The 61616-nt window shown below is 37.7% G+C and overlaps 1 long non-coding RNA gene across 1 annotated transcript; it reads left to right on the forward strand.

Annotated features, from left to right (window-relative positions):
• The first annotated feature begins 16016 nt into the window (after positions 1–16016).
• On the forward strand, positions 16017–19963 carry LOC149408834 (uncharacterized). Its single transcript, XR_016305367.1, has 3 exons — positions 16017–16460; positions 17281–17458; positions 19128–19963. It is a non-coding gene; the product is annotated as an uncharacterized LOC149408834 (long non-coding RNA).
• The last annotated feature ends 41653 nt before the right edge of the window (positions 19964–61616 follow it).

Here is a 61616-nt window from a genome sequence, read left to right on the forward strand (position 1 = left end):
GGTATTTCAGTACATAATACTAATAATAATTATTAGTGAAATTAATGTGGTTTTCGGCGTTTAGTTTTGTTGTAACCGTTAAGTAACGGATGCCTAGTTCCTTTTGAACATAGTTTATTCATTATTTTTCGAATACAAATACATATTTACAATGAAAAGAATTATTTTATAACTAGCTTTTAGCCCATTGGGCTACTAATTGTTAAAAAATTATGTCTGATATAATGTTTGAATGTGGATGAAGCAACGGGAGTGTGCATTTATTTTTATATTTATGATTTGACCTTTGAATTTGCAAGAAGTGTGTGCCCACTTTACATTGATTATTTGATATTTGATTGTGGATAAAGCGAGGAGCGTGTGCCTACTTTTATATTTATGATTTAACGTTTAAATGTGGATGAAGGATGATGTGTGTGCTTACTTTTATATTTATGATTTAACGTTTAAATGTGGATGAAGGAAGAAGTGTGTGCCTACTTTTATATTTATGATTTAACGTTTAAATGTGGATGAAGGAAGAAGTGTGTGCCTACTTTTATATTTATGATTTAACGTTTAAATGTGGATGAAGGAAGAAGTGTGTGCCTACTTTTATATTTATGATTTAACGTTTAAATGTGGATGAAGGAAGAAGTGTGTGCCTACTTTTATATTTATGATTTAACGTTTAAATGTGGATGAAGGAAGAAGTGTGTGCCTACTTTTATATTTATGATTTAACGTTTAAATGTGGATGAAGGAAGAAGTGTGTGCCTACTTTTATATTTATGATTTAACGTTTAAATGTGGATGAAGGAAGAAGTGTGTGCCTACTTTTATATTTATGATTTAACGTTTAAATGTGGATGAAGGAAGAAGTGTGTGCCTACTTTTATATTTATGATTTGACGTTTAAATGTGGATGAAGGAAGAAGTGTGTGCCTACTTTTATATTTATGATTTGACGTTAAAATGTGGATGAAGGAAGAAGTGTGTGCCTACTTTTATATTTATGATTTGACGTTTAAATGTGGATGAAGGAAGAAGTGTGTGCCTACTTTTATATTTATGATTTAACGTTTAAATGTGGATGAAGGAAGAAGTGTGTGCCTACTTTTATATTTATGATTTGACGTTTAAATGTGGATGAAGGAAGAAGTGTGTGCCTACTTTTATATTTATGATTTAACGTTTAAATGTGGATGAAGGAAGAAGTGTGTGCCTACTTTTATATTTATGATTTGACGTTTAAATATGGATGAAGGAAGAAGTGTGTGCCTACTTTTTTTATTTACGATTTGATGTTTGAATGTGGATGAAGCAAAGAGTGTGTAATATTTATTATTTTATACGGATGAATTAAGGATGTGTGGCTCAAAACATTTAAATTTTTGACCGTTGCACCCAACGGAGATGAATAAGTTTATAAAACTTATTGAAAATTGTGTGTGCATGATGGTTATAAAATTATAATAACTTTACATACCGATTTTCAGAACAACATAATGAACCTTTCTGAAACAATACTAAACTCCAATAAAAGGGGTAGATAACGATATTATTTCACCGTTTCAACATTAATGGTAAGAGGATAAGTCAACAAAGCCAACGAGCCTTCTGATACACATGGACAGGATAATACAGCCAGGTATCCCCACAAATTCAAATTCCCGGAGTAATTTAGGAAAGGTGCCGCTTTGTCTTGTAGCGAGGTCCCGTTGCAGGTTATAAACCTCCCAGGGATAAAGGGTGAAGAACTTTTAAATTGCAAGCACAGAAACGCAGGTAAACATATTTGACAATATCACGTACGACAGCTGTGTTGGCAATTTCATAATAATAATAATAATAATACTATTCAACAGTCGACGGATAAATAAACTAATTATTTAGAGCCAGACCAAGTGCTGATTTATTAAAATCCGGTTATAATCGGGATTGCAGGCCATTTCCTATTTAACTTAATTTCTAGTAAATTTCTAATATATCTCAACACGGGTTCATGCACCTGCATTTGTCCGGATAATATACAATAACGAAATGCGAAAATATTAGATTTTTCACGAACACGTGTTCCGACATCGCGATAACACATTCGTTTTTCACTGAAAGTATATTAGGAAACTATCAATTCATTCTTTAAAGGCCTGCAATTCCGTTTTCAACCAGATTCCGAATAATTTGAAGACATTCAGATAAATCATATCCGACAAGCGATACCAAAAGTATTGAATTAAATTATAATTCTTTATTCGAAATGTGTATTTGTTTTGTTAAAATGTTCGACAGATGTGAATAGATGTCGTAATTTTTCAAATTTTCTAACATACGAAAGGTATATTTCCTCTTTTGAAATGCAATGATACTTTGTTTTGTTTCACAAATCCTACAATAATAATATCCCTTGATTTCAGGGGTATGCGCTAGTCATTAATTTAATTGCCTACCGTGATCAAGTAAATGTAATTTATATTACCCAATCCATTAACCCACTCCTAAACCAAAATTTGAAATGAAGGTATTTCTTTGAATAATTTACGTTTATAAACAGCATCGTTGAGACTCAGTAATCAAGAGTACAAACTTCAAACAAACCAGTAATGAGTTTATCATCTGTAGATAATTATATAATAACTTTATAATTCGCTCGCAAGAAATAACAATTGACTTAATAGGGTGCGACAGCTGAAGTCAACAGGTCCCAAAGGTTGTATTATTTATAAAAACCTATGTACTCAAGGAAAATAATACAATATTTGCGACATAGAACACAGCTAATTAGGTACCATACTTATGTTACCCTGCAAAAATAATTTACAATTTTGTTACGAAAATAAATAACATCATCAATCATACATAGGTATAATTAACATTTTTGTAATCAAATTCTCCACAAACAAGTTGTTGGTATTTTGTTGTTTTTCGATTGAATTCCTAGATCCGTGAAAAATCACGCCATATAAAGTTAAACACAATTTTTAAAGTAAACGATTAAATATATATTTTTTTAAATGCAATAGCCAATAATTGAACTCGGTCAACTGCTTGGAAGGCAACAATGATGTCCATAAATTCATGATTAGTATGTACGGACAGCATAATATACAAACTATATATTATTGAAATTTAAAATGCTGCGTACTTCCCATCCGAAAATATATGTGTTTATTAACAAATGGAAAATTATTAATTTAAATATTTGTTTCACTAAAAAAATGTGTTTCGGGTGGTTTATCTCAACATAAATTTGAATCACAATAATTACTTACGAAATGGGAAATTTCAGCCAAATTCTCAAATCCTAATGGTGTCCATGTGTACGACGACAACAAACAAATTGAGGAAAAAATAAACAAAAATGACAGCCCGAAATCAAGGGTTTTACGACTTCAATGGAAACGCGATACAAATTAACACGAACACACTGAAATTAATTAAAACAGATTAAAAACACGTTTGCGACGAATGTTATAGTAATTGTTGTTCATTAATTAACTAATGCAAGCACACTATTGTCTTCCGCTTTCAAAACACCACGGAATATAATAATAAAATATTATTCTCAGCGAAATTCACGAAATAAACGGCCTCTCTCCCGAAATAAACGTCCCGAAAGCATCACTGACGCATGACTGAAGTACTGATAACGTTTACTAAGTCGAAAGGTAGGTACCACGATGCTAGGTGCCAACAGAATATTTAATCCTTTATGTACACCATTGTGAAATAAAATCCACATAATCTTATCGGTAAATGGGGAAAACAGAGCTTCAAAGTTACCGCCTGGGAAAGCCACTATTTTAGCTAGGCTAGAAACCAAATGGGGTGCATTTGGAAATATTAACCAATTTGACTGTCTTATATTAAATTTGGTTTACATAAATTTAATATTAAGTTGATTTTTAAAATCAGATACTTTAATTGATAGTTTATAAAACATAGTAAGTTACGTATTAAAAGTGGTAGATACTATCAGTATCACCCAGGTGAAAGACCATCATTCCGAATGGTAAAGTTGCTTGAAATGGCTTATATTTGATTAGTGACCAATACCATATCATTCGTTTTTCTATTCCATTCAAGCCTTCCAACATACTTTGGCTCCAAACAATTCAGACTCATGTGCGTTGTTCACATAAGATACAATAGTTAAGGGGTTGTGCTGAAAAAAATGTCATCCCTAAATACTTAAATTACAAAGATTAAATTTGTTCCTGATGTCCTAGGAGGATCCAAAACACAGAGCACATCTAATTACAGAGGCAATTGAAATCCATAAAAACCAATTAATACGACGGATGAGTTAAGCATACTAGTTCTTGTTATCCGGTACGTGGCGACTATACCAAAACTAAACGCCGAAAGGCACATTAATTTTACTAAATATTGTAGTGAAATACCGGCCCATACATGCATAAACATACACAGGATCTACACGTCTGCTCTGATGATGTACACACTGTAATGCTTTTCGAAATGTTAGATAAACAAGGAGGAAGCATAGTAGCCCAAAAATTAATCACGATAATACCTACTCAAAAATAATAATCTCAAATGAAATCTGCAGTATCTCCATTAAAATTTTAACAAGATTACAAAAAATCGACTCTTAAAAGTTTCTGAAAAACATTTGAAAATATTCAAATGAAGTTCCCCGGCTACACCCTATTCACATAAGGGTCCACCGACATTGGGCTTTTGACGGTTCAATCACTACAAATGCTGTTCTGGTTTTTCCTTCATAAAAGGAAGAATCTATATATTGGTGTTCCCGAATTAGTAATAACAATAACCCATTATTTGCCATCACATCAGAAATTACCATAATTTATTTTTTACCCACAATCTACAGTCGAAAAATCGCCACCGAATTAATATTCATCTCGAATCGAGGGGTTAAACATAAAGAAATGTATTTTTATTATGATACAAGTAGTATTATTTGACAAAGGCCTTTTATCTTGTGTATGTAACTGTGAAATTATTTATGAATTTTTGTTAATAAACGATATAAATATCAATAAGATCGGTAGATATTTAAAAAATATTATTTTTCCGGTTAATATTATTTGACAAAGGCCTTTTTAACTTGTGTATGTAACTGGGAAATTATTTGTGAATTTTGTTAGATATTTAAAAAATATTATTTTTCCGGTAAAATGTATAAATTGCATATGTTCATCTTCATACCGAGAAGATCATCATAATATTAATTGGTATCCATAATTATTGTTCATTGAAATATTTTTTATAAACATTATTATTCAAAATTCCAAACTTATTATTATACTATTTTAAAAAAATGCAGGTTAATGTGATGTTTAAGTAATTAACTGGTAGGTAGGTATTTTCCTGCCAACTATGAAATTCTTTTTTCAATTAAATTGTTAATTCAAACCCCATCTTTTCGATAAAACACCTGATCATTATTGTTTGGCACTCAATTATTTTGTGAGTGGACGAAGATAATATTTCCCTTCGCACAATGTTTGGGTGAGTTAGGAATGTCAATCTTTTTTTTAATGGTTTAATTGTTTTTTAAGACTTTTTAAAAATAATTTGGCAAGATGACATAGAGTTTTACAAATTTAAATACTTTTGTTTCAAGCGTGATATTAGTAAATATTTAAGTTTTTTAATTACTTTTTTTTTAATACTTCGCTAATTATTTTCCCATTTGATCTCTGGTGATTTGACGTGTTGTTTTTGTATTGTTTTGTATTTACTATGCTTATATAATGCATATGCATAATAAGGATTGACTAGATTATCATTTTTGGAAAAGCGTGTGGAAGGGTTTAGTTTTTCCTGTGGGAAGATTTAACCCGGACATAAAGTCGGAGAAACAAATCTAAACAAAGCATGGGACACAACATGACAAAGAAAAATAAAAAGGAAACGGTCTCAGCTGGAAATCGAACCCAAGATCTCTATTTTACAGGGACAACGCCTCTATAAATAGGTCGGTAGTTTCCTAGTATCGATGCATCCAGTTGGTTGGATTTTAAGATTGGTATGATATCAGCTCGACTCATGTCCATAGGCATATGTGTGTGTCGTAAGAGGCTTGAGTACAGGGCGGCTAGAATAGTATGGAGATGATTTCCTGCGTACCTTATGTGCTCGATACCAATACCGTCGTATCCTGGACTTTTACCTAGGGCGGTTTGCTTAATCGCGCATTCGATCATTTCAGGAGTAATGTTCATGATCAGGTCATCATTTGCCGCAGGCAGACATGTCATCATATTTAGTTTCATGCTATCTCCTTGATCCGCGCTTAAAGAAAAAAAGTCTTTAAATTCGTTAGCAATGTTTTCATCCCCCGTGATGTTGTTGACACTTAGTGGAGCTTTGCTCTTGGCTTTCAGCACAGTTGAAGTTTTTTGCCAAAACTTTTTGAAGTCTTTGTTGTGCATAGCCGTAGCTATGCTATCCATTCTTGCTTGATTTTCCGAGTGCTGACATTTTCGGAGAGCAATTTTAAAAGATTTCTTACTAGTTTTTCTTTCGTCTGCAATACAACCTTCCGTAGGCTTTCCGGCTTGGACCCAGCAAAGGAATGCATGCCTTGAGTGGCGATACAGAGTTGATACTTGATCATTCCACCCTGGAACAATGTCATACTTTTTTTGGGTCCTTTATTTTTGAATGCTTTTATAGCGGAGTTTCTCAGTGTTTTCACGATAGTGTCGTAGAGAGAATCTAGTTCCATTTTGTGAACTCTGTTATCACAGTTAAATCTCTGACATCTTATGGCATCTGGAGGTTTTATTTTAGGCAATAATTTTTCCGCACAGGCGTTGTAAGTTTTTACATCATTTTCGGACTTTGCCGCCCATTTTCCAAAATCTCTTGGTGGATTTTGTCTGTTAGATATAATAGGGATTAGATCCACATCTATTTCGACATTTAGTGGGAGATGATCTGACCATGTCGCATTGGCTGTGATGTTCACATTCCTCACTGCACTGCTCAACCCCTGTGTCATAATACAGTGATCAAGCCATCTGGTGGTTCCATGGGCATCAAAATCAAAATCAAAATCAAAAATCAAAAAATTATTTATTGTAAAATTAAAATTAAAATTACAAAAGGTATAGCTTATGGGTAGACCCATTTCTTCCAGCTAACCACATTTATTTAATTACAATGTTTATACAGATAAAATAACAATATACCAATGAAAAAATAAAAAAAATACAAATATATATATACCAATAAAAATAGGCGTTTCATTTACGTGAGGTATTCACTCAACGTGTAGTGACATTTATTAACAAGGAAAGTGTTTAGTAAGGATTTGAATTTGTGTGTATCTTGTATTTGTTTAATGTTATGTGGTAGGTTGTTATATACTTTAATGGCCATGTAGTATGGTCCTTTTTGGAATATTGTTTTGTTTGCTTTTGGTATTAGTAAGTTTTCTGTGAGCCTTGTAGCGTATTTATGTGTTGAGTTTTTTAGTGGGAACTTGTCTGTAGATGATCGCACTAACATGCATAACTCCAATATATGTATGTCTGTGACTGTCAGAATTTTCAGATTTTTAAACATAGGTCTACATGAATCTAAACGATCAGAGTTTGTAATTTTTCTTATGCATCTCTTTTGTATGATGAAAACATCTTTAGCGTTTACCGAGTTTCCCCAAAAAATAATACCGTATTTTATTATTGAGTATACATAATACATTTTTATTTTTTTTTTATTTATTTTTTTTTTATTATTTAATATTTGTATGTTTTTTACAATAAATATACAATTTATACATATTATAAAGTGTTATAAAGGTAAATAATAAAAGCTTTTCCTCACCATAAAGAGACGAGGCTCTTGTGTTTGGTGAGTGAATCCTAGCCTAATTATATGGAATCATGTAAGTAAGTACATAATATATTTGCAAAATCAAAAGGGATAAGTAAGAAATAGGCAAGATTTATCAATAATACAGTTTCAAGATTTGAAGGAAATAATAATAAGAGTAAGATATGGACTTTTATAGTACTTTTAGGTAATTTTTTAATTTAATTTTAAATTCCTGAATATCTTCAATATTTTTTAGATATAATGGAAGGATGTTAAAATATGTTATACCTAGATAGAGATAGGTATTTTGTGTGTGCTTTGTATTAAGTTTTGGGATTTTGATAGTTTTTTGATATCTTGCTGATGAATTGAATTGTAAGTTATTTAACTGTATTTCTTTATAAATTTGTAGAATTGAATATTTTTTTTATATATATTGTCTATTGTGGGAACATTGAATATTGAAAAGAGAATCTCAGTAGAAAATTTGGATGGTTTTTTCAATATTACTTTAATTATCAATCTTTGAACTATTTTAAGTGGATTTAATATATTCTTATAAGTTCCTCCCCAGCCAATAATACCATATTGTAATATAGATTGTACAATTGCATAGTACACTCTTTTTAGGTTTTCTTGTCTAAGAATATTTCTAAGTCTTATAAATATATAAATACATTTTCTAATTCTTTTGACAAGTTCACAAATTTGTTTTTTCCATTTAAAATGTTGATCTATGTATATACCAAGATATTTAATTTCAGAAGTTAGACTAAGTATAGAACATTCTTGATTGCAATTAGTTCTGTTACATTTAAGTTGATGTATTATAATTTTTAATTCTGGAATTGATTTAAATTTGTTGATAGAGAATGGGATACATTTTGTTTTTCAGTATTTAATGAGAGGAGGTTTTTATCGAACCAACTTTTCAGTATATTAATATCAGTATTTGCTAAGTTATTAACATTATTCCAATCAGTACCTTCAATTATTATAATAGTGTCATCAGCATAAGATATTATTTTTCCATTTAATCTTTGATTGAATATGTCATTTACATAAATGATAAACAGTAACGGTCCCAGGACTGTACCTTGAGGTATGCCGAAGTGACTTGTTTTTTGTTGACTAAGTACATCGTTGATTTTTACGACTTGAGGGCGTTTGAAAAGGTAGCTTTTTATCCATTCTATAGCTGTACCACTTAATCCAATGTTTCTTAATTTACTTATAAGTTTGTCGTGTGATATGCTATCAAAAGCTTTTTTAAGAACTATGAAAATTCCAAAGCATTTTAATGATTTATCTAATGAATTATGAACAAGACTAGTTAATTTTGCAATTGCATCCTGAGTGCTTCTACCTTCCATAAAACCGAACTGATTTTCATTAATTAATTTATTACATTTTACAAATTGATTTATCCTTTTTTTAACTATCCTTTCAAAATTTTTTGCTATGTTCGAGATTACTGATATGGGTCGGTAATTGCTAACTTCTTCTGGGTTACCAGATTTAAATATTGGAGTAATGGTAGTTTGTTTGTAGATTGATGGGAATACTCCGCTTTGAAAACTTGTATTTATTATATGCATTAATGGTTTGGAAATTAGTTTTTTAATGTTTTTTAAAATATCAACTGTAATTGCATCAAAGCCCGGAGCAGAACCTCCTATCATTTCAGTTATAATAGAAACTATTTCGTCCTCTGTGGTGATTTCAAATGTTGCCATTTTTTTTTCAGCATCAATATTACTGTCTGGAGATGTTATATATGGGTCAATATGTATAAGATTGGCTAGATTTTTCCCTACATTTGCAAAATATGTGTTAAATATATTTGCAGCTTTTGATGGGTTTTCTTTACAACATATTTTCGAGTTATCATGATTAATAGCACCGATTTCATTATTCCTGTATTTTTTTTTGTCAATTATTTCATTTATCACCGTCCATACTCTTTTACTATCATTTTCAGCCTGATCCAACTTATGTTTATAATAAATTTCTTTTGTATGTTTTATAATATAAGAAAGTACATCGTACATCGCTTACGTAAGTGAAAGTATCAGAGCCTAGATGCACCATATCAGTGTATGTATAGTTATTCTCTGTACAAAATTGTGCAAGTTCACGTCCAAAAAGAGATCTCGGATCTGCATTAAAATCTCCTATAATAATTGAGTTGGAACTGTTTTGTTCCTCAATAATGGCGTTTATTTTTCCCAAACAGTTTGAGAATTCCGGTAAGTTTTCAGCTGAATTGGTTGGCATATAAACTGTTACTATAAGGAGAGTTCCATTGGATGACTTTATTTCAATAGCCGCGATTCGAGGTTCTCTACAATCAATAAGAGTAGTTTTAATTGTATTGCGCCATAAGATACCAACGCCTCCGTAGGGGCGGCCAATTAAGTCCCAATTTTGATTAGGGAACTCACTTCTCTTCGATAGTTTCTAGCTAAAGGAACCCAAAGTGACAATTATATTTAGCTCTTCGTTGGTGGAGTGATCTCCACAGAGTGTCGGTAGCAATATAAACTTTGGAAAAAAGCAACAATAAATTCGGTGTAATTTCAACTTCCACAAAGTGTTTTATTCAAAGAAAATCTATCCTTTTGTTCTTAAAACTAATTTAAACACCTACTGTAGTGAAAATAAATTTAAAAACGAAAAAAATCCTATCTATTTGTAGATTAGGTCAATCCTCCGTTATCTCTACTGGCAAAGACGTCAGTGATAGTTTTTTTAAGGCTTTTTTTTCAACTCTCAGCACTTACAAAGCATCGAGTCTATCTTGACTAAAGTAGAAAAATACCGTTTGCTCTCTACCGATGTAACAGGGATTGTACACATATTTTTTTTTAACAATTTAAACCACATGAAAATACCTTGAAAAAAGCATCCATTTAAATAGTTGTCAAATACATATTGAACCATCGGCATTTGTGAACAGTTCATTCCTATCCAAAAAATTGCCAATTTATATGTATAGGCACAAAAATCGAGATCATGAAAAGTTGTTCTATACTCAGGAAAATGATCACAAAAGAGTAACGTATCTGGTGAAAGGTGATCTGTGAACTGAAATCCTGATTTTCTAAATCCTTGAGATAATATAAAATCACACACTTAAAAAACACTCACAACACTAAGCACGGAAAACAAAAACAAAAACTGTTCTGTTTATCGCACCCGCACAAACACTCTGCTTTATTATTTATAAAACTCCTTTTAAAAACTACGGTTTTAGGTTTATGTTTTTGACTTGCACTCCTGTAATACATAAAATGGGCCTAGTTCAGAGCATTGTTTTTTTTATAAATAGAACGACTACTCATTTTTGTTTCTTCCTGTCGCATCCTAAACATGTAACATATTGACTTGTCAGAATGTGTCTCTGCATTGTTATGCTGGTGATTGTAGAATTCTGTCTTTGGTCGACACTGAGCGGAACTCATTGAGCAAACACACTGAGCAAAAATCAAAAAAAAAGTATTCCCACAGTCACGTTTCTACAGCGCCGCCATCAACACGTTCCCGTGCGCGCCTCTCCATACTGTGCCTATCTACAGTTTACCGATTGCCACGTGCCCCCAGAGTGGTTATAATCGAAGTTTTTAAATAATCGAAGTACAACAAGTCATCTTGCCTTCACGTTTTTCTTTGCCAAATCAAGTTTTTTCGTGCAAGTGCCCCCCGCGCAGCCAAATTGTGCCACATACATTTTATCACGCGCCCACGCCGTGTTCAGTGCTCCGCCATCAACCAACCTCACGTGCCCACCGTGCCCGTGCCCCATTGTGTCGTGCAACACGTTCATTCTGCCTTCGCGTTTTTCTTATTAAAGTTTTTTCGCGCAAGTGCCCACCGCCCCAGTTATTGTGCAATTTCTCGCCCTCACACAGTTCAGTGCAATCTCATTCAAACCAACATTTCAAATTTCACTTCATTCACGTAATCTATGCCGTACAAAGTGCCACCGCCTCGTGTCTGTTTCCAGCCTTCCACACTCACATTCCCGTTCAAAAATCACCCCAGTTCCAGTTCCAAACAAACTTTTTCTCACATCATCCAGTTCCAAAAATTTAACCAGTTCCAAATCACTCCAGTTCCAAAATCACTTCAGTTCCCAAACCTTTCCGGTTCCTACCTACAGTCAAGTGCTAATCAACATACAGTGTCTTTGAACTTTTGCCGTGAATCCGGGTTTCAACAGAGTATTAGCCGCCTGAACGACGAGTAGGGCTCGTTGCTCGCTCAAACCCGGGTTTTCGCCGAAATCAGAACTGCCATCACTCCAGATTCACCATCACACCTACCGCTACCAACTCAGCCAGTCTACCACGCCAGCCGCCCACCTGTAAGTGCTTTATTTGTCTTATTGTTTTATCTGGCATACAGTTCTCTCCAAGTTTTTAAAGTCATTATTTTCATTCTTTCATTCAATTGCAACAATCTTTCGCCTCTCTCTCCCCCCAACCACCTACCATGTCTATTTCCCGTTCCCAAACATCCATCCCCATCGATATGGAAATCGCAAAAATCCAACTTGAATTAGAAACTTTCTTTGATTCTCACCCCGTCCGAGATTCCGCCACCGACGAGGATATATCCTACATATACCGTCTACAATCCCGCCGTCTCGAACTAGCCCGCTCCCCTGCCCACTTCCCTTGCACTTCGCCGCCCAACGACGGTAATGTCACCCCCACAAACCGCGTCATCACCCATTCCCAAACATCCAGACCCATCGAGTTGGTACTCGAAAACATCGATCTTCAAATAAAAAAATTCGTTGAATCACACCCAGACAAAAAATCCATCACTCCTGAGGAAAAAACCTATTTCATCGATCTAAACCACCGTAGATTGGAACTAATCGACTCCCGGTCTCAATCATCCCCACCCAACTCCCCCCCCAATGACGGCAACGTCACCCCCACCAACCGCTCCACCACCCCCCCGCCCTCAACCCAAAATACCCCCTCCTCCTCAGTCACAGCCAACCCCCCGCCCTCCACCCAAAGCACCCCCTCTTCCTCAGGCACTGCCACCCCCCCGCCCTCTACCCAAAGTACCCCCCCCTCCTCAGACATTTCCACCCCCCCTCACCCTACCCAATGCACCCCCTCCCTCGCAGGCAATACCTCCCCCCCGACCAGCGCCCGCAAGCGTCTTGCCTCCTCATTCTCGTCACACTCCAGCGACTACTCCAACAATTCGGGGCCAGAATACTCTGGCTCCAAATCTTCAGCATCAGCTCCCTCTGGTGCTGAAGACATGGCTTGGGTAGCCACAAAGCTCTCCCGCAAAAGAAATCGAGCCTGGCAGTCGCCCAGCTCCTCCCCCAAAAAAGTCCCCTCATCCCCCATCAAAAAAAAACAACTCCTGTTCACTTCAGTTAAATCTCCCCAACGCTCCCCCCCCCCTCCCCCCACCTCCCAACTGTCCCCCAGTCAACTTGCCACCCCCCCTCGCCCCATCTATCACCCCCTCTAACCCCATTCATCCCCCCCCAATCCCCCTCTTCACCTGTAACCCCCCCCAAGGCTTCTCTACCCCCCCCAATTCCCCCCGGGTGGTCGTTTCGACCGAAAAGATCCCTCCAGTGGTGCTCCATTCCAAATCGGGATGGGCCTCACTCGAGCGTACCCTCACAGACAAAGGGATAGACTTCTTCGCAAAAAATCAAGCGAAGTTTATCACCATTCACCCCAAATCCGCCCGCGACCTCAATCGCATCATCCCAATCCTCCTCGAGCGCAACATCGACCACGACTCTTTCAAATTGCCTGAAGACAAACCCCTAAGGGTTGTCCTCAGAGGTATCCCTGAAGATATATCAACCCAAGATATTCACAACATCCTTTGCCTCACCTACCCCGTCCTCTCAGTCCACCGCATGCGGTCCGGCCCCTCCCGTCGTGAAATACCCCTCATGCTGGTCAACCTGACCAAAAATGAGGTGGCAAAAAAAATATTCACCGACCTCACTTCCATCCTTCACCTCCAAATTACCGTTGAACCCCAACGCAGACCCCCCTCAGTCAGCCAATGCCACTGTTGCCAAGCCTTTGGCCACTCCTCTTCCTGCTGCAACGCCACTTTTCGCTGCGTCAAATGCGGCGAACCTCACCCAACCACCTCATGCACCAAATCCCCCGATACCCCAGCTACATGTGCCCTTTGCACCGGCCCCCACCCTGCCAACTACCGAGGCTGCCCCGAACGCCCCACCCCCCGCCCATCATATAGATTTCCCCCCTCCCACCCCTTTAACCTACGCCCCCTCATGCATACTCCCATCTCTATGCCCAACAATTGGCCCCTCCCTTCCTACTCCACCACTGCGCCCTCCCCCTCTTTCCCCCAACACCATCTAACCCCTATCTCTACCCCCCCCCCACCTCTTCACCTTCTGTCACGATTCTTCAAATCCCCCCTACCACCTCACTCTCTCAACAGTTTCAACGAGGCCCCCCTACCCCCCTCCCTGTTACCACACTCTCACTCCCGAACCTAAAGGTCCCCCCTAACCCCCCCCCCCTACCACTTCACTCTCTCAACAGTTCAAACGAGCCCCCCCTACCCCCCCCCTGTCACCACACTCTCGCTCGCGAATATACGAGTCCCCTCTACCCTCCCCCCTACCCTCCCCCCTACCACCTCACTCTCCCAACAGTCCCGTCGAGCCCCCCCTACCCCCCCCTTGTCGCCACACTCTCGCTCACGAACCTACAAGTCCCCCCTACCCCCCCCCTGTCACTTCAACCCACCCCCCGGACCCTCGCGTCCACCCCACGCCCCCCTATTCTCTCACGTCTCTGCCACCCCTCCCCCTTCACCCCACCTCATAACTCTAACCCCCCAAATCATTCTGGCCCTGTCCAACGCGGCCTCCCAACTGAGATCAGCGCTTGAATCAAACAGCCGTCTCGTCGCCCACGTCAATTCACTCCTCAGCTCCATCCAAATCCAAAACTCCACAATCAACATTCATCCCCCCCCCCAACAACCACTAAAATCTTTCGTCAAATCTCCCCCCCATCTGCAGCCATTCTAGCAAAAAAATTTTCACAAACAACTAAATAATTCTACTCCTACAACCAATTTTAACTCATGTTGAAAGAGAAAGGGGCCTTTTTGGCCCGGAGCTCTGTATGCCATTTATTCAAAAGTCAAAAGTCATTGAATGAAAAAGAGTAGATGTTAAATTAGAGCCACAATGTCGACAACAATATGACACAAAAAATCCCGGTTAAAATGCTACTGGCAAACTGTTCCTTTTGATGTGGTGGTAAAATTATGGACACCATTCTCCCTGGGCAATGTACTTACCCACGGTTTTGACTCAATAACAATATATGTGAACATTCTCGTAAATTTCTTTGAGCGATATGTGAAACGAACCACTGCTCTGAATATAGGTACAAAACGCTATGCTTTTGTTCAGCATGCAGCACACATTGTATAGACACCTATTTGTACCTATGCGTTATGTTATATCCGAATCGAGTTTTGTGGATTTATTTGTGATAAGGCATGTGGGAAGAAATTCAGGGAGTGCTTCGCTCTTCCGCTCTTTAGGGCTAGCTGCCATTGAGTATATCCATAGTGAAGAAGCAAAACTTTCAAGTTATTTGCTGGAATACTTTGTCCTTATTTAGACTAAAAACTCTTGGAATCAGTAACAAGTGTGTAGGACGGCCTGTAGGCTAAAGTCCTCTATATTATTCTTTCAAAATCTCTGTCTATTGCTAGAAACCTAACTACCAGTCCACCTCGGTACCGAGCATAGAGGGGAAAACTATATTACTGACATCTGTCGGATAAGTCTAAGATCTAATATAACCTCTAAAGTCTAAGTTCTATCTACACTAGAGCCATCTATGTCTTGTAGCTCCAACTATCACACTGTTAGCAAAAACATTTTAATATACTCCCTGTATTGCTTTAACGTGTATCCTGTTAAGTATACATGTAAAAACCCCTTTGGGTACAGATACATAATTAGTATCAGCCCATAATTTTAAATTTTAACCACAAATTATTTTCTAACTTTGTTAAGCGCTCTATTAAAAATGGAACCATTAGCAAAGTTCACCACCAGTTACTTTACAGGCTCCTGCCTAGCACCTAGTGGTCAGAGGTAAAACTAGGGCTAACAGATAAAACAGATGTTTTGCCTTATCAATTGGCTTTCTTTGACAGTGTTTGTTTACAATTAGCTTGTCAATGTGTTTTACTTGGTTAGATTATAAAAAGCCTCGCCGGCTGGATTCCTTCTTCTTCTCTCCTATAAAATAGTAACAAGCAGTCATTATGGTCTACAGACCATTAGTAAAAGTGTTTTGTCCGGGTCGGGAATAATTTAACTCTTTGTAACATTAAATAAAGTGAAATGCAGTTTTGTGCAGTAAACACAAAAAACCATGCATCTGTTATTGAAGACTTCATCAAGCCCAAACAAATCTTAACACACTCGTTATATTGTCGCTATGTATACGTCTCATCCTTGGGTTGTATGACCGATTTTAATACATTTGAAGATAAATTATGGAACATAGCTACCAGGTTTTTCAGTGGGTTTACCGGGATGTTTTGTATCTTCACGTTGTTAGATTGTGACTCATATTTTCTTGAGCTTCAACTTTACTTTCTAGGTAATCCACTATTTTTTTAAGATGTACGTCTTAGGAGATTTGTAATTTCTTGATGTCTTCTTTAATTTGCGAGATTTCACTATTCATTTGGTGGTTGATTTCTTCAATTTGTGTGCTAAGAAAGTCAACAGACTTCACAATATCTTTGAATTTATCCATGATGTTTTTTTCCATCTGCTTTAACTTTTCGTCAATTGTTTTAGTGAATTGATTTAGAAAATTATTATTACGATTTGTGGAGAATCTTCTGCATTTTGTTTCATAGATCTTGTGTTACTTTTCATTATTAGATATTAATATATTCTCTGCCTGAGTGAGACTGTAGCACTATATAATCACCGCAACGTAATGTTTATGAAAAGAGATTTTTTAATTTTTAGTAATAAAATGAGATTCCACTGCACGAAAAACTTTCAATCAAATGTTAGAATCACTAAAACCGCTTATGCTGTTTTGATTATTTATATTGATTTCAGAAGCGAGGCAGAAATCTATATGAATAAAAATGTAAATGTTCATTTGTTAAAAATCTTAAAACTTGGTAAGTTCGTCACCGATTGCTGTAAAATTTTGACACAACGTCGCATTCGAATACGCGTGTGTTTTTATACGCCTATATTATAAAGATGTCACCTGTGATAGGTAAAAACATGCTTTTAAAAATAATAAAAAACAGCGCCATCTGTTGGACGTAAAAGCAACATACGCTATTATTTCTCTGTCTGCACCGATAGACTGAGCCACAGCAACGCGTGGCGAGTTACATCTAGTTATAATAATTATAATTATCAATCATAATTTTGTCATTGCTTTATTTCAGATTTCAATAGTGATGCCTGCGCTAAAGCAATTACGTTCTACCGTGGATAGAATGAAAAGTATGTCTCCTGAACTCATTGTGAAGGCCAATGCTTCGGGGCAATTTATTTTACAAATTAAGACTGATATGGCTACTGTGTCCTCAAGATTCCAAAATATGACTGTGGATAATTTTAATGGTATGTAATATTTTAAAAAGAAAATGATATAATCGCAAGTATCACCAAGAAAAACAATTTTTTCTACAGTTATGAATTGTCAAATTGTCAAGCTCATGATTGAAATATCATTGCGAATTCTAACTGTACAAATTTCATCACGCCGGATTTCTTCGCTCGAGAACTTTTGCCGCTTCAGAAAGCAGACGTTTATTTTATTTATTGGACAATTTGTATAGTGCCGCTTTTGTGAGATATCACCTCAGGGGCGCTTTACAGTTGATGCAGGTAGGTATTACAAAAAAATATAAATATTACAAAAATAAACTGAATTTAAGTTAAGTAAAATGAAGTACAGAAACAGGTGACACGAAGATAGAAGATGGAGACTCTGCAGCAAGAATCCCAGGTGGTGAGGAAACTGGTCCAGCTGCTGCAGCGAAAGAGTCCACCGCGTCCACCAACAGTGCCAGCACGAGGTTCGTCATCCGTCCAGGTATGTGTCTGCTGCTAACAAAGCGCTGACACAATATCCTCTCACAGATACCAGACCTTGGCAGCACCGCTGTGACGTTCGACGAAGATAGAAAATGGAGACTCTGCAGCAAGAATCTTTGGTGGTGATGAAACTGGACCAGCTGCTGCAGCGAGAGAGTCCACCGCATCCACCAACAGTGCCAGCACGAGGTTCGTCATCCGTCCAGGTGTGTGTCTGCTGCTAATAAAGCGCTGACACCTCACATGGATAAGAGACCCTGGCAGCACTGCTGTGACGTTCGGCGAGTTCATCATTCATCTCCATGTAATCCTGTTCCTGGTGATTGTTGAAGTGGTGCATTCTGCCCGCAATAAAAAACGACGGGATAGTAAATTACCATGGGCTTAGCAAAACACTTGCCTTCAGAGTTTCCGAGAATTCCGTTTAAAACATCTGGGGTGCATTTACCGACCGACGTTCGTTTCGAATATCGAATATTTTTGCGCAAAATTTCCGAATATTCACTTTTAAAGCACTGCATTCAAATCACATATTATAAAGTTCTAATAACTGGTTGTTAAGTTTATTTTTATTTAAGTTAAAATGTTATTTTATTGATTTTAAAAATAAGGGAAAGGATAATTTAAGGGATTTTGCCTCATTTCCCTTGAAAATACAAAAAAAAACACAAAGCGGTTGTAGGACGCGTTGGAACGCGTCCTGCTGCCACGAAGGGCGCTATACACATTATGATGATGGTGTAATTCCCCATTATATTTGCTGTATTGTTTTCTTTATTAGGAGGCCATGAAGTAAATAATTTCTCTTAGGAACTATGTCGATTTTGGAGATGCTGTGTCGAGGGTCATTTTAAGGAGAGGAATGAGTGAACATGGGTCTTGAATGGCAGACGGAGTCTGGCAAATTGTTCCACAGCCGAATTGTTGAACTCAAGAACAAGTCGTAGAAATTACCCATTCTCTTGCGACAAATGTCAACCGTGTAGAAAACATTTGTTGTTTTTCCTGACTATGCACTGTTGCCGAAGAGATCAATGATGCCAGTTCCTCTAATCATTTTATATTGAAATACCGGAAGAACAAGGCCAACATTCCCACCTGACGCCTCTGCTCTTAATATTGCAATCCCAATCTGTCGAGATAGGGGAACTATCAAATAGACCGCAATGTAATTATTTAATGTTGTTTTCAGATGCCGATAAAGAAGAAGAAGACGATGACCAGAGAGATGAATCATTCATAGTTTGCAGAATAGACATAAAGAAATTTGCCATGTTTCTAAGTGCGGACCAAATCACACATTCAAAGGTCCTCTGTTCAATGTCCCACAAGAAAATAGTGAACTTATTCATAGAAAATGAAGGCATTATGACATTCCAGTGTTTTATACCTGCCTTGTGTTTTTAATAAATATATTATTTGATTTGTAAGATAAAACAATAAATTATTTGTATATGTATATGTAATGTATGAAGGTATAATTGAAAGGCACATCAGCTTGCAAAGGAGTTTATTCTAGAACTGGCGGTACAATATGTTATTGCCCACACAGTGGGTAGGACGCCTCATTGCCACACGTCACTACACTTTAAATATGGTTTCTTTGTACATACTTCATACATACCACATACATGTATCATGAGCCCTACGACCATAGATAATAGACACAGGGGAGATGGACTATGAACCATTATTAGAATGAAACCGTGCACACAATGCAGATCGCCAAATTTATTTAGTCATACAGCTGCAAATCACATCTACGCACAGCTGCGCCCCGCCTCTATTTCTACCCACCACCAAATGCATATCTTTCATTGGCTACGCCACTTTGATAATCCATTCCGTTTTATCGTATCTCGGTGACAGTTGGCACGCTTCAATGTCATATTTCCCCTTGTTTCTATCTATGAGTACAACCCTTGGAGAGTCTTGCCTGTCTCCAGGAAAACCTCCACTCCTGCTATTTCCTTCCAGTATATCGTCGACGGCAATCCATCACCGCGTAAATCATATTTGGCCACTTTTCAGGAGAGACATAAAACAACTTTTATTAATATATTTACATCGAAATCGCGGCAAATCATTTTATTTTTCATGTTCAATTGTCTTTACAATTATGTATTTAAACACATATACGTTTTTAACCGAAAATAAAATAATAAATGACTTAAGCGGTGATGTTCAGTAAAATACGGCAAAAGTTTAGACTTACGCGGAAATTTATTCTTGTTGGGAGTTAGGTAAATAATATCATTATGTACTGCCGTTCCTCATCCAGAACATATATATTATGTGAGAGACGACATGTCGATTCTTGTCATAGTGGTCTGATCCTACTTCCTTTTTCCTGTTTTGGTAATCCTGGGATGACATCATCTACTCGCTCTGTGATTGGTTGTTTGTTTTGTCACCGGCAGTTGGCGTCTCGCGTCGTTTCATTTGTCAATTGACATCGAAATTCTTTCGAATGTGGTCGAATTATCTCGCGCTAAGTTTTTTCAAATACATAAGTGCTGAGATAACTCAAAAACGAGTGAAATAACTTCCTTGAGAGTGTTTCCTTTTCGTGAAAAGAAAAAATAGTGCTTTGTGTAGATTACGCGTTGTGCATTTGGCGGGAAGAACGCAGTATAACGGTCAGATTTGTTGCGTCATAATGTCTACCGTAGTTCCGACGAAATCTACGCACAAACGCCGTAGCGAGGATATCGATTCCTCCTCTACACACAGACGTCGCAGCGAGAATTCGGATTCGTCTTCGAGTTCGGGTTGTTCGCGGCCTAAAAACAAAAGGCGCAAAAAGAGATCGCAAAAGAAGATGCTCAAGAAATTGACGCGCCAGTTAAGCGATCTGCAGCGTTTCGTGTTCAGGCGAGATGCCGCGGCCGCCGGCAATTCTGACGCGAGTGAGTTTGAGGGTTCCGAAATTGACGGCGAGTCTTTGTCAACCCCTATAGACGCGCCAGGCACCAGTGCTTGTGGTACATCCGCTGCTCCGATTTTTCGTGTGCCGGATCCCACAGTTGCGTTAAAGGAACCGTTAATGGGAGCACCGACAGATGCTATGTTAAAGATGGTGGAGCGCCTGCAAAATTTTGATACTCCCGGTTGGTGTAACGTACGCTACGCAAAGGCATTAAAAGAATATGCAGCAGACCCGGGATTCAAAGAGTTGGAAGTAAATTGCGAGCTCAATTCCCTCACGCCGGCATGTGCTCAACTCACAGGAATGGAAAGGGCCTTTGCAGCAATCACTCACGTGGCGCTCCAACAAAGGCAGGTCATCCAGGACTCTATACAGAGCGTCCTAACCTGGAGCTGTCAGCCTGACACCGAACTTTCGCCGAAGACCCTAGCGGAGAAATTTCAGGATGTCCTTGGGGGAAGTATTGCAAAAAACGATGCAATCCTTCAGATAGCTTGTGGGAAGTGGGCGGAAATCGTTGAGCGGCGACGCCATCGTATCCTGGAGTTGTGCAAAACTCCATCGGAGAAATCAGCCCTGGATAAAATTCCTCCAACGGTATCGCACCTTTTTAATGAAGACAAGCTTGTCTCCCAGTTGCAGAGACTTGGTGGGGCAAGCAAAGTCTTCAGGGCTCAGATCTCGCAGACCCCAAGGGTTGCGAGGCAACCCTTGGGGTCTGCGAGATCTGACTTGGAATCTGTGTCAAGGCCAAATAACAGAACACAGACTCAATGTGCTTCTGCAGGAAATCTGGGTTCCACCCAATTTCCAAATCAGTACCGGCGGGCAGACCCCGGTCACCACTCTGGCCCTTCCTCCTCTTCCAGCAGAGGACGGAAATTTCGGAGGCCGACGGGGCGTGGGCAGACCTCGCACCGTCGTCCCCGAAACAATTGACAATCAGCCCAGGCGATTTCAGGGAGGGCAATTGCGAAGTTCTTTAGAACAATGGCGTATCGCAAATGCCCCCGACTTCGCCCTAAAAATCCTCAATGGCTATCGGATCCCATTTTGGTTGAGACCTCCATTGTCCAGACCCACTCAGGTGAGGTTGCACAATTTCACCACAAGACAAACACCCGAAATGGACATACAAATAAAGGAGTTGCTGAAGATGGGAGTGCTGGAACCAGCACCCATGAATCGGGGTTTTCTCTCCCAGATGTTTCTGGTGCAGAAGAGCGACGGGACCAATCGTCCCATCATCAATCTGAAAGTGTTGAACGATTTTGTGCGAGGGAAAAAAGTTTTCCCTGATCTCCCACTTCAAAGTACCCGACTTTTTGCAACCCGGAGACTATATGACAAAAGTAGATCTGGCGCATGCGTACTTTCATATACCAGTGGCAAAGACCCATCGACGTTTTCTGCGTGTCGTGTACAGAGGTCAATGTCTGCAGATGACATGTTTGCCCCAGGGCTTGAGCAGTTCCCCTCAAATTTTCGCAGCAATAACCAATTGGATCGCAGAGATCCTTCGAAAAAAGGGCATTCGAGTTATTGTGTACTTGGACGATTTTCTCCTGGCTCATCAGAGTCAAGAAACTCTCCGACTGCAGACACTAGTAGTGTTGGATTTCTTACAGTCGCTCGGCTGGACCATCAACATAAAGAAATGTGTTCACCTACCGACACAGGCGATAGAATATCTGGGAGTGTTATGGAACACTGGCCTCAATCAGAAGATGCTAACCAGGAACAAGTGCCGGGCAATATGGAAGTCGTTGCAAAAGGTTACGACAAGGAAGGAATGGTCCCTGAGGGAGGCGCAGAGCATCCTAGGACAACTGAACTTTGCAGCGTTTGTGGTTCCCAGGGGTCGCTTGCACTGCAGGCAGATGCAGCTCCAGTCACTTGCCATGACAAAGCTCCCACTCCGGAAGAAGGTACCTGTAAACCTTGCAGTACTGGAGGATCTAGATTGGTGGAGGCACAACGTGAGTATGCATTCCCTTATCCATTTCCCCAAAGCATGCCACTTCATTGCGACAGACGCAGCAGACAGCGGGTGGGGGGCGCAGGTAGACGACATCCCACTCTCAGGCTGTTGGACACAACAACAAACCAAATGGCACAGCAACCTAAAAGAAATGTTTGCTATTCTCCATGCATTGAAGTACCAGAGAGCCAGTTTGAGCAATTCTACTTGTCTCATTCAATCGGACAACAGAACGGTACTAGCATATCTACGCAACGAAGGAGGTACGAAATCAGTGAACCTCCTTCAGTTAACGTATCAGATTCTGGAAGTAGCGGACAGGCACAACATAAGGATGGAAGTGTATTACCTCCCGGGACGATACAATGGACTCGCCGATCATCTTTCCCGAGGGACCTTGTTACCAGAATGGCACCTTCTACCTACAGCGACCGACCAGATATTCTGCCTTTGGGGCAGACCCATGGTGGACCTATTTGCATCCAAGAGAGCTCATGTTGTAAACAGTTATGTATGCATAGACCCCACCGACACAGCAGCCCTATATCACAATGCTTTCAGCAGGATTTGGTGCTTCCCACTGGCATGGGTATTTCCACCGCCTTGCTTGATACCGAGAGTCCTGGAACATCTAAACAAGTGTGTCGGTATTTACCTATTGGTAGTACCGAGGTGGCCCAAGGTGTTCTGGCTGCCAGATCTCCAGTCGAGAGCACTAGCTCCACCTTTACAAATAACCAACCTACTCGACAACCTGGTGGATATCTCGACAGGTCTTCATCCTCCTCAGATTCAAAAACTGGAGATGGAAGTATGGAAGATTGGGGCTGGAGAGGAGCGCTCAATGAATGGTCAGAACACGAGAGAGGCCTCCTCAATGCTGGATGGCGATCTTCAACGGTCACCGCATATAAATTAGCATGGAAGAGGTGGGGCCAATGGTGTGTCAAGAATAAGGTGGATATAGCTGATCCTTCAGGTTCCCAGTTGGCAAGATTTTTAGCCAATTTAAAACTTAAAGAAGGCTTGGCTCCTAGTACCATTGCTCTTCATAAGTCAGCCATTTCAACATTAACCAACCCAGAGTGTGAATCGCTAAGCAGCCATACCTTAGTTAAACAAGTGATGAAAGGTATAGTTAATACTTCTAGAAAGAAGAAAGCATTGCCTATCTGGGACCCTAGACAAGTTACTGTATGGTTGAAAGAAAACCTTACAGAAACAGTTACTCTGTTTGAGGCTTCTCGAAGATGCGCTGTCATTCTTTTACTCGCATCTGGACGAAGAGTGCACGATCTTACTCTGTTACGATACACACCAGACAGTTTCGTGGACAATGGGGACCATATTATACTTTGGCCAGCTTTTGGATCTAAAACTGATACTACTACTCGTCAGCAGTCGGGATGGAAGCTTAAAGCTTCCTCAGACCGAGCTACAGATCCAGTATATTGGCTCCGTAAAGTATGCACCTTATCTAGAGTAAGAAGACAAGAATCAAATTCCATACCAAATTTATTTATTTCAACGACGGGCCCGCCAAAACCTGCCTCAAGAACAATAATTGGAGGATGGGTGAAAACAGTACTAAAAAGTGCTGGCATTGATAAATCAGCAGGGAGTACAAGGTCTGCTGTAGCATCACTGAGCTGGTTAGAAAATTGCCCCATTGAAAAGATCCTGGAAAGAGGAAATTGGAAGAGCGAGAACACTTTTGCAAAACATTACAGAAGGGAGGTAATGGAAGGAGGTAACTCTTTGACATTGCCATCTCTCACAAATCTGTTTGAACCTATAACCTCTCACAATTGACATCAGTTCTGTCACCAAGGCGATAACAAACACTTCTCACATAATATATATGTTCTGGATGAGGAACGGCAGTACATAATGATGGAGTTTTACCTACCATTAAAACTCTTATTATGTTGCCTTCCTCATCCAGAACATATATTTAATCACTGCTTGGTGAGATTATAATTGACAAATGAAACGACGCGAGACGCCAACTGCCGGTGACAAAACAAACAACCAATCACAGAGCGAGTAGATGATGTCATCCCAGGATTACCAAAACAGGAAAAAGGAAGTAGGATCAGACCACTATGACAAGAATCGACATGTCGTCTCTCACATAATATATATGTTCTGGATGAGGAAGGCAACATAATAAGAGTTTTAATGGTAGGTAAAACTCCATCATTATAGTTTTAAAACACGGAAACGTGGAAACAAATGTTATTTTTTTATTTTTAATAATAATAATATTTTACAACAAAGTAATATTATGTTACATGACATTATTTAGACAAATAAAATAGTAGATAGGTACCTTATCATAAACATACACAAAATTATTAGTTACTCAATGACACCGACAATCATCAACGTAAAAATTAAGCTCATCAATATTTTTATGAGGATTGCAACAATAACATTTGGCTGTCATCAGTTGTTTTGTTTTGCTCTATCTAAAATTAAATTTTCACCATTCTTTTTTGTTTTCTGGCAAAAAAAAAGTGTTGTGTGTTGTGCCTTGAGGTTTCTTCTCCCTCCTGATCTTCCAGGAGTCACTTTTCGCTGCTGATTTCCAGATATTTATAAACTTTTTTACTTCTGTCATTTTTCATACTATTATTGTAGTTGTTTACTGTTGTGAATAATGGAGGAAGATTTCCCTCCTGGACCCCCTACAAAGCCCCCAGATCCCTCTCCAGACCCCCCAGACGGGGAAAATGTAGAAATTTCTGACAGTGATTCTGTCATTTTGACTTCTACCAAAAAAAGGAAATTTACTCCTTCTTCCCCAATAAAACTTGACTCGCCTTCGACTTCACTGTCCCCACCAGCACTTTCTCAACTTCCTCCAACAAACTTTTATTCTCCTCATTCCCGTGGCCCATTCATAGCATACGCCCAAAAAACTGAGCAAGGAAAAACCATCCACCCTCTTGAATTTGGCAAATTCCTATCAAATAGCAAGAATCTTTCAATCAAACCTGGAGGTGTAAAAGCCGAGGGTCGCTTCCGAATCTCCGTCGAATTCCTCTCAGGGCCAGCTGCCAACAGTTTCATCAAAAATATCTTCATTTCATCTAATTCAAAGTTCAAGGCATATATCCCTACTTTCAATGTCACTCGCATGGGCCTGGTCAGAGGTATCTCGACCGATCTGTCCATCGAAGAAATTCTGTCTTCACTTTCAACCCCCCAACACATTGGCAATCCCATAAAAGCCAGGAGGCTAAATTACAAGGACTCCTCTGAGGGTATAATTACCTGGAAGCCCTCTCAATCTGTTGTTATCACCTTTGAAGGTCAATCTCTTCCCTCCCATATATATTTATTCTTCAACTCATTACCAGTTGAAATGTATACATATCCCACCACTCAATGTTTCAATTGCTGCCGTTTTGGTCATACCAAAGCTGCATGCAGATCTCAACCCAGATGTTTTAAATGTGGAGAAAACCACGCAGCTGACCAATGTCCTTCTTCGTTTTGGTCATACCAAAGCTGCATGCAGATCTCAACCCAGATGTTTTAAATGTGGAGAAAACCACGCAGCTGACCAATGTCCTTCTTCCTCCTCACCTAAATGTTTTAACTGCTCAGGCTCACATACAGCTGTCAACACATCTTGCCCAGAACAATCTCGCCAAAAAAATATTAAAATTTCTATGGCCTCTCAGAACTTGTCTTTTCTACAGGCTTCTAAACTATTCCCGCCTGTTAAAAAATCATTTGCTGAGGCTTTATCCAGCAACTCCTCATCCAACCCTCTTCCCTCCACTACAACAACTTCTTCTCGTTCAACTAAATTCACATACAAAAACGCTACCTCTAAACTGGCTCCTGAATACGATCAGCAACAACACAACTCACTGCTCTTAAATCCCAATGTTTCACCTCTTTCAAATGCCACAAATGGGTGTGCAAATAATTATAATGCGTCCTCAATGAACTCTCTTAAACTTTCTGAAAAACTCTCCCAAGACAATTCTACATTTATCCAAACTCTTATTATGCTTCTAATTGACCTTATTTCTTCTCAAACTAATCTACCGTCCAACGCTGCTACTATTATTTCCACATTAAAATCATTTATTCAAAATGACTCTTCAGGATGTCAGAATACTTCAGTGGAATAGCCGAAGTGCTATTTCTAACAAATCTGATCTCCTTAACCTATTAAATTCCAACTTTATTTCTTTGGCTGCTATCTCGGAGACTTGGTTTACTCCATCCACCCACTTTAATGTGGGAGGGTATTCCTGTCTCCGCGACGATCGCCCGGAAGGTTCGGGCGGCGGTGCTGCCCTTTTTATTAAAAAATCCATATCATTTTCCCCAATAAATAATATCAAACCCCCCAATGCTGACTTCTAAATGGTTGCAGCTAAAATAAAGGACACATCCTTTATTTCAGTCTATCTTCCCCCAACAGCCCACTTCAATAAACAAACTTGGTTGCAAATTGTAAGTCAACTAAGCCCTCCTTTCTTTATATTAGGCGATTTTAATGCCCATTCCCCCGTCTGGGGTTCTGCTTTCTCCGACCGAGATGGTCGAAGTGTGATGGATTTCCTAGATCAGTCCAACCTTTTCCTTTTGAATGACGGATCTCCTACTAGGATCTCACGCCCCAGCACAAACCCCAGTACAGTGGATCTCTCGATATGTTCTACTAGTCTGGCTTCTCTCTCCTCGTGGGTGGTGTCCCCCGACCCTTGCTCCAGTGATCATTTCCCGATCATCATTACTTATCAAACTTCTTTCCAATCGGACAAGTCTCATATTTCGACAAAGATTAAAACGAAACACACCAAATGGGATGAATTTAACTCTCATATGGACAAGTTCCTACTAAATTCACCTGCCACCGATATATTTTCCGTCAAAGATGATTATAATAACTTCAAATCAATGCTCATAACTGCAATAAATAAATCAAATCCTCCCCCTAAAACTAAATCTCTCAAAAAACTCCCTCCAACTCCCTGGTGGGATGAGGAATGTTCCAAAGTAGTAAGAATTCGGAAAGCTAAATCTCTTTCCTATCGTTACAATATGACTATGGAGAACTATCTTATATACAAAAACGCTGAATCCAATGCCAAAAGGGTATTGAGGTCAAAAAAAAGATCCGGTGGTACAACTTCTGCAGTTCAGTATCTCCGAACACTCCAATTTCGGAAGTTTGGTCTATGATCCGAAGATTTCGATCCTCTTTCAGTTCACCATCTCCTCGAGCGTCTCATTCTAAATGGATAGATGAATTCTTGGACAAAATTGCCCCCCCTTCTGTTCCTAACTTAGATGAAATAACGCCCATCTATAATACTCCCATGTCTAATCATTGGCTAAACTCTCCATTCACCTTAATTGAGCTAAAAAATTGTTTATCAACAGTCAAGGACTCATCTCCAGGCAGAGATGGTATACCTTACAGCAAAATCAAAAATAGTAATGATAATGTTGTAAACCACTTCTTAAGCATCTTAAATAAAACCTTCCAGACTTGTATAATGCCTGATGACTGGAGTTCTCAAATAATCATCCCTATTTTAAAAACAAACAAATCTCCAAATTTTTGATCCAACTACAGGCCAATCGCTCTTTCATCCACCCTCAGTAAACTTTATGAAAAATTAATTAAAAACCGATTAGAATTTTTTGTCGAGAGTAAACAGCTTCTCTCTCCATCTCAATTTGGATTTAGGAAAAAAAAATCCACTCAGGATAACCTTGCCATCATCAGCACTGATATTAATTTATAAATTTCTAAACAGGAAGTTTGTCTTGCCGTCTTTATAGATATAGAAGGCGCCTTTGACAATGTTTCCATCCCAATCCTGAAAAAAAAACTTCTAGGCCTTGGCCTTCCCCCCATGTTTGTCCAATCTATTATTAATCTATTTCTAGATAGAAAAATTTTCATTGAACTTCCAGATATTTCTCCTCAAAGTAGGTCTATTTGGAAGGGTTTACCACAAGGCGATGTATTGTCCCCCTTACTGTATAATATATACACATGTGATATGCATGTCACTATTCCCCCACAAATAAAAATTATCGAGTTCGCAGATGACATAGCTTTCTTCTTATCATCCAAAATCATCCCTCTTGCCGTCAAATATCTTAACGAAGCCATGAATGCCCTTTGCACATGGCTCACGTTAAATGGTCTTGAACTTTCAATCCAAAAGACTCAGTGTGTCACCTTCTCAAACCGCCATAAAAACCCCCCGTTCAAATTTTATTTAAAAATTCTCCAATCTCCAACGTTTCTGAAGTAAAATTTTTGGGAGTAACATTTGATAGGAAACTTAAATGGTCTTCCCATATTAATAATTTAGTTACTAAATGCGAAAAAAATTTAAATATCATCAGATCATTATCTGGCGTTTGGTGGGGAGCTCACCCTACTTGCATTAAGTTGCTTTACAATGCACTTATTCGAAGCCATCTCGACTATGCCTGCCCACTTTTTAGTACTGCCTCAAAAAATGTACTTAATAAATTAGACAAAATTCAATCTAAATCTTTGCGAATAATAACTGGAGCGATGCAATCGTCACCCATCAATTCCCTTCAAGTAGAATGTTCTGATCCTCCTCTTTATTTAAGGCGTCAACTATTTGCTGACAAATTTGTTCTTAAATGTTTAAATTCTAAATGTCATCAGGTTATCCCCAGCGTCTCGTTGTTCATTGACTCAACACATTCATCTACAATCAGAGCTTCAACTAAACCTATTCCTGACATCTGTAAAAATTTTAAGTCTCTCTCAGAGCTCCACATCATCCAAAATGATCTACTTCCCTTATACAAACTAAAATATAGTCACGTCACCCTATCCCCGACAATATTAGAAGGGATCGGAATCTTTAAAAGTCATTCCAATCTCCCGGCCCGAACTGTCAATAATATGTTCAATGACATTATTTTATCTAAATGGCCCAACTTTTCTCTTTTATTTACTGATGGATCCAAATCTCCCGACTCTCCTAACTGTGGTATAGGTATTAACGTTTACCACAATAATTCTAATGATAGAATATTTCATTCAATTTCAAATCAATTTTCAATATTTTCAGCTGAGTGCATTGCAATAATAGAATCTCTCAAATATATAATCAAAAATAATTTTGAACATTCCCTCGTTCTCTCTGACTCTCTCAGTTCCCTCCAAAAACTTAAATCCAGTCCTCTTTTTCATCCTGATGATCACTTTGTATGCCTTATTCGAGTGATGATAGCCTCCATTCAAAGCTCTGGTAAAACTGTAACTCTGATTTGAATTCCTGGACATGTTGGTATCATGGGTAATGATATTGCGGATGCCTTGGCAAAACAAGGAGCGTCCAACCCTGTTGTTACCCTCGTAAACCACATTCCCTTATCTGACATTTTTTCCATCATCAAAGAAAGATCCCGCAATGTGTGGGCAGAGTATTGGCACATTTCTAGCCAATCCAAGGGAGCCTGCTATGCCTCAATACAAAAAAAAAAAAAAAAAAACTCAATACAAAGGACTATTCCATCAAAACCGTGGTTTCAGCAATTCCCTCATTTTTCCAAAAAAGAAAATTCTTCACTCATTCGAATGAGGATCGGACATTGTTCCGTTCCTTCCCACCTTTTTAAAATTCACGTGCTTGACTCCCCAGATTGTACATTCTGTGGTCTAGAAGTGGGAACTTTAGATCACATATTTTTTGGTTGTCCCTCTCTAAACAAATATCCTCTCTTCTATCAAGCCTTAACTAAAATTGCCTCCCCTCCATTCAACATTTCATCTCTTTTAAGTCTGAACTCGACTCCAATTTTCATTATAATTTTGAAATTTGCCTATTTAAATAAAATTAATATTTAAATTCACCTTTCATTTCTAAATAATTTTAAATGATGGCCAAGAACACCCTTGAAGGGTGAAAGCCAGAAATAATGGAAAAAAAAATATATTTTTATGTAAAAAAAATAAACTTACATTGTAGGTACCTCGTGTAATGTTAAAAATATAAAAAATAAAGTTATTGATATAGTAATGAATCATAATCAAGTCAACATCAAGTACGTAAAGTACCTGTCGTGTTCTGTCAAGCTGTTATTTATACTAAGAAAAACACAAGTTTAACTAATCCGCCGAAAGTAAAAGACTATCTATCGTGAAAAACAACGAAAGTTCAACTTGTGGAAGTGTTATCTCTTAAATCATTTGCTTTTAAGCACATTTTTAAAGTTATAAACTAATCATCCAAAATAATTGTTTCACTAACAGAAGTACCTACCAAGTGATATTTACAACAACAAGTGCGTTCATTGGCTGCCTTTGATTATGAGCTCACTTTTCTGGGCTCCAATTGGTTGCCTTTGATTATGAGCTCACTTTTCTAGGCTCCAATTGGTTGTCATAGTGTTTTGAAACTTTAAATAACTTCTGCATTCTAACAAATCGAAAATAATTATTTTATTTAAAAAAAATACTTCGTTTAACCTTTGCCGTTGATGCATATGTTTTAAAATTATGGGGAAAAAAAGAACTCTGATAAAAGCCCTATAATTGCTTCCCCTTACACCTCCCAGTCTGAAGAATCGGACTCCGACGCTGATGAGATTGAAGCCGAAAATAACCCTGACCTGAGTCATGTATCAGGACATAAAATATTATCCGGGACTCAAATTGCCCTAAAAGCCTTACAGGACGCATTGGCTGAAAAGCCATCCAAAGTGTCTAAAGAGCAGCAGCTCAAAGTATCGAGAAACGTGACAAATGTTCTCGGTTCCGTTGCCCAACTTTTGCTGGAAAAGGAAGAGCTTAGAGGAGACCTTAATTCGGCCCTAGCTAATATCAAGGTCTTGCAGGCCGAGAAAACAATGGCCGAAAATTATACAAAACAGCTGCTGGACAAAATTCAACAGCTTGAGTCAGATCTGGGTCCAGTAATGCGCCGTGTGGCTGATGCAACAGAGGCTAGCCTTTCATTTGCTGAAGTTACAAAGAAAAAACTCCCAGTGCCTCCACCACTCACTCGTACCAGTATCAAAATAGGGAAACCAAGACCATCTGTATGTTTTTTTCCCAAACAACCGGGGGTCGATGATAGCGATGGGACTAAAAAAAATTATTAAGGACATCGTTAAGCCATCGCAATTAGGAGTGAGGATAACGGGAGTAAAAAACATAAAAAAACAAAGGAGTCATTATCCACACTGCCAGCAGCCAGGAACAAGAAAGGCTTTTAAATGATCCTGTTATATCCAGCTCTGACTTGCTGAGTGCCCGTCTTCCAGTTAGGAGGCAGCCAAGGTTAATATTTTTTAACGTGCCCCGTGAACTATCGGATGAGAAATTTTTAGAGAATGCCCTCTCTGGAATCTCTGAAGGTGACAACTTTAAAGAGTGTGCATCCAAGTGCAAACTTAGTCATATGGCTGGAGCTCGAACCGGACCGTCTTGCCACAGAGTGTACTCGGTGCCCGCTAACATTCGTCATGCATTGGTGCAACAAGGTCGTGTATTCGTGGACTGGACCGTTTGCGGTGTGCGTGACTTTGTAGGACTTACAGTGTGTCTGAACTGTCAAATGGTTGGACATTCTCACAAGTACCTACTGCAAAGATACAAAGAGATGCTCTCATTGCGGTGTAGAAGGACACGCGCGCGAGGCCTGCCCCGCTGCTGCTGCAGCACCCAGTTGCGCTACATGCGCACGTTTTGGAAAGCCTGCAGTTTCCCGGGCCCACCCCACTGGAGATAAGGACTGCCCGGCGTACAAAGCGGCTTTATTGAAGGATCTCTCCACCATCGACTATGGCGTTTAATCATACGGAAAAAGATGACGAGGTAGTTGCTGTTGATGCATTAAATATACTATATCAAAACGTGAGGGGTATTCGAACAAAGACCGTAAGTGTGCGCAATGAAATTTTAATCAATAATTATGACATTATTTGTTTTTCTGAAACATGGCGGAACTCAACAGTGTTTAGTGAAGAACTGTTTGATGACAGATATATATAGTATTTAGGAGAGATCGTGAGTCAACCAAATCTGCGTCTAAAGAAGGTGGCGGAGTTCTAGCCGCCGTTTCTAAAAAACTGCTTGTGTCCAGAAAAACGGAATGGGAGAGTGACAATGAAGATTTGTGGCTTGTAATTAAGTCTCGTTCCAACTCGCTCATCTTTATTTGCATCCTCTATATTCCTCCTAGTGTAACTGTAGACAATTATTGTAATCAGATTGAAAAATTACAAGATCTGTATTTAAAGTATTCAATTTCCAATTCACAGTTTATTATTATTGGTGATTTCAATTTGCCCGAAATAAAATGGTTACCTGACAATTCATTTAAAAATAATGTACTTTCACCTTCTAATTATAAAAGCATGAAAGCACACAGTCTTGTCAACCTTTCATCAATTTGCAACTTGTATCAATTCAATAATGTACTAAATACAAATGAAAATTTATTGGATCTTGTTTTCTCTGATAAAGTTAACATAGATATACATATAGCACCAGGCTTAACCAAATTGGATCAATATCACCCTTCATTTGAAATAATGGTGAAACAGAATAAAGATCAATTTTTAGAAATCAATAGAAGTGACTCAAAATATAACTTCAGGAAGGGAAACTTTCATGAATGTCGACAGGATCTATTATCTGTTAATTGGATAACTCTTTTTAAAAATGAAAATGTGAATAGTATGGTGATCTTGTTCTATGAAAAATTATGGGAAATAATTGACAAACACTTTAAAAAATATATTACTAAAACAAAAAATCAATATCCTGTCTGGTTTGTGATGTTTTGGACACTCACATAAAATAAACGAAACGAACGTGCTCAAAAAAAATTTTGTTTAGACAACGACGGGAGATTTACTGACAGACAGGCCTGGAGTAAACACATTCACACGGGACAGGGCGCAGGGACGGGCAGTCAGGTTTGGAACTTGAGTGCGTTGACAGCTCCATGAAATCGATACAAATGAGAAGTGTTGTGTGAAATTGCAGTGAATTAGTGGATTCAGATGGTGTTAATAGTATTGTGGAATTTTGAACTAAAGTGAAATATTATTGAACCGGTTTTTGTGTGAAGTGAAATTGGTTGGACTCAGTGAGAAAACAATTAATAATAATGACAATAAGGAACAATCGGATAATTTGTAGAGCGCCGTTTTGTAAAAACCCACCTCAGGGGCGCCAGGTGTTGTGCAATCGCGATTGTGTTATAAAGTTGTGTTGATTTAAACGTGATTTCGTATACAGTTCGAACTAGATTGCTTGTCTTAAAAACATGAAAATAATAAAATAATGATTGCGTTTTTAAAACAGAGTGAATGTACTTAAAGGCAGGAAGTGTTTAATCGGGCTAAGTTATTGATTTGGCGAGATGGCATTCTATCCACGGAGACCGAAACCCAGAGAATCAAATAGATTATTAACTGTGGGTTCGAATCCTAACAGATTAGGGAGGTACAATTTTATTTACAGGAATATTTAATTACCCTTTTATAAGCGTAGGGAGGAGGTCGAAAATTAAAGTGATTTAGCTATATAGTGTAACCAGGTAAGCTTCACGCTGAGAATGAGAGGTGATTAACTGGGTGAGTTTTTATATTATTTATTAAATTTCAGAGGACCTTTTTAAAAGACGGATACAACCGAGGTACAGGAACTAAGTTTACGACACCTGCCACCCAAATAATGTTATCATTAACAGGGATGTGCTAGGCGAACCGTCAATCAGCAGTGAGCGAGAGACGAGTCAACGACCTTTTCATATATAGGACAAGGCGCGGTGTACAGTCAGTCAAAGGGGAAGTTTTGCTAGCGTATGCCGTCCCAAATTGAAAGCGATCGGATGCAACCAGACGGAACAAAATGAAAACTTTTCTTCTGTTATTTGACTTTCTAATTTAATACTTTTCATCTATTGTTTGACTTTCTAAGTTACGAATTGGGATGCACAAAAACAAATCTAAAGTCGAAAGAGGGAGATGGTAATCTCCGAAATAAAACTACCAACCGAACAACTTTTCTCAACAGGTACCTTTCGAGAGGTAGGCAGCCTCTTTAAATTAAATGCAAAAATCAAACCAATTATCCGTTTATACCTACCTGAGAGGATAGGTATTCAGTAGGAGTTACCCATACCTAATACACGAGGATGCTAGTAACCTCATAAAATAAATACTGGAACCAAATATTAAAATACAGACAGTCCTCATCCCAAATTTGGCATATCGAGTAGACCTTACATATATCTCACATGATAATTGGCTGAATGGGTAGGCACACAACCTATCGTTAATAAGCGGGCAAAATGTCGACAAGATCGTCGTGTGTTATCTATGTATTGACCTAGAAAGGGATGTAAATCCCCGACGACGTGGGAGTTACAACGTTTTCTAGAGGTGGCTCGTAACTTAGGACCTTACGTGTCACATTTTCGCGACTAGATTCGTGATAAAGGGATGTTATGGTTTTCCCCTTCTACACTCAGTAAAGTAGATTTTCCTGGAGGTGTTTGAGATTGGGGCAATTCTGAAATTGGTGATGAGACCTGGTTTTCTTTATTCTGGCGTGAAGGTTGCCGATTTGGAACAAGGGGAGACCCGGCCGGTTGTGATATCCAGACACGCAGATATCGATCGCCTTGCTCAAATTATCATCCATCAGTTTTGTTTGGTAAGAGGAGGAGTCAATCTTAGCTTGAAAAAAATCCATTTCCTTTCCTCTCCTTCCCCTCCCAAAATATATACATGGATGGCGCCGACAACTAACACCATAAACTTATCGTATGTATATCACATATATAAAATCTAACACTTTATTTTATTCACATTACCCTACGATAGGTAGAATCGAGTAGCTAGTGGGGGGGGGAGCAGGCGACTTAGAAGATAAGGTTTATAAAATGGTTTTAAAACACAGCAGTAATGGATTCAACTCACTCTATCTCAAAAGAACCAAGGGATACCACACATATATAGATAACTAGGTTTCTAAACCGAGAAACAAAAACCCAACACAACGTTCGGTGAAGCCTTTTTATACTGAACCGTCACGTGAAATGAGTACGTTCAAGGTCGTACGTCACGTAGACAAACTAGGATGTACACTCTTGAAGGGGTGTGTAATAAAGAAAAGACGGCAGGGAGGACCTTCCCTCCCCGGATATATATATATAACCAAAGCCTTATGGAAAAGTTACCTACGGGACTTAAGGAAAATTATCGTAGAAAGAAGTAGAAAGGGCAGATCAGTACAGGTTTAATCAGCATTTGATTGCTCTTCTTAAGAAAAAAAACAGCATTAGACTTAAGGTAAAAAAACATGGTAACGAGTCAGATTATAGAGAATTTTCTTATTTAAGGAAAGTTACAAAAAAAATACAAAGCGAATGTTATAAATCATACATCAACTCTGTCGAAAGTGGTCTGCAAGGTAACATAAAGGTGTTCTGGTCATACTCAAAATCATTACGAAAAACCAATTGTATTCCTAAAGTAATGCATCTTGACGATATTTCCGCAAATGACGGTGAACACATGTAACATTTATTGCCAATGGGTGGGTGATGAAGAGATTCATTGTATAAATTAATGATGGGTCTTTCGATTGTGACATTAATTGGTAAATTACCGAATACAATTATCTAGACATCTACGCCACGCACCAACTCAATGTAGGTAGGTAGTGATGAGAACTGATAAGGATGATTAAATAATAGAATTATTTTAAATATCAACAGACGCTAATTTATTAAACAATTGTTAAAATAATTAATCAAATAAAATAAACATGAGACTCTATCAAACAACTTATCTCAGGGCGTGTCAAGAATGTACGTGAATAAATCGCCATCTTGATAAAATTTTTGACTAACGAACATGTGACATTAATGAATTTAAAACACTTCTTGTAAGGAATGTCTGAGCGGGCGCCAGCGAGTTATAAAATAACTACGCAAGAAGTTAAAATGAGTAATCCCTATTTGAATTATAAGTACATTGTTAAAAAGATAAAAGTGAAAAAGACCTTTCGTAGTTTGCACAGTAGACCCTCATTGTTCCAGCGTTGTACGAACACACCGTAATCCCACGAGTCCAGCAAGCAACTGCCGTCGATGAAGTGCGCTCTGCACCAATAGCTTGAAACAGTAGAGCCAATCGTAGAATGTTGACCAATGTTAATTCTAATCGGGTAGGAACTGCCCGTCCAGAAGTACGCACTGCTACATTACCCCCCTTCCAAAGGAAAAAAAATTTTCGGCACGATAATTTTTTTTTTGATTTTCTCCTCATGCCTCCAAATCCAAGTCCAATAAGTGGTAAAGAGTCACAAAATGCAGATAATGCCTTAGAAGAAGAGTCCAGCACGTTCTGTTGAAGTCCGTGATGTGCTCGCTGAGCAAGGATTGAAGCGCCAACACCCAGGAAGTAGAAGGAAGAATTCTCGCTGATGGAATATCTGAATGACCCTCTTCTGATATCAGTGAAGAAGATTGAACTTGCTTGGCGAAGATAATGAGCCCCGATAATTGTATCACCATTCTCCAATGTTGACAACAAATGCAATCTTGAGAAGCTGCACCCTCTTTTTGATAGCAGTGAACGGCCAGGTAGTATCCTATTAAACTCTTCCCGTAGAAGAATGTTGCTTCCCTGAAGACTCGATCTTGAACAAAAATTGCTTCCTCGAAGAATTGATAAAAGTTTGTAAATCTTGAAGTTTTGTATCATCTTGAGTTATCTTGACGTGAAGAACCGAAGAGTGATGAAGGCGACTGACTTCCTTGAGGCAAGTGAAAGGAAAGGTATGCTATGCTTGACAAAATGGATTACTGAGCAAGGAATTTAACAACTACTGAAGTGTAAACAAAAACTTGAATAGAATAACAAATGAAAAGATAAACTGTAGTAAAGACTAACAAAATTTATTAAAAAAAAATTTTTTTTTTATAAAACGAGTCTAGCTAAAAGTGAAAGCTGAGCGCCCAACAAAAGTTAAATTGAAGCTAAAAGAAAACACTATAAAATGAAACTAATAACGTCTATATCCACATTGAAGTTACTGCCCTCTGCGCGCAGAGATAAAAAATTATAAAGTTATCCCAGAAACAAACCCAAATTCATAATAAGATAGAAGAGACCGGCTCAAACAGAACCATATATTGACGACCCAATATTGACAAAATACAGCTAAGTCCAAATGAAATTGATGCGACTTATCTTGAGCTCAGAGAGAAGCCACAGCAATTGCATGTGAAAACGCATAGTATTTGTTAAAAGAAAATGTAAAAAAAAAAAAAAAATTACTCATTTACATTCTTAATAATATGAACAAATATCATTTTAATAATAATTAAGACAAGGACATTAAGAGCAAATAAAAGTAAAAACTTCATGAAAGGATGCAATTTTCAAATGTTAAAAAAAATATGATTCTGTAAAACTCAAATAACCCGAGCGAGTGAAAACTCACTAAATTTCAAAATAAATATTAAATAAATAAATTAAATATTAAATTAATTATTATGACATAACATTTTTAAAAAATATTTGAAAAGTGTATTAAACAATGACAAAATCAAAGAAAACACCATGCCAATGGTTTCCTAAAACCAGAGAAAAATAGAATGTTATGAGCATCTGAGGCTATCGCGGAAAACTGCATGAAGTATTTTCTAAATTAATGAATTAAAATAGTCAACCAACACCAAGGCAAACTAAGGTACTAAGGTACTAAAGAACAACATATAAAGAACAACCATGCACACAATTAAAATGACACGAGGACCAAGCTTGGTACAGAACTGTTACACCGAAATACAGCTTCGTATATGCCATAATTGAAATACAGTATGTCCCTCTAGAAAGGACAAACCGTACCTCAAAACAAGTCGCCATCGCGGACTTAGTTCATTAAAGAACAATTAGTATAATCTCACAAAGTAAAATCAGCTATTAAAAGATCCCTCGAACAGAAAAATAGCACAAAACAGTGGCCAACTGAGATTGTGAATTTCACTGCCCTAGGATAACGCATAAAATAATACAATGGATTCAAATCGTGAGATTACAAAATGTTCAATACAATATGATTACACTTAAATCCAAAAGGAAAATGTGGATTCAATGCGTGAGATTAAAAAACGTCAACCCCCCGCGTTGAATCGGAATGGACACATTACTCCCCAAAACACATACTACACATGTACACAAGGACAAAACAAAACTTATACAAAAATCCACTCAATGTGAAGACACAAAAATACTAGTCATGTCCTCACAATGAGAGAACACAAGAAAAATTGCAAACCTGAGGGCAAGGCAAGCAATAACCTAATATATAACAAGAGAAAAGGGATTAATTCTCAAATAAAAGTATAACGATTACAACATAAGAAAAAAAAATAGTTCATCAATTAACCCACCCCAAGGTCAGTTAGCTTCTTCTAACTTGATTATATCCTTAACATGAAAAGTTCCCACGGGTTTCCCTGTCATATCCGCTAATTGATAAGCAACCGGCGATATCTTGCAAATAATTTTACTACGTATAAATTTGGGGGCTAATTTTGCTGAAAAGTATCTACCAGCGTCAGACAAAGCAAATGACCTTCTCCAGACAATGTCCCCAACCTCATATTGAACGTCCCTACGACGCAGATTATATTGAACCTTATTACGTTCGTATGATTGTCTCAAGGACGTGCGAACTTGGGAGAAAATGTCATTTAATTCATGTAAATCAGATGCCCATGAATCGCGTTTAGAGAATCTGATGTCTTCCGCGTTAAAGTTTACACCTTTGTAGTCATTTCCCGAAATTACAATCTTTCTACCAAAATTAAGGAAGAACGGAGTATAGCCTGTGACTTCATGAACAGCCGTGTTTATAGCCAGTTCAATTTCAGGTAGATGGCACGCCCAGGATCTGTGATCAGATCCCACAAAAGAACCCAGGGCTGCTACCAACACCTTGTTTACAAGCTCAACAGGGTTATTCTGCGGGTGATATCTGCAATTATAAAACAAGTGACGGATATGAAATTTATTGGCCAGCGCTTTCATGTCACGCGATATATATTGTGGGCCATTATCCAAAACAATCGTATCTGGAACACCGAATTTATAAAAGATATCATTTTCCAAAATTTCCGCAATAACACTACCCGTTGCTTTCCTAAGTGGAAAAAGTCTAGTATACTTGGTAAAGAAATCAGAAACCACTAAAAGGTAAGTATAACCCTTTTTATAAGAATTAGGGTAAGGACCTAATAGATCTGTCGCAATCATTTGCCACGGCCTTTGCACCAGTTTCGGGTCACCCATCAAACCAGGAGGCAGTAAGTTAGAACTTTTATAACCTAAACAAGTATGACATTTACTTACAAAAGACTTCACATCAGCTGCCATTTTTGGCCAGTAGTATTTAAGTTTAAGATGCCAAAATGTGCACAAGAAGGCGGAACGTGATTTTGAACGATGACGTTTTTCCTACACTCTTTTGGGAGAACTTCCTTCCAGTCATAAGACCTGTGTAGAGCCTCCATGCTCTGGATGTGTTTGAAGATGACACCATTGCAAACTTTAAACGCTGGAAATTTTTCCGGATTAGCCAAAATTTTCTCTTTCAAACTTAAGTACCAACGGTCAGAAGTGGAAAAGGACTGATCTATCAAGTCAACATGTAAAGGGTTTAAGAATAATTAGCAAGATTGTTTATCCCAAGGGATAGTGTAATTCAGTGTTTGTGAGCCCGAGTCCGGAATTTTTACCAGATGTGGACATCTCATCGGCGGTCGCAGCAACCTACCCGTGTCTCTCGTCACCCCGTACCGATACGTCAACCCCCGGTGCCGCAAAAAAATGCAGTGTCAGTGAGCCCGAGTTTGGCATTTGATAATTTCTACCAGATGTGGAGACCTCATCGACCGTCACATACCGATATTTCCACCCCCGCTGCCGCCACCATGCTCGCCGTTACCTTTACCGGCTCCGTTATAGACGTCAGAGTCTGTCGGCTATACGACCTGTCCGTGGGTCGGTCACTGATTCGCTCACGACCATCGCCCCTACAAGATGACCCATAAAAAACAATCATCTGGCAATTTCTACACCCCCGCTGCACCGCCCCCGTGCCCCTACGCCCTAGGAAGGACGAAATCGAAATGAAGCCGCGTCTTTTGTCTTCTGCCAATATGAACTAGTACAAACAATTATGCAGTGATTAGTGTATTGTTATAGTGATTATAATACTTTTTGTTTTAGAATTAAGTTTTTTCATTTGGACATCTGGAATAGTTTTGATGGCGTTAGGATTAAGTTAAATATTATACTAATTTGTATGTTAGTGATTTATACCTAAGTATCATTATGTTAGACTAGATAAGCAGTTTGTAGAAGGGAATGGCCGACACAGGTGTCGATGAGGCTCGCTATCCATCACATCGCCAACCCTTCGGTGGCGCAAAGAGGAGGAAGGAACTCGAACAATGTCGAATTGGTACGTGGAATATTAGAGGAGGTATGGAAAGAAAGATGAATGAATTGTGTGACACGATGGTTAGCAAATGTTTGGACATACTTTGTGTAACAGAGAGTATGAAAAAAGGGAGCGGTACAATGCAGCATAATGATAGGCTCGTCATTTGGTCTGGGAGACCAGATACAGAGAGGGCGTGTCAGGGTGTTGCAGCACTACTGTCTCCCAGAATGATTGAATGTATGTTGCAGTATGAATGTGTAAGTCCGAGAATAATGTGGATTAGGTTCAAAATCGGTTTGACAAGGGTGTTTCTTGTTGTTTGTTATGCCCCTGTCAATTCTGAGAGTGACGAAGAGAAAGATGATTTTTGGACTGGTGTGAATGATGTGATGAGACTGAAAAATATTAATGAAAGGATTATAATGGCAGGCGATTTGAATGGGTGGGTAGGAATTAGACGTGACGGATTTGAATCGGCCTTAGGTATGTTTGGGGATAAAAGAACGAATGACAACGGGAACAGAATACTTGAAGTATGTTTAGAGTGGAACCTTTTTGTGTCCAATACTTTTTTCGATCATAAAGGTATCCACCAATATACGTGGGAAAGAGGAAATGAGAGGTCAATTATCGATTTTGTAGTAATTGACTCTAGGTTGAGAGCCGTTACCGAGGACACGAGAGTTTTCAGAGGGGCAGAGGTTGAAACTGACCACTTTCTGGTGGTGTCGAGAGTAAACCTCTTTCTCGGTTGGCGCTCTAAAGTGAAAACGGTACTAACTCCAACAAGAATCAAAATAGAAAAACTACAAAACGATAATGAGAGGAGTAAGTATGTGAATTGTGCAGAGATGAGATTGAATGAGAAAAAAATGGATGGTCTAAGCATAGACGAAACATGGAACCACATAAAAGTGAGTCTTTGTGAATCTGCTAGAGAGGTGTGTGGAATAAGTACGCAAGGTAGAAAGAAAGGTGATGCATGGTGGGATGATGATATTAAAGCACTGGTCTCAGAGAAGAAGAAAGCATGGTTATGTCTGATTGCGGCTGGCAGTGCTTCCAGCGAAGAGAAGGATCGAGCGAAAGAAGTATATAAGGAATGTAAGAAAAAAGTAAGAGTTGGAGTGAAAGAACGAAAGAAACGCCTGGAAGAGGAAGAAGGAATGAAAATGACAAACCATTTCCAAGAAAACATTAAGTTGTTTTGGAAGGAAGTCAAAAGGTCCCGGTGTGGCCCTGAAACCGGAAGCATGAAAGTAATAAAATCGAAAGATGGAAAAATGTTGACGAATGAGGAAAAAATAAAAGAGAGATGGATGAAGTATTTCGAGGAAGTCTTTGAAAGCGAAGTGAGTGACAGTGATTCTAGCGGCGAATCAGATATGAACGATGATGGACTGAATGTTACCGAAATTAGCATGGATGAGATAGAAAGATCAATTAAGTGTATGAAGAATGGTAAGGCTGTCGGTTTCGACAATATTGCTGCTGAATATTTTAAAGGAGGTAGCCGTATAATTCTCACATGGTTGTGCAATCTTTTTAACCAATGTTTAAAGGAAGGTTACACGCCTTTAGATTGGAGAAGAGCAGTGATCATGCCATTATACAAAGGTAAAGGGTCACGTATGGAATGTGGGAATCATAGGGCTATTAGTCTGCTAAGTTCAGTTGGCAAGCTGTATGGTAGAATTTTGATTGAAAGAGTAAGAAAGGAAACAAAAGATAAAATATGGGATGTGCAAGGTGCCTTTATGAGTGGAAGGGGGTGCATGGACCAGATCTTCTCATTGCGTATGCTCACCGAGAAGTTTCTGGCAAAAAACCAGAAACTTTTCTGTGCCTTTGTAGATTTACAAAAAGCATACGACCGAGTCGACAGGAAAAAGCTATGGAAGGTGTTGTCCAAGTATGGAGTGAATGCGAATCTGACTCAGGCAATTGCGTCTCTGTATGAGGGAAGCGTTGCATGTGTTAGGGTGAACGGTGGTTTTACGGGGTGGTTTGATATCACAAAAGGTGTTAAACAAGGCTGCGTAATGTCACCGTGGTTATTCAATCTATACATGGATAATTGTATGCAAGAATTGAAAGATGTGGGATTGGGCGCGAATTTGAGTAATCTGAAAGTATGTTGCCTGTTGTACGCTGATGATGCGGTGCTGATTGCTAATAGTATAGATGATCTGCAGTCTCTCGTGTCTAGGATGAACGAAGTATGCGTGAAGAATGAGTTAATGATGAATGTAAGTAAGTCTAAAGTAATGGTTTTGAAAGAGAAAGTACGAAAACAGTGTGTAATATAGCTGTGAATGAGGAATACTTGGAGCAGGTGGATGAATTTGTGTATTTAGGAAGCATGTTTACGAGTGATGGGAAGGCTGACAGAGATATTGAAAGAAGAGTAAATGCAGGTAACTCCATTAATGGAGGACTGAACGCAGTTGGCGCTAACAAAAAATTGTCCAAAGAAGCGAAGTTAGCAGTCCACAATGGAGTGCTGGTACCTACCCTGATGTATGGAAGTGAGGCATGGAACTGGCAAAGAAAGGATGAAAGTAGATTGAATGCTGTTGAAATGAGATCCCTGAGGCGTATGTGTGGTAAAACCATGTATGATCGTGTGAGGAATGTGGATATCCGCAAAGAGTGCAAGGCTGATGTAAGCGTAATGAGTAAGATCAAGAAAGGGACGCTTAGATGGTTTGGGCATGTAGAGCGAATGAGCGAAGAAAGGAGTGTAAGGAGAATATACGATGCAAATGTGAATGGTAGCAGAAGTCGGGGACGCCCGAGGAAGACATGGCACGACCAAGTGAATCAGATACTTGAGTCGGGCCATGTCAAGAGTCAGAACAATAGAAGAGTATGTATGAGACGATGTATGAATGTGAATGAGGCAAGGAGTGTGTGCCAAGACCGAGTTGTTTGGCGGTCCGTCCTCTCTGCCTACCCCTGCGGGGAAACGGCGTGATGGTTAGTTAGTTAGTTAGTTAGTCAATATAACCCCTAAATTTCTCTAGTGCAAAGATCATAGCATTTAACTCCTTCTCGGTTGTGGAGTGATTTTTCTCCTGTGCAGATAGTGATCTGGAAATAAAGGAAATAGGGTGTTCTATACCATTAACGTCAGATTGAGAAAGGACCGCCCCCAAACCGGTGTTCGATGCATCGCAACTAATTGTAAAGGGTTTACTAAAGTCGGGACAAGCAAGAACAGGAGCCTTGACCAGAATATTCTTTAATTTAGTAAAGGCAGCATCAGCCTGTTCATTCCATACATATTTTTTACCAGCAAACTCCTTTTTGGTTAAATTATGCAAAGGTGCTGCAATTAAAGAAAAATTTAAAATAAACCTTTTGTACCAAGAAAGTATACCGATAAACCTACGCAAGCTCTTTTGCGACGTTGGAATGGGGAAGTCAACGATTGCTTTTACTTTACCCGGGTCAGTTCTCAAACCATCCCTATCAATCACGAAACCTAGGTATTTAAGGGAATCACGACAAAAGACTGACTTCTCTACGTTAATAGTCAAACCCGCGGCTTGTAACTTTTGTTTAACCCGTCTTAAAAGATCAATGTGTTTTTCAAAGGTAGAGCTAATGATAATTATGTCATCTAGATAACAAAAGACCTTCCCATCGAATTCCGGACCCAAGACCTTGTCCATTAGCCTCATCATCCGAGAACTTGCACCATGAAGACCAAAAGGCATTGTTACAAAGTGGAATAGGCCTCGTTTAGGGATAGTAAATGCGGTTTTCTCTTTAGAATCTTCCTCTAACGGGATTTGAAAAAAAGCATCATTAAGGTCTAAAGTTGATAGATAACGTGCTCCTCCGAGACTATTTAAGATATCAGATATCAACGGTAGACTATACGCGTCCCGTCGCGAGACCGCGTTGAGTTTTCTACTATCCAAGCAAAGTCTAAAAGAACCATTTTTCTTAGGCACTAAAACAATAGGATTATTCCACGAACTATTGCTGGGTTCTACTACTCCCAGATTTAATAGTCTGTCAAGTTCTCTGTGAGCTTCCGGCAATAAATGAGGAGATATCGGATAAACACGTTGCTTAATAGGTTGACAATCACCCGTGTCAATGACATGTTTTTCAAGAGACGTTCTACCCAAACGATTACCAGAAAAGGCTTTAAATTCCAGTATAACGTTATTTAAGATTGATTGTTGAGATGAATCTAAGTTCTCAAAGCTATCCAGTCCTCTTACCTCAGACACGCAACTATTGTCAGAGTCATTAGTCATTAATTTAGTTAACTTGGGACAAATGTTAAAAACTTTCCAAAAGTCGCAACCGAGGATGATGTTAGATTTTATATCTGGCATAACCACAAAATTAAAAATTTTCTTAACGTTACCAAGAACTACCGGAACCGCAATTTTGTGAACGCACTCCACAGTATGACCCGTAGCAGAAGTGAGTGAAAATGTTTTCTTAAGAACAGAAAGATTTAACCCTAGATTTAAAAATTGACGATGAAAATTATTACCAATAATTGAGATATGCGAACCAGAGTCAAGAAGGCCAGAAAAGTTGGAACCCAGAACCTGGAAAATGATGTGTGGACGGCCATCCCTTTTAGCCGCACTCACCACCTTCGAAGTCCAAAGGTTCTTGAAGAAAGTTCTGGTTTCCGACAGCACAGCAAGCCGATGCCTGGCGGTGATGTCAGCGAACGGTGTCGACTTGCCGCCCGCAGACAGGACCCCCAGGACATCTAGTTTTTTGCCTGCCGGCAGTTGCATGAAGGCGCCTTCACCCCAGGACGGCCACAGCGGAAACATCTCACCTCCCTAGAACTCATATTTGACGGGCTACGTTTACTGAACTCAAAAGATAGACGATGATTCCTGAAATTGGGATTATTCTGAGACATTCTGTTATTCCCTCTGCTTAATGCATTATTTGAGGAGGAATGAGAAACATTATTATAATTAACTGTATTTGCATTTGGCGGGGAAAGTCTGGAATCAGACCGACTGTCTGCTAGTTCAATCATTTTTCCCAATTTTTTCAGACAATTAATGTCCGAGATGACAGAGAGCGACAATTTTTGAATGTATCTCGGTAACATATTACATTGCAATATTTCCAGAATTTTGTCATCTGGTAATTTCGACGACAATTGATTGTTTAAAGTCAAGACACGTGTTATGAATGAACCCAGGTTCTCTTTTTGTTGCTGGTACGTGGCTCTGATCTGAGCAACTAAACATCTTTCATGGTCCAGTAGCTCGAATTCTTCCTTTAGAGCAATTACAATATCCGACCATGACTTAAAAGAAGAACGGTTGACTCTAAACCAGTCTAAAGCATGACCTGTAAAAAGTTCCACCGCAGATGAAAAAGAGAAGCTGTACTTACGTTCCGAGATATAGACAAATCGTTGACCCGTTCAATGAAATTATGTACGTTCCCCGTACCGTCGAAGGTTAAGTTCCATTTGTGAACCGGAACTGTGTTAAGCGCGACCGCCGAATTTGCCGAAGAAGTGCCATACTCTGGTTTAGACATGATTAACGCACGACTTCTTGTTAAAATGGTCGAATCCGTCATACCTAACTAACAGGGTAGGTAGAAAAAATCATTAGAACATGCAAGCAACAATACAACAACCACAATCACCGCAAAACAAAAAATATAAAAGAAGTGTGACGTCAGCGTACTAACGAACACGATAATAAGACGAAAAACGTCATGAGTTGTGCCAGATTTCAAAGCTGCGTAATATGAAAAATTAATAAAATCTCAGAGACACGATGTATTTCGAACAACACCCGAACATCTACCATGCAAAACGAAAGGTCTTTTTCAAGGGATTATACAAGAAAATTATGAAAAAAAATCAGACATCCCAATACAAGATTAAAACAATGAAAGAAAAAAATACTGCATTTATTAATTAGTCAAACTTAGGTTCACCCACAAGGGCTGCCATTTGTAACATTTATTGCCAATGGGTGGGTGATGAAGAGATTCATTGTATAAATTAATGATGGGTCTTTCGATTGTGACATTAATTGGTAAATTACCGAATACAATTATCTAGACATCTACGCCACGCACCAACTCAATGTAGGTAGGTAGTGATGAGAACTGATAAGGATGATTAAATAATAGAATTATTTTAAATATCAACAGACGCTAATTTATTAAACAATTGTTAAAATAATTAATCAAATAAAATAAACATGAGACTCTATCAAACAACTTATCTCAGGGCGTGTCAAGAATGTACGTGAATAAATCGCCATCTTGATAAAATTTTTGACTAACGAACATGTGACATTAATGAATTTTAAACACTTAAAACTTGTAAGGAATGTCTGAGCGGGCGCCAGCGAGTTATAAAATAACTACGCAAGAAGTTAAAATGAGTAATCCCTATTTGAATTATAAGTACATTGTTAAAAAGATATAAGTGAAAAAGACCTTTCGTAGTTTGCACAGTAGACCCTCATTGTTCCAGCGTTGTACGAACACACCGTAATCCCACGAGTCCAGCAAGCAACTGCCGTCGATGAAGTAGAAGTGTGTCGTTCCGGCCGGAGCGAATCAAATGAGTCCGAGTCCGAAGGCGTTTGAATCGATCCGAGTCCGCAAAATAAAATGGATCGAGTCCGGACTCACTCTCACCTCTCGCTCTCAACTCTCACCTCTCGCTCTCGCCTCTCGCTCGTAACTCGCACCTCGAACCGAACTGTGTTTGGATTGTTGATCTGCACTGGTTGACGAAAATATTTTTCAAAAAGAAAGTTTAGTAAGTCTTAGTCAAAAGATAGCAACAAGCATTACTTTTTCCTTTTGTTGGTCTGCATAGGGCAAATTTGCGTTCCAGTAAACTCGCGCCAACGTTACTTAGGTCTTATCTAGTCTAATTATTTAGCTTTGTGAAGATCATTTTTCAAACACAACATTAAAGCAGTTATTAGTATTTTAGCTGGGGGTCACCGCTGACGGCGCTGACTTTATTATTAACAATTTAATCAGCTGTATGAATACCTCAAAAAATATATACGCCGGACGTCCCCGATAAATTGGAAGCAGCGTATTAAGAAAACTAACATTTGATAAAAAGCATTAAATTTCTTGTGGCGCGTCATCTCAAGTCTTCTATTGGCTGTTAAATAATCAAGTTACAACATTGCGTTTGAGTGAAAGGTTTGTGATCATATGTTTATTTTGGTGGGGAATCTAACCATCTGTACTGTATAAAGGAACGACGAGGCTTTTGAATATACGTCATGAATATTAGTCATAAACGAAAATCAACCCTATTCAATAGTGTAATATGTGGGATTTTTCTTTAAAACATCAGCTTCATCCCAGAGCACCTGCAAGAAGTTTCGGAACAAGGTCTCAAGGGTTCAGGGCGTTAAGTAAGGCACCTCACAAATTTGCAAACTCAATAGGTCATTATTGTTTTTATTATTATAACAATAAATAACAAAGGTGATACTTTTTTATTGTTGTGCATTAATTACTCATTGTATTAGTATTAGAGATAATTTTTTTAAAAGTAAAGTAAAAGTAGCAGTTTTCGTACTCGTAGTCGGGTGAAGGCGAACGTACGCAAAAACTTAAAGCAATTTGTTCCGTAATGTCTGCAATAAATAAGAGAAGTGAAATCTGGAAGCATTTTTCGGTGTTACCTACAAATACAAAGAATGCGAAATGTGAATATTGTTCTGATATTATTAATTTTAGTGGGTCAACAAGTAATTTATCACGTCACATGAAACGCAAACATTCAACAGTGCCCGTTGTAAAAAATATAATGTATTCCAGTAGGTCCGGGGCAAACAGATTAATTGTGCCAGCTTGTAAACCTACAATGTATAATAGTGCTAGTGCTAGTGCCAGTACCAGTGTCATTACTTCCTCATCAGTATCGCCACCAGGACAGCCACCAGCAATACCCGAAAGCGAGCCTTCCACTTCATCAGAACCAGCTACGAGAAATGTTCGTATTATCAGTGGTGCGCAAACTTGTATCGCGGACTACGTCACCGTAAAAAAACCTATTTCTGTGCATAAATCAAGAGAGATTGATAACCAATTACTGTTGATGATAGTCAAGGAATATCATCCTTTTAGCCTCGTAGAAGATCCTGAGTTTAAAAAATTAATAGCCTTATTATGTCCAAGCTACAGCCTTCCATCTAGAAAAACCATCAGCAAAAGCCTATTGCCTAAAATGTACAATTTAACTAAAGAAAAGGTAATAATGGTTTTGAAAGAAGCAGAAGCCGTTTCCTTGACGACGGATGGGTGGACCTCTCGCACCAATCAAAGCTATTATGCTCTGACATGCCATTTTATAAACAATCAAACGCAACTGACTTCTGTTTTGCTGGGGTGTATTTCGTTTGACGAAAGGCATACCGCAGAAAATATTTCAATATTTTTAAAATCCCTTGTGAAGGAATGGAGTTTGAATCTAAAAATATCAGCCGTTATATCAGACAACGCAGCTAATGTTGTAAGTGGAGTTCGTCTGTGTGGTTGGCCCCATTTTGGGTGCTTTGCCCACACCATAAATTTAATTGTTCAGTCTGGGCTGGAAAAAATTAAACCAACTTTAATTAAAGTCAAAGCAATGGTAGAATATTTCAAACGCAGCTCCCATGCTTTGGCTAAATTAACAGCAAGACAAAACGAGTTAAACTTGCCGCCCTTAAAATTGATACAAGACGTCGTCACGAGATGGAATTCAACATACAATATGCTGTCGAGGATTTGGCTGCTGAGGGATGCTGTTGTTTCAACGTTGGCCGTGGAACAACCATTATTGCTCTCCATGACTCAAAACGAATGGATTATCATAGAACACTCCATTTTAATTTTAAAAATATTTCTTGACGTCACCAATGACGTCAGCAGTGAAAATAATGTAGCATTTTCCAAAGTGATCATTTATATTCAGGCAATGCATGACCACTTAAATTCATACTGTGCGAATGGAAGTAATTTTCCAGTTGAAGTATGTGAAATGGCGTACTTCTTAAATGAAGAAATTATAAGGAGGTTTTCGAAGGTCCATAAAGACAAAATAATCAATGAAATTATCTTTTTGGACCCAAGATTCAAGCAATACGGAGGGATGACTGAAAACCAGTTTAAAATTACAAGAAATGAAATTGAAATGAGGGCATCGTATATGACATCAATTACATGTAATGTCGAAGAAGAACTAACGGCGACGACGAGTACAAGCGATTCTTCTCCATCATCGGTACTGCCGTGGTAAGTAAATACTTATTTTATTTTATTTTAAATAATCAATAATATTTTTATTCAATTTTTAAAAGCAGTTTATTTATCGACAATATCTGATGTGTAATTATTATTACGCATGAAAGCTGTTTCGCCTTCTGCAGGCATGATCAAACTATTTTGACGGCTTCCTTGATCGAGCGGTTAAAATCCTGGTGAGCGCAAGTAAGTTTAATTGATAGAATTGTGTCATTTCCCAATTCAATCATATAAAAATAATATAAGGTATATTTATATTTGCAGCTCGTTCCAGAGTAGAAGATACTTTAGTATCGCTCTGGTCTAGGACCACCTTTCAGAATTGAAACTTTGCTTGAAATGGCTTTAGCCGTGTTTGGTGATTAGGTCTGAAAAGTCAGGTACTTTCCCACATTCCTCTTCCCCATCTCCTTTCCCTCCCCACTACCTTCAGCCTCACAACATACCCCAATTGGCGATACCATAGTCTCACTGGCTCCAGGCTCCTATATTATCCATAAAAAGTTTGTAAAGTATAATAATATGTAACTAAGTGATGTTATTCTAATTATTATAATGATATCTATTGAAAATATGAGATTTCCTGTTTTTACTTATTAATGGCGTTTTCGTTTTCTAAGTGTTCGAGTATATGTGTAGTGCCTGTAAGTAAGTAAAAAAGCAATTAAATGTGAAAAATAGTCCTAAGTCCCAACTACTATGGCATCCTGGTTGGGGTATGTTGTGGGGCGAAATAAATGGGGAAGGGAAGTAGATGAAGTAGTAGATACATTTTGGAAGTACCTGGCTCTTCAGATCTAGTCACCAAACACGGATAAAATCATTTCAAGCAACGTTTCAATCTCGAAAACTGAATATACTAACGTGCCACAAATACACTATTACTTATTTAATTGTTGTGGTGGTTGTTGTGATGATTGTTGTGGTGGTGGTCACATTTGATAATTTTGGTAATTACTATGTTTTTAGTTACGACAGCAGCACAGCTGAATCTTCTTTATGGAAAACATACGACAAAACAGTCAGGACTGTGATGGCTCCGACTGTTTCTAACTTCAAAGCAGCTGCATTGCTCGAAGTAAAAAAATACATTGAGGAGCCCATCATGAACAGAAAGGAAGATCCTTTGAAGTGGTGGGAAGAGAGAAGGCGGGTATATCCCCGTCTTTATAAAATTATGAAGACCAGACTATGTATACTACCGACTTCAGTCCCATGTGAGAGGTTGTTCTCCAAAACCGGAATGATAATTAGTGACAGAAGAAGCAGGCTGAATCCTGAAAAGGTATCTCAGATGATGTTCATAAGCAGTAATATGAATTTTGTGTAGGTTAGGTTTTTTGTTGGGTAAATGGACCTTTTGTATCATCATAAAAAAATGAAAGGACGTAATAAAAAGTTTCAATGGTGGTGGTTCCACTTCCAACGTACGATGTTTTAATATTCCTTAATTAAATTTGTAGATTATATATATTGTAACTGTCCGAGTAAGCTGCAGGTTGCGGTGTTAGTGATAAAACTGTTTTAATCCACTTGAAGCAAATTGGGAATGTGAAAAAGCTTGAAAGGTGGGTACCTCACGAATTGAGTGAAGCAAATAAACAAATTATTAAATAAACCTACTTATTGATTTTTAAAAAATTGGTAATTTTTTTAAACTTTTGAAAATTAGATTTTTTTTGAAAATTTGCCTTTTTTGGGTAATTCGAATTTTTTAGAAAATTTGATTTTTTTTTTGAAAAATTTGATTTTTTGAAAATTTTGACTTTTTTTGAAAATTTTGTTTTTTTTTAAATTCGACTTTTTTTTAATCTTGCAAATTTTGTATTTTTAAGTATCCTTCCTGTAGTTAATAATAATAGGTGTAACTAATCCTTTACCTTTCGAAAAGGGCGAGTTGCGAAGTAGGTATAAGTAGAGATGGCAAAATTTAGCATTAATTTTCAGATTTTTTAGCATTAATAATTGGAAATTTAGCGTTTTATAGCATTTTGAGGCATAATTTAGCGTTTTGTAGCAAAATAGAAAAAATGTATTTCCTGAATGTTTTTAGCGCTTATTTTAGTATTTTTGGTAAAATATATGTTTAACCTTAATTTGCAAGTATTTCCATGTGAAAGATTATAAATAATTAATTTTAATATTAAATTAATAAGGAAGGAAACTCTAAGTACGGGTCGAACACAAACACAACAAATGCAGATTGCGATTAACATTAATAGGCGTAATTTATTTCGCACAATTTGTGTAATGTCAAAAAGCAATTTTAGCCTACAGTACAGAAATATTAAATATTTACACATAAAATAGTAACAAAATTATAAAAAATCGTAGGAAAGGCTTCCAAAATTGAAATAAAGTAGGCATAATACTTTTCCCTGCACATTCACATGAAACTACCTTCCTTATGCATTTTTCTCAATTCTTCTTTAGTTGTACTGGACTAAATATTACTGTATCAGCTTCTCCAATTTGTATGGTTCTTCGACTTCTGAAATACGCAATATTTTCGGAAAGCGTTTACGCACACAGTCGGGGGAGCGCGAGCTGAAGTTAGAGATGATTTTTAATCACTTATTTCCGCTATAAATATCGATTTTTTGAAATTGTTACATATTATTTTAATACCCGGTATTTTCGGAAAATTCGCGCCTATTTCGCTAAATAGAATAATTTAGCTGAAATACGGCCAAAATCACGTTTTTCGCGTTAATTCGCGAAATAGAAATCACTGGAAACACTTTCAGATGCCTTGAAACGCAAAGAAAACTTATAAATGCCCTATTTTCGAACCATAAATATTTTTTCGCGTTTTTAGTTAAAACGAAATTTTGCCATCTCTAGGTATAAGGCTAGCTTTAGACTTGTAAGTTTTTTCGTAAATTTACGACTTCTAGCCAATGGGCATATTGGATTTTCAAAATATTGCATTTTGAAAATCCAATATGCCCATTGGCTAGAAGTCGTAAATTTACGAAAAAACTTACAAGTCTAAAGCTAGCCTTACAGATAACAGGATACACAAAATTATTATTTCGTGACACTCATTGTGACGTTCCACCGGGTTCTGCGAATCCAGCTGATTCAAATTCAAGTCCACAGGACTTGAACCTCAATCGATTCAAGATGAGTCCGGCGGAACGGTTTCTAGTTTGAGTCCGCCGGACTCATTTCAAACGTTCCGACTCAAGCCGTTCCGCCGGACTCATTTCAAACGTTCCGACTCAAACCGTTCCGCCGGACTCGCTTGATTCGTTTTGTAGTATGAGTCCGGCGGAGCGGTTTGATCGCCTTGATTCGAAGGAGTCGGAGCGAATCCAATGAATCAAGTCCCTTAGAATGAGTCCGGACTCTGATTCGAGTCCGAAAAATGAGCGGAACGACACACTTCTACGATGAAGTGCGCTCTGCCGCTCTGCACCAATAGCTTGAAACAGTAGAGCCAATCGTAGAATGTTGACCAATGTTAATTCTAATCGGGTAGGAACTGCCCGTCCAGAAGTACGCACTGCTACACACATAGCAAACATATTTTCTAAATATTTTTCATCTGTTTATACCAATTCGGTTCAATGCCAAACATAACTGAACACAATCAAAGCAATTTGGGTAAAATACATATTGGTGCAGATGAAATAAAATGTTTTTTGAGTAAAATAGATTCCAACAAGGGTCCAGGCCCAGATAATATTCCTCCTTTCTTTGTCAGTTGCTTTGCAGACTCTTTATGTTTACCGCTTTTTATAATTTTTAATACATCCCTAACCACGGGAACTTTTCCTGATCTGTGGAAAAAAGCACATGTGGTACCAGTATTAAAATCGGGAGACCAATCTTTAGTAAAAAATTATAGACCAATCAGTATATTATCCTGTTTTGCTAAGGTTTTTGAATCTTTGATATATAAAAATATTTTTTCGCATTTTAAGCCCCTTCTCTGCACTAGGCAACATGGGTTTGTTCCTCAAAGATCTATTAACTCAAATCTTTTGGAATTTTGTAATTATGTATGTAATTCTTTTAATGAAAGATTACAAGTAGATGCAATTTATACTGATTTCCAAAAAGCTTTTGATAAAGTTAATCACTCCATCTTATTAAAAAAACTTGAACAAATAGGAATACATGGAGATCTACTTCGCTGGGTGAAATCATATTTGTATAACAGAACTCAATTAGTTCTTATTAATGGATACAAATCATCCCCTATAATTGCAACTTCCGGTGTACCACAGGGTTCAAATCTTGGCCCCCTGCTTTTTCTTATATTCATAAATGACCTTGGCTCGAAATTAAATTGTGATTATGCTTTTTTCGCCGATGATCTTAAAATTTTTCGTAAAATCAAGTCTGTTTCCGATCATCAACTGCTTCAAAACGACCTCGACACACTTAATAACTGGTGTACTGTCAATGATATGCACTTAAATGTTGAAAAATGTTACATTTTAAACTTCACTAGAAATAGAATTATAAAGGATTTTTCCTATGTTATTAATAATATTATTCTCAAAAAAGTATCTTCAATAAGAGATCTAGGAATCACTCTTGATTCTAAATTCATATTTGATGTACACATTAACGACATTAAGTGCAAATCATTAAAAATGATGGGATTTATTCATAGAATATGTAAACCTTTCCAAGATCCTCAATCAATTCTAACTCTTTACAATGCCTTAATTAGAAGTAAACTTGAATATGGAAGCTCTATTTGGAATCCACATTACTGCAAATATGAAAATATTGTAGAATCCATTCAAAAAAAAATGCTATGAATGTTATCCTTCAAATGTGGATTACATGACCATCTAAGATCATATGACGTACGTCGTGATTACTTCAAGATTGATACACTTAAAACTAGAAGGCAATTGACTGATCTCATATGTTTACATAAAATTATTCACGGTCAACTTGATACTACATTATGTCTTAGCAATATTAAAATAAATGTCCCCAATTCGCATTGTTTAAGGCGCCACAATATTTTTCACCTGAATACATTTATAAATAATATCGCCTACTTTAGCCCTCTGACCCAGATGTGTCGACTATATAACAAGATAGAGTGTGCTGAAATAGATATTTTCGTCGATAATTTGTACGGATTCAGAAAAAAGGTTCTGGCGCTATTAAAAAATATTAGCTAATTCATTGTGTCAATTTTCTCTCTATGCATAGTACCTCTCGTATTTCTTATGCCTCTTACCACTTGTAATAATGTATAATGTAATGTGTTACTTGAGCGAGCTTGTATATGATTGTGTATTTTATTTTTATTTTTTGATGTTTTTGTTTTCTAATTGCATGTATCTGTATTTAATTGTATGTATCTGTATTTAATTTATTGTATCTTTATTTAATTGTAGATTTTTGTAATTGTACAATAACTGAGTTTTTATAAGTGGATTGTTCTCACGTAAGTGTGATCATCTGTAAAACCCAGTATAAATAAATAAATAAATAATAGCTATGACAATCTTGCGGTATTACAGATTTCAGTTCCTGTAAATGTTTCCACTTGGATTCTTTTATTTTAATTCTATCTTTGTAAAGTTTTGGAATATTATCATTATAATTTTTATTATTCGACAATTTTGGTCGTCGTGGCAATTCGGCAAAATCGTCTTGGAAGTTTGTTTTAAAATGAATTATCCCATCTGGTGAGTATTGTAACACACATAGGTTATTAACAGTTTGATCACTAACTATTCTGCCTGGCCTGATTGAATCGTATAAAAAAGTATTTTTTTGTGCATAATTCAAAAAGAATTCGAATGTCAGTATTTGAACGTCGTATGGCTTATTAGGAGTTTTTCGAGCCAGTTTAGTGACTTGAACATACTGACTTGGTAGGTATATTTCTTGTTTTTTTAATTTATTTTCGATTCTACTATGTACTGAATCACATTCCATGTAGGTATGTCCCTTCTCTAAGAATTTTTGTGTAATGATGATGTTGAATTTCATGGAGAGACGAAGCAAAGCATTACTGAGGATGATATTCCTATTTTGATAGCCGCATCCATCGCTATAAATTATAACTGGACGAGCAGGGGCTTTGTTTAATTCTCCTACAATGTAATAGTGCTTACCTTCTTATTTCACGAAATGCGCGTAATTTCTACCGTTTAGCCGGAATTTGCAATTATTATAGCATTTTAAACTGATTAAATTTTAAAAGTGAAGCTAGAACAAAGATTTCTCAATTTGACAAAATTATCAAATTGAAATATTTTTAAACATACCTGAAAAAAAGAGAAAAAAACGTTAACATTGAATGATTTAGGCCGTTTTAGAATTTTTTTAATAATGACGAAGGGGAGTAAAAAGGAATTATTTTCTCACAAACTAAATATCTGTATTTTTAAATATTGAAGCTAAATTAGTGATTTTTAAACGAAAATCTGAAACAGAAAAATCAGAAAAGGAAACGGTCACATCTGGGACTCGAACCCAGGACCCTTGTCTTTCCGGGACAATGCTCTACCAACTGCGCTAATGGGACCCTATTCCCCTCGGTCACTTTTAACTGTATCATACTTCGAATAAGAACTACCAACATTGTCTTCATTTTTTCACCGCACATTTTTATTGGCAACTATCTTTATGTATGATCGCAAGATTCAACCCGAACTAAATGCAATCCAGACAGCGTCTTTTAGATAAACCTATCTTATTTTTTATTTTTTATGTGCGACATCTGTTGACTTTTCTGCAAGTCTAGAATGAATATTTATTTTTCGGAATAACTTTATTGAGTAAAACTCATTATTCCGTTATAAAGTTATTCCATATAAAATAAAAATAAAAATGCCAATAAAAATGTGCGGTGAAAAAATGAAGACAATGTTGGTAGTTCTTATTCGAAGTATGATACAGTTAAAAGTGACCGAGGGGAATAAGGTCCCTTTAGCGCAGTTGGTAGAGCATTGTCCCGGAAAGACAAGGGTCCTGGGTTCGAGTCCCAGATGTGACCGTTTCCTTTTCTGATTTTTCTGTTTCAGATTTTCGTTAAAAATCACTAATATTGTCTTCAATATTTAAAAATACAGATATTTAGTTTGTGAGAAAATAATTCATTTTTACTCCCCTTCGTCATTATTAAAAAAATTCTAAAACGGCCTAAATCATTCAATGTTAACGTTTTTTTCTCTTTTTTTCAGGTATGTTTAAAAATATTTCAATTTGATAATTTTGTCAAATATCTGCTCTATGGAAAACTGGGTTCCACGAAAACTCAACACAAATATCTGCTCTATGGAAAACTGGGTTCCACGAAAACTCAACACAATTACAATTCGACCACTCTTTAAAAAGTGATATAAAGTCATAAAAAGCGAGGAAGAAAAACTAATAACTATAAACCTAACCTACGTAACCTAATTTTTACTTATCACTTTTCATGACTTTATATCACTCGTGTGTTGAAATGTCATTTTGATGAGTTATCTGGTCACCGGAAAACTGTGTACGAGTTTTCCTCAACCAAGCTGGTTTCATTGGATTGGCTCTGCGGACTGCACTCGAACCATCCACGTAAGTTTTGAAGTCATGTCTTCCCTATTCCACGTGTTTTTTTTTCATAATATGTCCTGTTTCCTTATGTTTTATTATTTGCTTCTACAAAATATTATTTTCCTATTTACTTCATTATAATCTAAATCATGCACTACTACTGTAACGGACGTACTGCGCCGGGTTCGGCCGCGGTCGCCCACGTTGAAATGATCTAAAATAAAATTCTAAATTAAAAAATATAAATAAAAATTCACGCTAAAATACTGCCGAAATGTTAAATTGTATGTATAATTATGTAATAATGTAATGTAAAGAAATTGTTATAATAAATGAAACGTCGGAGCTTGGCTAGAGGTGTACGGGCAGAGAAGTATTGTGAGAGCTGGTAAAATCACAATCATATTTTAATTCGGGCACGATTGTTAGAGCCGTGCCAAAACGTAGTGGGAAGCTGTGCCGTGCGCCATGCGCCGTCATAGCGTCACAATGACCGGTGGTACGCCGTCATTACGTCCCACGGGCACGGTTCTGAGGAACCCAAACAAAGGTTCGTGCCCAAACAAAGGAAGGCCGTGTGTTAGCTAGATTTATGAGTCACTTTGTGACAGATTGTGGACCCCGCAAATCAACTTTGACTCCCGTCCAGGGGAGTCTTGGACGCCAAACTCTGACTAAATCAGATTTCCCTACTCTAAACTAACTATGAATCATCCACGGCGGTAAATCTGCAGTTGAAGAGGCCCATCTCGCCTCCTCGTGGTGATTTTGACGCCTTGTCCTACGCGACATCAAGATAATGCGTCTTCCGTGACGACCAGCTGGTGGGAAGGGACCCTTAGACCTTCTGTGTGCGTGATTATCATCCAGACTTCCAGCCGATTAGATTGAGAGCCCCGTATTGTGTTGGCGGTGCATCCGTTTTAAATATATTCCCGACGGGAAATCTCTTGCTGCAGTTATCAAAACTCGCGGGCGTAACGCTTACTCAGTAGAACGATTCTTTTGATTAATCCGGAACATTATATTAAACATACGAGCCGGGCCGGCACTGTCCTCGTGTTTTAAATCCCAGTCCAAAAATCTCGCTTATTACGCGGATGAATGCAGAAATACTTTTTAATTAATAACTTGACATTTTCTTCGCCCGTTTCTAACCACAAATAATTAAACATCCTGAGGAATTGTAAAAAGGCGTAACTTGAATGACTAAATATTATTCCGTATAATTAATAATTGAGGTTTTACATGTTGAAAAAATATCAACAAAAATACGCAGTGTAGAAAGTTTGACAAATTGAAGCGCGCATAAACAAACCACAAGTATACATCCTGAGAAATAAACATATAGCCAAACAATTAACTCATTCATGAAATCATCATTCTGTCAGTCCATCTCCGCAATGGAATGAGATACGAAGCCGAATTCAAATCGATATAATGTAGTTTTTTAAGGCGAATATAAACGCCAAACATATTTGGGTTTCTACCCCTTCCAACAGAATATAAAATGTGCACATTTTTTGTTACTTATCTGCACGAGACAAGTAATTGCAGTAGCCGCGTACTATGTACCTGCTATACGTAGGAAGCGCCCGACCAGGCCTCCCCGTTCGCCAAGGCTTCCGTATACCTACTAATACCTTTTTAACTGGTGGACGATTACTATCAATCTTATTTTGACAACAGCGGCAGAGCTATGACTGCCGGATGGACTCAAACTGTGGGGATATTAGTGATTAATATAATGTCATATTCTTAATCAATATTATTTTTTTATTATTTAATATTTTTTAATAATTAATATTTTTTTTTTTAATAACTGTATATTTTTTATCGATTTTTATTATTTGTATGCATTATAAATACATATAAAATATTTGTTAATAATACGTTACATTGAAATGTCACTTACATATATTATTTAAAAAAAAAATTAAATACACTTTTATCAAATTTATGTTGCTAATATATTTTTTAAATTCAATTTACAAATAATTTTTGAAGAACAATCAAATTACCAAACAAATATCCAGTATTAGAAATTATCAAGGAACAATTCTTAAGTTCTTTTTTCTAAAAATAGTGCATGAGTATATAATTCTACATGCATGTTGATTGTAGCAACTACTAAATATATAAACTAATATCAACTTGTGATAGTACTCCCTCTCTAATCACGATAATTTCTCAACTAGGGAGGTATTATTACCACTAATTAGAACAAATAAGCTTAACATGTATTTTTAAAAAATGTACTTATACCTGCTTTTATTATAATGTAAAAAAATTGGAAAAACAAAAAAATGCTTATATTGTGAATTTATGTAGCATATTCATAAACCTAAAATTTTTCAAATGATATAACATTCTCAAAATCAATAGAGTTGAAACCAGGAACAATTGTTGATGACACATCGTCTGTAATTATGCCATTTTGTAACTCCATTGATGATGATTGCGTTATAGGCGTAACTTCTACAACATCACACGGATCTGGTATTTTTTCTGAATATGTTAATTTACGCTTTGTTGGAGGTGGAGAGAGTATTTTTTTTAGTTTGTCATTGATTTCATCCTTGTTCCTTAGTTGTGGCTGTGGTATTTCTGAAATAAAGAAATAGATTGAAGTTCTTTGTGTATGGGGCTTGTTAAATAAATAATGAAGTATACACGCCACGGAGTATGAAAAATTCCTAGTGCAAGCCGGAAACTTATATTTGCCTTGCACGAGTTTCCCCAAGATGTTATTTCGTATCGGATTCCGCTAGTGACAGATAGATTATTTTTAACCAGTCAGGCCTCTAAGGCGTGTTTTCACGTCAATATAAATGGTTATAACTCCACCATTAGTGTACTGATATCCGTAAAATAGAAAGGAGATCATCGATAAAGAACCACTCTTAATTTTTCGAAGAAAACTTCTTCTAACTGCTTTTCACTTTGTGATGGCATTATTTATTTTTTATTAAAACACAAATAACATTGTTTACATCACTTTATTTCGATACAAAATCTCAACATGTTTCATGAACCAAGTTCACTTCATCAGGAGCACAAGTATACTAAAGTTATAATTAAAATTAGGTCTAGAAAGAAGAGGTAGAAGGAGCGGGGAGGGGTAAGAGTGGGGGAGGGTTATTCAAAGTAGGAATTAAAATGTCATTAGACGGGAAAGACCGGGTAATTGGGAAAATATTTAAAATGGGGTTTATAAAAATTTTTTGTTTATTAATAATATCTGCTTTCATATTCACGTGTTTTCTTATTTCTAGGATTTCAAAATTATTGATTTGAGATACCTTGTAACCAGAATGTAGTATTTTAAAACCTGAATTAATATCAAAAGTATGGTCGTTATTTAATAAATGATCCGCAAATTCTGATTCACAGTTTCCCTTTAAAGCCCTAAGATGTTCTTTAATTCTGATCTCAAAGTTTCTATTAGTTTTTC

The sequence above is a fragment of the Hesperophylax consimilis genome, unplaced genomic scaffold (assembly GCF_061612785.1).
Source record: "Hesperophylax consimilis isolate HC1 unplaced genomic scaffold, BYU_Hcon_1.0 scaffold_51, whole genome shotgun sequence".
NCBI classification, from domain to species: domain Eukaryota; kingdom Metazoa; phylum Arthropoda; class Insecta; order Trichoptera; family Limnephilidae; genus Hesperophylax; species Hesperophylax consimilis.